Source organism: Medicago sativa, chromosome 3 (genome assembly GCF_051527215.1).
Source record: "Medicago sativa cultivar Bolivia chromosome 3, Bolivia_mono, whole genome shotgun sequence".
Taxonomy (NCBI): domain Eukaryota; kingdom Viridiplantae; phylum Streptophyta; class Magnoliopsida; order Fabales; family Fabaceae; genus Medicago; species Medicago sativa.
The window spans coordinates 17,337,930-17,410,018 of NC_140751.1; positions in this window are offsets into that span (position 1 = coordinate 17,337,930).

A 72,089-nucleotide genomic window follows, 5' to 3' on the forward strand; every position below is an offset into this window, starting at 1 on the left:
AGGAATATCACTTTACCACCATTTTGGCCGTTTTTCAAATTTCTAAAATCAACCCTGAATGTCGTAGATATGCTCGTTAGATTACCTAGGAACTATTATATGCTTCAATTCGATAAGGCCACTTTATGCACTTTTTAGTGAAAGAAAAAGGGTCAAAAACGAGTAAAATCCGTAAATTAACAAGGAAATTCACCTAACCCCCATTTTGGCCGTTTTTGAAAATTCTAAAATCAACCATGGAAGTCATAGATAAGCTCGTTAGAATTCCTAGGAACTATTACACGCTTCGATTCGATAAGGCTAGGCCACGTTATGCCCTTTTTAGTGAAAGAAAAAGGATCAAAATCGAGTAAAATCCGTAAATTAACAAGGAAATTAACTTAACCCCCATTTTGGCCGTTTTTGAAAATTCTAAAATCAACCATGGAAGTCGGAGATATGCTCGTTAGATATCCTGGGAACTATTACATGCTTCAATTCGATAAGGCTAGGCCACTTTATGCCCTTTTTAGTGAAAGAAAAAGGGTCAAAAAGGAGTAAAATCCGTAAATTAACAAAGAAATTCATCTAACCCCCATTTTGGCCGTTTTTGAAAATTCTAAAATCAACCATGGAAGTCATAGATAAGCTCGTTAGAATTCCTAGGAACTATTACACGCTTCGATTCGATAAGGCTAGGCCACGTTATGCCCTTTTTAGTGAAAGAAAAAGGATCAAAATCGAATAAAATCCGTAAATTAACAAGGAATATAACTTTACCACCATTTTGGCTGTTTTTGAAATTTCTAAAATCAACCCTGAAAGTCGTAGATATGCGCGTTATATTACCTAGGAACTATTACATGGTTCAATTCGATAAGGCTAGGCCAAGTTATGCCCTTTTTAGTGAAAGAAAAATGGTCAAAAACGAGTAAAATTCGTAAATTTACAAGGAAATTAACTTAACCCCCATTTTGGCCATTTATAAAAATTCTAAAATCAACCGTGGATGTCGTAGATATGCTCGTTAGAATTCCTAGGAACTATTACACGATTCGATTCGATAAGGCTAGGCTGCGTTATGCCCTTTTTAGTGAAAGAAAAAGGATCAAAATCGAGTAAAATCCGTAAATTAACAAGGAAATTAACTTAACCCCCATTTTGGCCGTTTTTGAAAATTCTAAAATCAACCATGGAAGTCGTAGATAAGCTCGTTAGAATTCCTAGGAACTATTACACGTTTCGATTTGATAAGGCTAGGCCACGTTATGCCCTTTTTAGTGAAAGAAAAACGATCAAAAACGAATAAAATCCGTAAATTAACAAGGAATATAACTTTACCACCATTTTGGCAGTTTTTGAAATTTCTAAAATCAACCCTGAAAGTCGTAGATATGCTCGTTAGATTACCTAGGAACTATTATATGCTTCAATTCGATAAGGCTAGGCCATTTATGCCCTTTTTAGTGAAAGAAAAAGGGTAAAAAACGAGTAAAATCCGTAAATTAACAAGGAAATTCACCTAACCCCCATTTTGGCCATTTTTAAAAATTCTAAAATCAACCGTGGATGTCGTAGATATGCTCGTTAGAATTCCTAGGAACTATTACATGCTTCGATTCGATAAGGTTAGGCCATGTTATGCCCTTTTTAGTGAAAGAAAAAGGATCAAAAACGAGTAAAATCCGTAAGTTAACAAGGAATATCACTTTACCACCATTTTGGCCGTTTTTCAAATTTCTAAAATCAACCCTGAATGTCGTAGATATGCTCGTTAGATTACCTAGGAACTATTATATGCTTCAATTCGATAAGGCCACTTTATGCACTTTTTAGTGAAAGAAAAAGGGTCAAAAACGAGTAAAATCCGTAAATTAACAAGGAAATTCACCTAACCCCCATTTTGGCCGTTTTTGAAAATTCTAAAATCAACCATGGAAGTCATAGATAAGCTCGTTAGAATTCCTAGGAACTATTACACGCTTCGATTCGATAAGGCTAGGCCACGTTATGCCCTTTTTAGTGAAAGAAAAAGGATCAAAATCGAGTAAAATCCGTAAATTAACAAGGAAATTAACTTAACCCCCATTTTGGCCGTTTTTGAAAATTCTAAAATCAACCATGGAAGTCGGAGATATGCTCGTTAGATATCCTGGGAACTATTACATGCTTCAATTCGATAAGGCTAGGCCACTTTATGCCCTTTTTAGTGAAAGAAAAAGGGTCAAAAAGGAGTAAAATCCGTAAATTAACAAAGAAATTCATCTAACCCCCATTTTGGCCGTTTTTGAAAATTCTAAAATCAACCATGGAAGTCATAGATAAGCTCGTTAGAATTCCTAGGAACTATTACACGCTTCGATTCGATAAGGCTAGGCCACGTTATGCCCTTTTTAGTGAAAGAAAAAGGATCAAAATCGAATAAAATCCGTAAATTAACAAGGAATATAACTTTACCACCATTTTGGCTGTTTTTGAAATTTCTAAAATCAACCCTGAAAGTCGTAGATATGCGCGTTATATTACCTAGGAACTATTACATGGTTCAATTCGATAAGGCTAGGCCAAGTTATGCCCTTTTTAGTGAAAGAAAAATGGTCAAAAACGAGTAAAATTCGTAAATTTACAAGGAAATTAACTTAACCCCCATTTTGGCCATTTATAAAAATTCTAAAATCAACCGTGGATGTCGTAGATATGCTCGTTAGAATTCCTAGGAACTATTACACGATTCGATTCGATAAGGCTAGGCCACATTATGCCCGTTTTAGTGAAAGAAAAAGGATCAAAAACGAGTAAAATCCGTAAATTAACCAGGAATATCACTTTACCACCATTTTGGCCGTTTTTCAATTTTCTAAAATCAACCCTGAATGTCGTAGATATGCTCGTTAGATTACCTAGGAACTATTATATGCTTCAATTCGATAAGGCTAGGCCACTTTATGCACTTTTTAGTGAAAGAAAAAGTGTCAAAAACGAGTAAAATCCGTAAATTCACAAGGAAATTCACCTAACCCCCAATTTGGCCGTTTTTGAAAATTCTAAAATCAACCATAGAAGTCATAGATAAGCTCGTTAGAATTCCTAGGAACTATTACACGCTTCGATTCGATAAGGCTAGGCCACGTTATGCCCTTTTTAGTGAAAGAAAAAGGGTAAAAAACGAGTAAAATCCGTAAATTAACAAGGAAATTCACCTAACCCCCATTTTGGCCATTTTTAAAAATTCTAAAATCAACCGTGGATGACGTAGATATGCTCGTTAGAATTCCTAGGAACTATTACATGCTTCGATTCGATAAGGTTAGGCCATGTTATGCCCTTTTTAGTGAAAGAAAAAGGATCAAAAACGAGTAAAATCCGTAAATTAACAAGGAATATCAATTTACCACCATTTTGGCCGTTTTTCAAATTTCTAAAATCAACCCTGAATGTCGTAGATATGCTCGTTAGATTACCTAGGAACTATTATATGCTTCAATTCGATAAGGCTAGGCCACTTTATGCACTTTTTAGTGAAAGAAAAAGGGTCAAAAACGAGTAAAATCCGTAAATTAACAAGGAAATTCACCTAACCCCCATTTTGGCCGTTTTTGAAAATTCTAAAATCAACCATGGAAGTCATAGATAAGCTCGTTAGAATTCCTAGGAACTATTACACGCTTCGATTCGATAAGGCTAGGCCACGTTATGCCCTTTTTAGTGAAAGAAAAAGGATCAAAATCGAATAAAATCCGTAAATTAACAAGGAATATAACTTTACCACCATTTTGGCTGTTTTTGAAATTTCTAAAATCAACCCTGAAAGTCGTAGATATGCGCGTTATATTACCTAGGAACTATTACATGGTTCAATTCGATAAGGCTAGGCCAAGTTATGCCCTTTTTAGTGAAAGAAAAATGGTCAAAAACGAGTAAAATTCGTAAATTTACAAGGAAATTAACTTAACCCCCATTTTGGCCATTTATAAAAATTCTAAAATCAACCGTGGATGTCGTAGATATGCTCGTTAGAATTCCTAGGAACTATTACACGATTCGATTCGATAAGGCTAGGCCACATTATGCCCTTTTTAGTGAAAGAAAAAGGATCAAAAACGAGTAAAATCCGTAAATTAACCAGGAATATCACTTTACCACCATTTTGGCCGTTTTTCAAGTTTCTAAAATCAACCCTGAATGTCGTAGATATGCTCGTTAGATTACCTAGGAACTATTATATGCTTCAATTCGATAAGGCTAGGCCACTTTATGCACTTTTTAGTGAAAGAAAAAGTGTCAAAAACGAGTAAAATCCGTAAATTCACAAGGAAATTCACCTAACCCCCAATTTGGCCGTTTTTGAAAATTCTAAAATCAACCATAGAAGTCATAGATAAGCTCGTTAGAATTCCTAGGAACTATTACACGCTTCGATTCGATAAGGCTAGGCCACGTTATGCCCTTTTTAGTGAAAGAAAAAGGATCAAAATCGAGTAAAATCCGTAAATTAACAAGGAAATTAACTTAACCCCCATTTTGGCCGTTTTTGAAAATTCTAAAATCAACCATGGAAGTCGTAGATAAGCTCGTTAGAATTCCTAGTAACTATTACACGTTTCGATTTGATAAGGCTAGGCCACGTTATGCCCTTTTTAGTGAAAGAAAAACGATCAAAAACGAATAAAATCCGTAAATTAACAAGGAATATAACTTTACCACCATTTTGGCAGTTTTTGAAATTTCTAAAATCAACCCTGAAAGTCGTAGATATGCTCGTTAGATTACCTAGGAACTATTATATGCTTCAATTCGATAAGGCTAGGCCATTTATGCCCTTTTTAGTGAAAGAAAAAGGGTAAAAAACGAGTAAAATCCGTAAATTAACAAGGAAATTCACCTAACCCCCATTTTGGCCATTTTTAAAAATTCTAAAATCAACCGTGGATGTCGTAGATATGCTCGTTAGAATTCCTAGGAACTATTACATGCTTCGATTCGATAAGGTTAGGCCATGTTATGCCCTTTTTAGTGAAAGAAAAAGGATCAAAAACGAGTAAAATCCGTAAATTAACAAGGAATATCACTTTACCACCATTTTGGCCGTTTTTCAAATTTCTAAAATCAACCCTGAATGTCGTAGATATGCTCGTTAGATTACCTAGGAACTATTATATGCTTCAATTCGATAAGGCTAGGCCACTTTATGCACTTTTTAGTGAAAGAAAAAGGGTCAAAAACGAGTAAAATCCGTAAATTAACAAGGAAATTCACCTAACCCCCATTTTGGCCGTTTTTGAAAATTCTAAAATCAACCATGGAAGTCATAGATAAGCTCGTTAGAATTCCTAGGAACTATTACACGCTTCGATTCGATAAGGCTAGGCCACGTTATGCCCTTTTTAGTGAAAGAAAAAGGATCAAAATCGAGTAAAATCCGTAAATTAACAAGGAAATTAACTTAACCCCCATTTTGGCCATTTTTGAAAATTCTAAAATCAACCATGGAAGTCGGAGATATGCTCGTTAGATATCCTGGGAACTATTACATGCTTCAATTCGATAAGGCTAGGCCACTTTATGCCCTTTTTAGTGAAAGAAAAAGGATCAAAATCGAATAAAATCCGTAAATTAACAAGGAATATAACTTTACCACCATTTTGGCTGTTTTTGAAATTTCTAAAATCAACCCTGAAAGTCGTAGATATGCGCGTTATATTACCTAGGAACTATTACATGGTTCAATTCGATAAGGCTAGGCCAAGTTATGCCCTTTTTAGTGAAAGAAAAATGGTCAAAAACGAGTAAAATTCGTAAATTTACAAGGAAATTAACTTAACCCCCATTTTGGCCATTTATAAAAATTCTAAAATCAACCGTGGATGTCGTAGATATGCTCGTTAGAATTCCTAGGAACTATTACACGATTCGATTCGATAAGGCTAGGCCACATTATGCCCTTTTTAGTGAAAGAAAAAGGATCAAAAACGAGTAAAATCCGTAAATTAACCAGGAATATCACTTTACCACCATTTTGGCCGTTTTTCAAGTTTCTAAAATCAACCCTGAATGTCGTAGATATGCTCGTTAGATTACCTAGGAACTATTATATGCTTCAATTCGATAAGGCTAGGCCACTTTATGCACTTTTTAGTGAAAGAAAAAGTGTCAAAACGAGTAAAATCCGTAAATTCACAAGGAAATTCACCTAACCCCCAATTTGGCCGTTTTTGAAAATTCTAAAATCAACCATAGAAGTCATAGATAAGCTCGTTAGAATTCCTAGGAACTATTACACGCTTCGATTCGATAAGGCTAGGCCACGTTATGCCCTTTTTAGTGAAAGAAAAAGGATCAAAATCGAGTAAAATCCGTAAATTAACAAGGAAATTAACTTAACCCCCATTTTGGCCGTTTTTGAAAATTCTAAAATCAACCATGGAAGTCGTAGATAAGCTCGTTAGAATTCCTAGGAACTATTACACGTTTCGATTTGATAAGGCTAGGCCACGTTATGCCCTTTTTAGTGAAAGAAAAACGATCAAAAACGAATAAAATCCGTAAATTAACAAGGAATATAACTTTACCACCATTTTGGCAGTTTTTGAAATTTCTAAAATCAACCCTGAAAGTCGTAGATATGCTTGTTAGATTACCTAGGAACTATTATATGCTTCAATTCGATAAGGCTAGGCCATTTATGCCCTTTTTAGTGAAAGAAAAAGGGTAAAAAACGAGTAAAATCCGTAAATTAACAAGGAAATTCACCTAACCCCCATTTTGGCCATTTTTAAAAATTCTAAAATCAACCGTGGATGTCGTAGATATGCTCGTTAGAATTCCTAGGAACTATTACATGCTTCGATTCGATAAGGTTAGGCCATGTTATGCCTTTTTTAGTGAAAGAAAAAGGATCAAAAACGAGTAAAATCCGTAAATTAACAAGGAATATCACTTTACCACCATTTTGGCCGTTTTTCAAATTTCTAAAATCAACCCTGAATGTCGTAGATATGCTCGTTAGATTACCTAGGAACTATTATATGCTTCAATTCGATAAGGCTAGGCCACTTTATGCACTTTTTAGTGAAAGAAAAAGGGTCAAAAACGAGTAAAATCCGTAAATTAACAAGGAAATTCACCTAACCCCCATTTTGGCCGTTTTTGAAAATTCTAAAATCAACCATGGAAGTCATAGATAAGCTCGTTAGAATTCCTAGGAACTATTACACGCTTCGATTCGATAAGGCTAGGCCACGTTATGCCCTTTTTAGTGAAAGAAAAAGGATCAAAATCGAGTAAAATCCGTAAATTAACAAGGAAGTTAACTTAACCCCCATTTTGGCCGTTTTTGAAAATTCTAAAATCAACCATGGAAGTCGGAGATATGCTCGTTAGATATCCTGGGAACTATTACATGCTTCAATTCGATAAGGCTAGGCCACTTTATGCCCTTTTTAGTGAAAGAAAAAGGGTCAAAAAGGAGTAAAATCCGTAAATTAACAAAGAAATTCATCTAACCCCCATTTTGGCCGTTTTTGAAAATTCTAAAATCAACCATGGAAGTCATAGATAAGCTCGTTAGAATTCCTAGGAACTATTACACGCTTCGATTCGATAAGTCTAGGCCACGTTATCCCTTTTTAGTGAAAGAAAAAGGATCAAAAACGAATAAAATCCGTAAATTAACAAGGAATATCAATTTACCACCATTTTGGCCGTTTTTGAAATTTCTAAAATCAACCCTGAAAGTCGTAGATATGCTCGTTAGATTACCTAGGAACTATTACATGGTTCAATTCGATAAGGCTAGGCCAAGTTATGCCCTTTTTAGTGAAAGAAAAATGGTCAAAAACGAGTAAAATTCGTAAATTTACAAGGAAATTAACTTAACCCCCATTTTGGCCATTTATAAAAATTCTAAAATCAACCGTGGATGTCGTAGATATGCTCGTTAGAATTCCTAGGAACTATTACACGATTCGATTCGATAAGGCTAGGCCACGTTATGCCCTTTTTAGTGAAAGAAAAACGATCAAAAACGAATAAAATCCGTAAATTAACAAGGAATATAACTTTACCACCATTTTGGCTGTTTTTGAAATTTCTAAAATCAACCCTGAAAGTCGTAGATATGCGCGTTATATTACCTAGGAACTATTACATGGTTCAATTCGATAAGGCTAGGCCAAGTTATGCCCTTTTTAGTGAAAGAAAAATGGTCAAAAACGAGAAAAATTCGTAAATTTACAAGGAAATTAACTTAACCCCCATTTTGGCCATTTATAAAAATTCTAAAATCAACCGTGGATGTCGTAGATATGCTCGTTAGAATTCCTAGGAACTATTACACGATTCGATTCGATAAGGCTAGGCCACGTTATGCCCTTTTTAGTGAAAGAAAAAGGATCAAAAACGAGTAAAATCCGTAAATTAACAAGGAATATCACTTTACCACCATTTTGGCAGTTTTTGAAATTTCTAAAATCATCCCTGAAAGTCGTAGATATGCTCGTTAGATTACCTAGGAACTATTACATGCTTCAATTCGATAAGGCTAGGCCATTTATGCCCTTTTTAGTGAAAGAAAAAGGGTAAAAAACGAGTAAAATCCGTAAATTAACAAGGAAATTCACCTAACCCCCATTTTGGCCATTTTTAAAAATTCTAAAATCAACCGTGGATGTCGTAGATATGCTCGTTAGAATTCCTAGGAACTATTACACGCTTCGATTCGATAAGGTTAGGCCATGTTATGCCCTTTTTAGTGAAAGAAAAAGGATCAAAAACGAGTAAAATCCGTAAATTAACAAGGAATATCACTTTACCACCATTTTGGCCGTTTTTCAAATTTCTAAAATCAACCCTGAATGTCGTAGATATGCTCGTTAGATTACCTAGGAACTATTATATGCTTCAATTCGATAAGGCTAGGCCACTTTATGCACTTTTTAGTGAAAGAAAAAGTGTCAAAAACGAGTAAAATCCGTAAATTCACAAGGAAATTCACCTAACCCCCAATTTGGCCGTTTTTGAAAATTCTAAAATCAACCATAGAAGTCATAGATAAGCTCGTTAGAATTCCTAGAAACTATTACACGCTTCGATTCGATAAGGCTAGGCCACGTTATGCCCTTTTTAGTGAAAGAAAAAGGATCAAAATCGAGTAAAATCCGTAAATTAACAAGGATATTAACTTAACCCTCATTTTGGCCGTTTTTGAAAATTCTAAAATCAACCATGGAAGTCGTAGATAAGCTCGTTAGAATTCCTAGGAACTAATATACGTTTCGATTCGATAAGGCTAGGCCACGTTATGCCCTTTTTAGTGAAAGAAAAACGATCAAAAACGAATAAAATCCGTAAATTAACAAGGAATATAACTTTACCACCATTTTGGCTGTTTTTGAAATTTCTAAAATCAACCCTGAAAGTCGTAGATATGCTCGTTATATTACCTAGGAACTATTACATGGTTCAATTCGATAAGGCTAGGCCAAGTTATGCCCTTTTTAGTGAAAGAAAAATGGTCAAAAACGAGTAAAATTCGTAAATTTACAAGGAAATTAACTTAACCCCCATTTTGGCCGTTTTTGAAAATTCTAAAATCAACCATGGAAGTCGTAGATAAGCTCGTTAGAATTCCTAGGAACTATTACACGTTTCGATTTGATAAGGCTAGGCCACGTTATGCCCTTTTTAGTGAAAGAAAAACGATCAAAAACGAATAAAATCCGTAAATTAACAAGGAATATAACTTTACCACCATTTTGGCAGTTTTTGAAATTTCTAAAATCAACCCTGAAAGTCGTAGATATGCTCGTTAGATTACCTAGGAACTATTACATGCTTCAATTCGATAAGGCTAGGCCATTTATGCCCTTTTTAGTGAAAGAAAAAGGGTAAAAAACGAGTAAAATCCGTAAATTAACAAGGAAATTCACCTAACCCCCATTTTGGCCATTTTTAAAAATTCTAAAATCAACCTTGGATGTCGTAGATATGCTCGTTAGAATTCCTAGGAACTATTACATGCTTCGATTCGATAAGGTTAGGCCATGTTATGCCCTTTTTAGTGAAAGAAAAAGGATCAAAAACGAGTAAAATCCGTAAATTAACAAGGAATATCACTTTACCACCATTTTGGCCGTTTTTCAAATTTCTAAAATCAACCCTGAATGTCGTAGATATGCTCGTTAGATTACCTAGGAACTATTATATGCTTCAATTCGATAAGGCTAGGCCACTTTATGCACTTTTTAGTGAAAGAAAAAGGGTCAAAAACGAGTAAAATCCGTAAATTAACAAGGAAATTCACCTAACCCCCATTTTGGCCGTTTTTGAAAATTCTAAAATCAACCGTGGAAGTCATAGATAAGCTCGTTAGAATTCCTAGGAACTATTACACGCTTCGATTCGATAAGGCTAGGCCACGTTATGCCCTTTTTAGTGAAAGAAAAAGGATCAAAATCGAGTAAAATCCGTAAATTAACAAGGAAATTAACTTAACCCCCATTTTGGCCGTTTTTGAAAATTCTAAAATCAACCATGGAAGTCGTAGATATGCTCGTTAGATTTCCTGGGAACTATTACATGCTTCAATTCGATAAGGCTAGGCCACTTTATGCCCTTTTTAGTGAAAGAAAAAGGGTCAAAAAGGAGTAAAATCCGTAAATTAACAAAGAAATTCATCTAACCCCCATTTTGGCCGTTTTTGAAAATTCTAAAATCAACCATGGAAGTCATAGATAAGCTCGTTAGAATTCCTAGGAACTATTACACGCTTCGATTCGATAAGTCTAGGCCACGTTATCCCTTTTTAGTGAAAGAAAAAGGATCAAAAACGAATAAAATCCGTAAATTAACAAGGAATATCAATTTACCACCATTTTGGCCGTTTTTGAAATTTCTAAAATCAACCCTGAAAGTCGTAGATATGCTCGTTAGATTACCTAGGAACTATTACATGGTTCAATTCGATAAGGCTAGGCCAAGTTATGCCCTTTTTAGTGAAAGAAAAATGGTCAAAAACGAGTAAAATTCGTAAATTTACAAGGAAATTAACTAAACCCCCATTTTGGCCATTTATAAAAATTCTAAAATCAACCGTGGATGTCGTAGATATGCTCGTTAGAATTCCTAGGAACTATTACACGATTCGATTCGATAAGGCTAGGCCACGTTATGCCCTTTTTAGTGAAAGAAAAACGATCAAAAACGAATAAAATCCGTAAATTAACAAGGAATATAACTTTACCACCATTTTGGCTGTTTTTGAAATTTCTAAAATCAACCCTGAAAGTCGTAGATATGCGCGTTATATTACCTAGGAACTATTACATGGTTCAATTCGATAAGGCTAGGCCAAGTTATGCCCTTTTTAGTGAAAGAAAAATGGTCAAAAACGAGTAAAATTCGTAAATTTACAAGGAAATTAACTTAACCCCCATTTTGGCCGTTTTTGAAAATTCTAAAATCAACCATGGAAGTCGTAGATAAGCTCGTTAGAATTCCTAGGAACTATTACACGTTTCGATTTGATAAGGCTAGGCCACGTTATGCCCTTTTTAGTGAAAGAAAAACGATCAAAAACGAATAAAATCCGTAAATTAACAAGGAATATAACTTTACCACCATTTTGGCAGTTTTTGAAATTTCTAAAATCAACCCTGAAAGTCGTAGATATGCTCGTTAGATTACCTAGGAACTATTACATGCTTCAATTCGATAAGGCTAGGCCATTTATGCCCTTTTTAGTGAAAGAAAAAGGGTAAAAAACGAGTAAAATCCGTAAATTAACAAGGAAATTCACCTAACCCCCATTTTGGCCATTTTTAAAAATTCTAAAATCAACCTTGGATGTCGTAGATATGCTCGTTAGAATTCCTAGGAACTATTACATGCTTCGATTCGATAAGGTTAGGCCATGTTATGCCCTTTTTAGTGAAAGAAAAAGGATCAAAAACGAGTAAAATCCGTAAATTAACAAGGAATATCACTTTACCACCATTTTGGCCGTTTTTCAAATTTCTAAAATCAACCCTGAATGTCGTAGATATGCTCGTTAGATTACCTAGGAACTATTATATGCTTCAATTCGATAAGGCTAGGCCACTTTATGCACTTTTTAGTGAAAGAAAAAGGGTCAAAAACGAGTAAAATCCGTAAATTAACAAGGAAATTCACCTAACCCCCATTTTGGCCGTTTTTGAAAATTCTAAAATCAACCATGGAAGTCATAGATAAGCTCGTTAGAATTCCTAGGAACTATTACACGCTTCGATTCGATAAGGCTAGGCCACGTTATGCCCTTTTTAGTGAAAGAAAAAGGATCAAAATCGAGTAAAATCCGTAAATTAACAAGGAAATTAACTTAACCCCCATTTTGGCCGTTTTTGAAAATTCTAAAATCAACCATGGAAGTCGTAGATATGCTCGTTAGATTTCCTGGGAACTATTACATGCTTCAATTCGATAAGGCTAGGCCACTTTATGCCCTTTTTAGTGAAAGAAAAAGGGTCAAAAAGGAGTAAAATCCGTAAATTAACAAAGAAATTCATCTAACCCCCATTTTGGCCGTTTTTGAAAATTCTAAAATCAACCATGGAAGTCATAGATAAGCTCGTTAGAATTCCTAGGAACTATTACACGCTTCGATTCGATAAGTCTAGGCCACGTTATCCCTTTTTAGTGAAAGAAAAAGGATCAAAAACGAATAAAATCCGTAAATTAACAAGGAATATCAATTTACCACCATTTTGGCCGTTTTTGAAATTTCTAAAATCAACCCTGAAAGTCGTAGATATGCTCGTTAGATTACCTAGGAACTATTACATGGTTCAATTCGATAAGGCTAGGCCAAGTTATGCCCTTTTTAGTGAAAGAAAAATGGTCAAAAACGAGTAAAATTCGTAAATTTACAAGGAAATTAACTTAACCCCCATTTTGGCCATTTATAAAAATTCTAAAATCAACCGTGGATGTCGTAGATATGCTCGTTAGAATTCCTAGGAACTATTACACGATTCGATTCGATAAGGCTAGGCCACGTTATGCCCTTTTTAGTGAAAGAAAAACGATCAAAAACGAATAAAATCCGTAAATTAACAAGGAATATAACTTTACCACCATTTTGGCTGTTTTTGAAATTTCTAAAATCAACCCTGAAAGTCGTAGATATGCGCGTTATATTACCTAGGAACTATTACATGGTTCAATTCGATAAGGCTAGGCCAAGTTATGCCCTTTTTAGTGAAAGAAAAATGGTCAAAAACGAGTAAAATTCGTAAATTTACAAGGAAATTAACTTAACCCCCATTTTGGCCATTTATAAAAATTCTAAAATCAACCGTGGATGTCGTAGATATGCTCGTTAGAATTCCTAGGAACTATTACACGATTCGATTCGATAAGGCTAGGCCACGTTATGCCCTTTTTAGTGAAAGAAAAAGGATCAAAAACGAGTGAAATCCGTAAATTAACAAGGAATATCACTTTACCACCATTTTGGCAGTTTTTGAAATTTCTAAAATCATCCCTGAAAGTCGTAGATATGCTCGTTAGATTACCTAGGAACTATTACATGCTTCAATTCGATAAGGATAGGCCATTTATGCCCTTTTTAGTGAAAGAAAAAGGGTAAAAAACGAGTAAAATCCGTAAATTAACAAGGAAATTCACCTAACCCCCATTTTGGCCATTTTTAAAAATTCTAAAATCAACCGTGGATGTCGTAGATATGCTCGTTAGAATTCCTAGGAACTATTACACGCTTCGATTCGATAAGGTTAGGCCATGTTATGCCCTTTTTAGTGAAAGAAAAAGGATCAAAAACGAGTAAAATCCGTAAATTAACAAGGAATATCACTTTACCACCATTTTGGCCGTTTTTCAAATTTCTAAAATCAACCCTGAATGTCGTAGATATGCTCGTTAGATTACCTAGGAACTATTATATGCTTTAATTCGATAAGGCTAGGCCACTTTATGCACTTTTTAGTGAAAGAAAAAGTGTCAAAAACGAGTAAAATCCGTAAATTCACAAGGAAATTCACCTAACCCCCAATTTGGCCGTTTTTGAAAATTCTAAAATCAACCATAGAAGTCATAGATAAGCTCGTTAGAATTCCTAGGAACTATTACACGCTTCGATTCGATAAGGCTAGGCCACGTTATGCCCTTTTTAGTGAAAGAAAAAGGATCAAAATCGAGTAAAATCCGTAAATTAACAAGGATATTAACTTAACCCTCATTTTGGCCGTTTTTGAAAATTCTAAAATCAACCATGGAAGTCGTAGATAAGCTCGTTAGAATTCCTAGGAACTATTATACGTTTCGATTCGATAAGGCTAGGCCACGTTATGCCCTTTTTAGTGAAAGAAAAACGATCAAAAACGAATAAAATCCGTAAATTAACAAGGAATATAACTTTACCACCATTTTGGCTGTTTTTGAAATTTCTAAAATCAACCCTGAAAGTCGTAGATATGCTCGTTATATTACCTAGGAACTATTACATGGTTCAATTCGATAAGGCTAGGCCAAGTTATGCCCTTTTTAGTGAAAGAAAAATGGTCAAAAACGAGTAAAATTCGTAAATTTACAAGGAAATTAACTTAACCCCCATTTTGGCCATTTATAAAAATTCTAAAATCAACCGTGGATGTCGTAGATATGCTCGTTAGAATTCCTAGGAACTATTACACGATTCGATTCGATAAGGCTAGGCCACGTTATGCCCTTTTTAGTGAAAGAAAAAGGATCAAAAACGAGTAAAATCCGTAAATTAACAAGGAATATCACTTTACCACCATTTTGGCAGTTTTTAAAATTTCTAAAATCAACCCTGAAAGTCGTAGATATGCTCGTTAGATTACCTAGGAACTATTACACGCTTCGATTCGATAAGGTTAGCCCATGTTATGCCCTTTTTAGTGAAAGAAAAAGGATCAAAAACGAGTAAAATCCGTAAATTAACAAGGAATATCACTTTACCACCATTTTGGCCGTTTTTCAAATTTCTAAAATCAACCATGGAAGTCATAGATAAGCTCGTTAGAATTCCTAGGAACTATTACACGCTTCGATTCGATAAGGCTAGGCCACGTTATGCCCTTTTTAGTGAAAGAAAAAGGATCAAAATCGAGTAAAATCCGTAAATTAACAAGGAAATTAACTTAACCCCCATTTTGGCCGTTTTTGAAAATTCTAAAATCAACCATGGAAGTCGTAGATATGCTCGTTAGATTTCCTGGGAACTATTACATGCTTCAATTCGATAAGGCTAGGCCACTTTTTGCCCTTTTTAGTGAAAGAAAAAGGGTCAAAAAGGAGTAAAATCCGTAAATTAACAAAGAAATTCATCTAACTCCCATTTTGGCCGTTTTTGAAAATTCTAAAATCAACCATGGAAGTCATAGATAAGCTCGTTAGAATTCCTAGGAACTATTACACGCTTCGATTCGATAAGTCTAGGCCACGTTATCCCTTTTTAGTGAAAGAAAAAGGATCAAAAACGAATAAAATCCGTAAATTAACAAGGAATATCAATTTACCACCATTTTGGCCGTTTTTGAAATTTCTAAAATCAACCCTGAAAGTCGTAGATATGCTCGTTAGATTACCTAGGAACTATTACATGGTTCAATTCGATAAGGCTAGGCCAAGTTATGCCCTTTTTAGTGAAAGAAAAATGGTCAAAAACGAGTAAAATTCGTAAATTTACAAGGAAATTAACTTAACCCCCATTTTGGCCATTTATAAAAATTCTAAAATCAACCGTGGATGTCGTAGATATGCTCGTTAGAATTCCTAGGAACTATTACACGATTCGATTCGATAAGGCTAGGCCACGTTATGCCCTTTTTAGTGAAAGAAAAACGATCAAAAACGAATAAAATCCGTAAATTAACAAGGAATATAACTTTACCACCATTTTGGCTGTTTTTGAAATTTCTAAAATCAACCCTGAAAGTCGTAGATATGCGCGTTATATTACCTAGGAACTATTACATGGTTCAATTCGATAAGGCTAGGCCAAGTTATGCCCTTTTTAGTGAAAGAAAAAGGGTAAAAAACGAGTAAAATCCGTAAATTAACAAGGAAATTCACCTAACCCCCATTTTGGCCATTTTTAAAAATTCTAAAATCAACAGTGGATGTCGTAGATATGCTCGTTAGAATTCCTAGGAACTATTAAACGCTTCGATTCGATAAGGTTAGGCCATGTTATGCCCTTTTTAGTGAAAGAAAAAGGGTAAAAAACGAGTAAAATCCGTAAATTAACAAGGAAATTCACCTAACCCCCATTTTGGCCATTTTTAAAAATTCTAAAATCAACCGTGGATGTCGTAGATATGCTCGTTAGAATTCCTAGGAACTATTACACGCTTCGATTCGATAAGGTTAGGCCATGTTATGCCCTTTTTAGTGAAAGAAAAATGGTCAAAAACGAGTAAAATTCGTAAATTTACAAGGAAATTAACTTAACCCCCATTTTGGCCATTTATAAAAATTCTAAAATCAACCGTGGATGTCGTAGATATGGTCGTTAGAATTCCTAGGAACTATTACACGATTCGATTCGATAAGGCTAGGCCACGTTATGCCCTTTTTAGTGAAAGAAAAAGGATCAAAAACGAGTAAAATCCGTAAATTAACAAGGAATATCACTTTACCACCATTTTGGCAGTTTTTAAAATTTCTAAAATCAACCCTGAAAGTCGTAGATATGCTCGTTAGATTACCTAGGAACTATTACATGCTTCAATTCGATAAGGCTAGGCCATTTATGCCCTTTTTAGTGAAAGAAAAAGGGTAAAAAACGAGTAAAATCCGTAAATTAACAAGGAAATTCACCTAACCCCCATTTTGGCCATTTTTAAAAATTCTAAAATCAACCGTGGATGTCGTAGATATGCTCGTTAGAATTCCTAGGAACTATTACACGCTTCGATTCGATAAGGTTAGCCCATGTTATGCCCTTTTTAGTGAAAGAAAAAGGATCAAAAACGAGTAAAATCCGTAAATTAACAAGGAATATCACTTTACCACCATTTTGGCCGTTTTTCAAATTTCTAAAATCAACCATGGAAGTCATAGATAAGCTCGTTAGAATTCCTAGGAACTATTACACGCTTCGATTCGATAAGGCTAGGCCACGTTATGCCCTTTTTAGTGAAAGAAAAAGGATCAAAATCGAGTAAAATCCGTAAATTAACAAGGAAATTAAGTTAACCCCCATTTTGGCCGTTTTTGAAAATTCTAAAATCAACCATGGAAGTCGTAGATATGCTCGTTAGATTTCCTGGGAACTATTACATGCTTCAATTCGATAAGGCTAGGCCACTTTTTGCCCTTTTTAGTGAAAGAAAAAGGGTCAAAAAGGAGTAAAATCCGTAAATTAACAAAGAAATTCATCTAACCCCCATTTTGGCCGTTTTTGAAAATTCTAAAATCAACCATGGAAGTCATAGATAAGCTCGTTAGAATTCCTAGGAACTATTACACGCTTCGATTCGATAAGTCTAGGCCACGTTATCCCTTTTTAGTGAAAGAAAAATGATCAAAAACGAATAAAATCCGTAAATTAACAAGGAATATCAATTTACCACCATTTTGGCCGTTTTTGAAATTTCTAAAATCAACCCTGAAAGTCGTAGATATGCTCGTTAGATTACCTAGGAACTATTACATGGTTCAATTCGATAAGGCTAGGCCAAGTTATGCCCTTTTTAGTGAAAGAAAAATGGTCAAAAACGAGTAAAATTCGTAAATTTACAAGGAAATTAACTTAACCCCCATTTTGGCCATTTATAAAAATTCTAAAATCAACCGTGGATGTCGTAGATATGCTCGTTAGAATTCCTAGGAACTATTACACGATTCGATTCGATAAGGCTAGGCCACGTTATGCCCTTTTTAGTGAAAGAAAAACGATCAAAAACGAATAAAATCCGTAAATTAACAAGGAATATAACTTTACCACCATTTTGGCTGTTTTTGAAATTTCTAAAATCAACCCTGAAAGTCGTAGATATGAGCGTTATATTACCTAGGAACTATTACATGGTTCAATTCGATAAGGCTAGGCCATGTTATGCCCTTTTTAGTGAAAGAAAAAGGATCAAAAACGAGTAAAATCCGTAAATTAACAAGGAATATCACTTTACCACCATTTTGGCCGTTTTTCAAATTTCTAAAATCAACCCTGAATGTCGTAGATATGCTCGTTAGATTACCTGGGAACTATTATATGCTTCAATTCGATAAGGCTAGGCCACTTTATGCACTTTTTAGTGAAAGAAAAAGTGTCAAAAACGAGTAAAATCCGTAAATTCACAAGGAAATTCACCTAACCCCCAATTTGGCCGTTTTTGAAAATTCTAAAATCAACCATAGAAGTCATAGATAAGCTCGTTAGAATTCCTAGGAACTATTACACGCTTCGATTCGATAAGGCTAGGCCACGTTATGCCCTTTTTAGTGAAAGAAAAAGGATCAAAATCGAGTAAAATCCGTAAATTAACAAGGATATTAACTTAACCCTCATTTTGGCCGTTTTTGAAAATTCTAAAATCAACCATGGAAGTCGTAGATAAGCTCGTTAGAATTCCTAGGAACTATTATACGTTTCGATTCGATAAGGCTAGGCCACGTTATGCCCTTTTTAGTGAAAGAAAAACGATCAAAAACGAATAAAATCCGTAAATTAACAAGGAATATAACTTTACCACCATTTTGGCTGTTTTTGAAATTTCTAAAATCAACCCTGAAAGTCGTAGATATGCGCGCTATATTACCTAGGAACTATTACATGGTTCAATTCGATAAGGCTAGGCCAAGTTATGCCCTTTCTAGTGAAAGAAAAATGGTCAAAAACGAGTAAAATTCGTAAATTTACAAGGAAATTAACTTAACCCCCATTTTGGCCATTTATAAAAATTCTAAAATCAACCGTGGATGTCGTAGATATGCTCGTTAGAATTCCTAGGAACTATTACACGATTCGATTCGATAAGGCTAGGCCACGTTATGCCCTTTTTAGTGAAAGAAAAAGGATCAAAAACGAGTAAAATCCGTAAATTAACAAGGAATATCACTTTACCACCATTTTGGCAGTTTTTGAAATTTCTAAAATCATCCCTGAAAGTCGTAGATATGCTCGTTAGATTACCTAGGAACTATTACATGCTTCAATTCGATAAGGCTAGGCCACTTTTTGCCCTTTTTAGTGAAAGAAAAAGGGTCAAAAAGGAGTAAAATCCGTAAATTAACAAAGAAATTCATCTAACCCCCATTTTGGCCGTTTTTGAAAATTCTAAAATCAACCATGGAAGTCATAGATAAGCTCGTTAGAATTCCTAGGAACTATTACACGCTTCGATTCGATAAGTCTAGGCCACGTTATCCCTTTTTAGTGAAAGAAAAAGGATCAAAAACGAATAAAATCCGTAAATTAACAAGGAATATCAATTTACCACCATTTTGGCCGTTTTTGAAATTTCTAAAATCAACCCTGAAAGTCGTAGATATGCTCGTTAGATTACCTAGGAACTATTACATGGTTCAATTCGATAAGGCTAGGCCAAGTTATGCCCTTTTTAGTGAAAGAAAAATGGTCAAAAACGAGTAAAATTCGTAAATTTACAAGGAAATTAACTTAACCCCCATTTTGGCCATTTATAAAAATTCTAAAATCAACCGTGGATGTCGTAGATATGCTCGTTAGAATTCCTAGGAACTATTACACGATTCGATTCGATAAGGCTAGGCCACGTTATGCCCTTTTTAGTGAAAGAAAAACGATCAAAAACGAATAAAATCCGTAAATTAACAAGGAATATAACTTTACCACCATTTTGGCTGTTTTTGAAATTTCTAAAATCAACCCTGAAAGTCGTAGATATGCGCGTTATATTACCTAGGAACTATTACATGGTTCAATTCGATAAGGCTAGGCCAAGTTATGCCCTTTTTAGTGAAAGAAAAAGGGTAAAAAACGAGTAAAATCCGTAAATTAACAAGGAAATTCACCTAACCCCCATTTTGGCCATTTTTAAAAATTCTAAAATCAACAGTGGATGTCGTAGATATGCTCGTTAGAATTCCTAGGAACTATTAAACGCTTCGATTCGATAAGGTTAGGCCATGTTATGCCCTTTTTAGTGAAAGAAAAAGGGTAAAAAACGAGTAAAATCCGTAAATTAACAAGGAAATTCACCTAACCCCCATTTTGGCCATTTTTAAAAATTCTAAAATCAACCGTGGATGTCGTAGATATGCTCGTTAGAATTCCTAGGAACTATTACACGCTTCGATTCGATAAGGTTAGGCCATGTTATGCCCTTTTTAGTGAAAGAAAAAGGATCAAAAACGAGTAAAATCCGTAAATTAACAAGGAATACCACTTTACCACCATTTTGGCCGTTTTTCAAATTTCTAAAATCAACCCTGAATGTCGTAGATATGCTCGTTAGATTACCTGGGAACTATTATATGCTTCAATTCGATAAGGCTAGGCCACTTTATGCACTTTTTAGTGAAAGAAAAAGTGTCAAAAACGAGTAAAATCCGTAAATTCACAAGGAAATTCACCTAACCCCCAATTTGGCCGTTTTTGAAAATTCTAAAATCAACCATAGAAGTCATAGATAAGCTCGTTAGAATTCCTAGGAACTATTACACGCTTCGATTCGATAAGGCTAGGCCACGTTATGCCCTTTTTAGTGAAAGAAAAAGGATCAAAATCGAGTAAAATCCGTAAATTAACAAGGATATTAACTCAACCCTCATTTTGGCCGTTTTTGAAAATTCTAAAATCAACCATGGAAGTCGTAGATAAGCTCGTTAGAATTCCTAGGAACTATTATATGTTTCGATTCGATAAGGCTAGGCCACGTTATGCCCTTTTTAGTGAAAGAAAAACGATCAAAAACGAATAAAATCCGTAAATTAACAAGGAATATAACTTTACCACCATTTTGGCTGTTTTTGAAATTTCTAAAATCAACCCTGAAAGTCGTAGATATGCGCGCTATATTACCTAGGAACTATTACATGGTTCAATTCGATAAGGCTAGGCCAAGTTATGCCCTTTCTAGTGAAAGAAAAATGGTCAAAAACGAGTAAAATTCGTAAATTTACAAGGAAATTAACTTAACCCCCATTTTGGCCATTTATAAAAATTCTAAAATCAACCGTGGATGTCGTAGATATGCTCGTTAGAATTCCTAGGAACTATTACACGATTCGATTCGATAAGGCTAGGCCACGTTATGCCCTTTTTAGTGAAAGAAAAAGGATCAAAAACGAGTAAAATCCGTAAATTAACAAGGAATATCACTTTACCACCATTTTGGCAGTTTTTGAAATTTCTAAAATCATCCCTGAAAGTCGTAGATATGCTCGTTAGATTACCTAGGAACTATTACATGCTTCAATTCGATAAGGCTAGGCCATTTATGCCCTTTTTAGTGAAAGAAAAAGGGTAAAAAACGAGTAAAATCCGTAAATTAACAAGGAAATTCACCTAACCCCCATTTTGGCCATTTTTAAAAATTCTAAAATCAACCGTGGATGTCGTAGATATGCTCGTTAGAATTCCTAGGAACTATTACACGCTTCGATTCGATAAGGTTAGCCCATGTTATGCCCTTTTTAGTGAAAGAAAAAGGATCAAAAACGAGTAAAATCCGTAAATTAACAAGGAATATCACTTTACCACCATTTTGGCAGTTTTTGAAATTTCTAAAATCATCCCTGAAAGTCGTAGATATGCTCGTTAGATTACCTAGGAACTATTACATGCTTCAATTCGATAAGGCTAGGCCACTTTTTGCCCTTTTTAGTGAAAGAAAAAGGGTCAAAAAGGAGTAAAATCCGTAAATTAACAAAGAAATTCATCTAACCCCCATTTTGGCCGTTTTTGAAAATTCTAAAATCAACCATGGAAGTCATAGATAAGCTCGTTAGAATTCCTAGGAACTATTACACGCTTCGATTCGATAAGTCTAGGCCACGTTATCCCTTTTTAGTGAAAGAAAAAGGATCAAAAACGAATAAAATCCGTAAATTAACAAGGAATATCAATTTACCACCATTTTGGCCGTTTTTGAAATTTCTAAAATCAACCCTGAAAGTCGTAGATATGCTCGTTAGATTACCTAGGAACTATTACATGGTTCAATTCGATAAGGCTAGGCCAAGTTATGCCCTTTTTAGTGAAAGAAAAATGGTCAAAAACGAGTAAAATTCGTAAATTTACAAGGAAATTAACTTAACCCCCATTTTGGCCATTTATAAAAATTCTAAAATCAACCGTGGATGTCGTAGATATGCTCGTTAGAATTCCTAGGAACTATTACACGATTCGATTCGATAAGGCTAGGCCACGTTATGCCCTTTTTAGTGAAAGAAAAACGATCAAAAACGAATAAAATCCGTAAATTAACAAGGAATATAACTTTACCACCATTTTGGCTGTTTTTGAAATTTCTAAAATCAACCCTGAAAGTCGTAGATATGCGCGTTATATTACCTAGGAACTATTACATGGTTCAATTCGATAAGGCTAGGCCAAGTTATGCCCTTTTTAGTGAAAGAAAAAGGGTAAAAAACGAGTAAAATCCGTAAATTAACAAGGAAATTCACCTAACCCCCATTTTGGCCATTTTTAAAAATTCTAAAATCAACAGTGGATGTCGTAGATATGCTCGTTAGAATTCCTAGGAACTATTAAACGCTTCGATTCGATAAGGTTAGGCCATGTTATGCCCTTTTTAGTGAAAGAAAAAGGGTAAAAAACGAGTAAAATCCGTAAATTAACAAGGAAATTCACCTAACCCCCATTTTGGCCATTTTTAAAAATTCTAAAATCAACCGTGGATGTCGTAGATATGCTCGTTAGAATTCCTAGGAACTATTACACGCTTCGATTCGATAAGGTTAGGCCATGTTATGCCCTTTTTAGTGAAAGAAAAAGGATCAAAAACGAGTAAAATCCGTAAATTAACAAGGAATACCACTTTACCACCATTTTGGCCGTTTTTCAAATTTCTAAAATCAACCCTGAATGTCGTAGATATGCTCGTTAGATTACCTGGGAACTATTATATGCTTCAATTCGATAAGGCTAGGCCACTTTATGCACTTTTTAGTGAAAGAAAAAGTGTCAAAAACGAGTAAAATCCGTAAATTCACAAGGAAATTCACCTAACCCCCAATTTGGCCGTTTTTGAAAATTCTAAAATCAACCATAGAAGTCATAGATAAGCTCGTTAGAATTCCTAGGAACTATTACACGCTTCGATTCGATAAGGCTAGGCCACGTTATGCCCTTTTTAGTGAAAGAAAAAGGATCAAAATCGAGTAAAATCCGTAAATTAACAAGGATATTAACTCAACCCTCATTTTGGCCGTTTTTGAAAATTCTAAAATCAACCATGGAAGTCGTAGATAAGCTCGTTAGAATTCCTAGGAACTATTATATGTTTCGATTCGATAAGGCTAGGCCACGTTATGCCCTTTTTAGTGAAAGAAAAACGATCAAAAACGAATAAAATCCGTAAATTAACAAGGAATATAACTTTACCACCATTTTGGCTGTTTTTGAAATTTCTAAAATCAACCCTGAAAGTCGTAGATATGCGCGCTATATTACCTAGGAACTATTACATGGTTCAATTCGATAAGGCTAGGCCAAGTTATGCCCTTTCTAGTGAAAGAAAAATGGTCAAAAACGAGTAAAATTCGTAAATTTACAAGGAAATTAACTTAACCCCCATTTTGGCCATTTATAAAAATTCTAAAATCAACCGTGGATGTCGTAGATATGCTCGTTAGAATTCCTAGGAACTATTACACGATTCGATTCGATAAGGCTAGGCCACGTTATGCCCTTTTTAGTGAAAGAAAAAGGATCAAAAACGAGTAAAATCCGTAAATTAACAAGGAATATCACTTTACCACCATTTTGGCAGTTTTTGAAATTTCTAAAATCATCCCTGAAAGTCGTAGATATGCTCGTTAGATTACCTAGGAACTATTACATGCTTCAATTCGATAAGGCTAGGCCATTTATGCCCTTTTTAGTGAAAGAAAAAGGGTAAAAAACGAGTAAAATCCGTAAATTAACAAGGAAATTCACCTAACCCCCATTTTGGCCATTTTTAAAAATTCTAAAATCAACCGTGGATGTCGTAGATATGCTCGTTAGAATTCCTAGGAACTATTACACGCTTCGATTCGATAAGGTTAGCCCATGTTATGCCCTTTTTAGTGAAAGAAAAAGGATCAAAAACGAGTAAAATCCGTAAATTAACAAGGAATATCACTTTACCACCATTTTGGCCGTTTTTCAAATTTCTAAAATCAACCATGGAAGTCATAGATAAGCTCGTTAGAATTCCTAGGAACTATTACACGCTTCGATTCGATAAGGCTAGGCCACGTTATGCCCTTTTTTGTGAAAGAAAAAGGATCAAAATCGAGTAAAATCCGTAAATTAACAAGGAAATTAACTTAACCCCCATTTTGGCCGTTTTTGAAAATTCTAAAATCAACCATGGAAGTCGTAGATATGCTCGTTAGATTTCCTGGGAACTATTACATGCTTCAATTCGATAAGGCTAGGCCACTTTTTGCCCTTTTTAGTGAAAGAAAAAGGGTCAAAAAGGAGTAAAATCCGTAAATTAACAAAGAAATTCATCTAACCCCCATTTTGGCCGTTTTTGAAAATTCTAAAATCAACCATGGAAGTCATAGATAAGCTCGTTAGAATTCCTAGGAACTATTACACGCTTCGATTCGATAAGGTTAGGCCATGTTATGCCCTTTTTAGTGAAAGAAAAAGGATCAAAAACGAGTAAAATCCGTAAATTAACAAGGAATACCACTTTACCACCATTTTGGCCGTTTTTCAAATTTCTAAAATCAACCCTGAATGTCGTAGATATGCTCGTTAGATTACCTGGGAACTATTATATGCTTCAATTCGATAAGGCTAGGCCACTTTATGCACTTTTTAGTGAAAGAAAAAGTGTCAAAAACGAGTAAAATCCGTAAATTCACAAGGAAATTCACCTAACCCCCAATTTGGCCGTTTTTGAAAATTCTAAAATCAACCATAGAAGTCATAGATAAGCTCGTTAGAATTCCTAGGAACTATTACACGCTTCGATTCGATAAGGCTAGGCCACGTTATGCCCTTTTTAGTGAAAGAAAAAGGATCAAAATCGAGTAAAATCCGTAAATTAACAAGGATATTAACTCAACCCTCATTTTGGCCGTTTTTGAAAATTCTAAAATCAACCATGGAAGTCGTAGATAAGCTCGTTAGAATTCCTAGGAACTATTATATGTTTCGATTCGATAAGGCTAGGCCACGTTATGCCCTTTTTAGTGAAAGAAAAACGATCAAAAACGAATAAAATCCGTAAATTAACAAGGAATATAACTTTACCACCATTTTGGCTGTTTTTGAAATTTCTAAAATCAACCCTGAAAGTCGTAGATATGCGCGCTATATTACCTAGGAACTATTACATGGTTCAATTCGATAAGGCTAGGCCAAGTTATGCCCTTTCTAGTGAAAGAAAAATGGTCAAAAACGAGTAAAATTCGTAAATTTACAAGGAAATTAACTTAACCCCCATTTTGGCCATTTATAAAAATTCTAAAATCAACCGTGGATGTCGTAGATATGCTCGTTAGAATTCCTAGGAACTATTACACGATTCGATTCGATAAGGCTAGGCCACGTTATGCCCTTTTTAGTGAAAGAAAAAGGATCAAAAACGAGTAAAATCCGTAAATTAACAAGGAATATCACTTTACCACCATTTTGGCAGTTTTTGAAATTTCTAAAATCATCCCTGAAAGTCGTAGATATGCTCGTTAGATTACCTAGGAACTATTACATGCTTCAATTCGATAAGGCTAGGCCATTTATGCCCTTTTTAGTGAAAGAAAAAGGGTAAAAAACGAGTAAAATCCGTAAATTAACAAGGAAATTCACCTAACCCCCATTTTGGCCATTTTTAAAAATTCTAAAATCAACCGTGGATGTCGTAGATATGCTCGTTAGAATTCCTAGGAACTATTACACGCTTCGATTCGATAAGGTTAGCCCATGTTATGCCCTTTTTAGTGAAAGAAAAAGGATCAAAAACAAGTAAAATCCGTAAATTAACAAGGAATATCACTTTACCACCATTTTGGCCGTTTTTCAAATTTCTAAAATCAACCATGGAAGTCATAGATAAGCTCGTTAGAATTCCTAGGAACTATTACACGCTTCGATTCGATAAGGCTAGGCCACGTTATGCCCTTTTTTGTGAAAGAAAAAGGATCAAAATCGAGTAAAATCCGTAAATTAACAAGGAAATTAACTTAACCCCCATTTTGGCCGTTTTTGAAAATTCTAAAATCAACCATGGAAGTCGTAGATATGCTCGTTAGATTTCCTGGGAACTATTACATGCTTCAATTCGATAAGGCTAGGCCACTTTTTGCCCTTTTTAGTGAAAGAAAAAGGGTCAAAAAGGAGTAAAATCCGTAAATTAACAAAGAAATTCATCTAACCCCCATTTTGGCCGTTTTTGAAAATTCTAAAATCAACCATGGAAGTCATAGATAAGCTCGTTAGAATTCCTAGGAACTATTACACGCTTCGATTCGATAAGTCTAGGCCACGTTATCCCTTTTTAGTGAAAGAAAAAGGATCAAAAACGAATAAAATCCGTAAATTAACAAGGAATATCAATTTACCACCATTTTGGCCGTTTTTGAAATTTCTAAAATCAACCCTGAAAGTCGTAGATATGCTCGTTAGATTACCTAGGAACTATTACATGGTTCAATTCGATAAGGCTAGGCCAAGTTATGCCCTTTTTAGTGAAAGAAAAATGGTCAAAAACGAGTAAAATTCGTAAATTTACAAGGAAATTAACTTAACCCCCATTTTGGCCATTTATAAAAATTCTAAAATCAACCGTGGATGTCGTAGATATGCTCGTTAGAATTCCTAGGAACTATTACACGATTCGATTCGATAAGGCTAGGCCACGTTATGCCCTTTTTAGTGAAAGAAAAACGATCAAAAACGAATAAAATCCGTAAATTAACAAGGAATATAACTTTACCACCATTTTGGCTGTTTTTGAAATTTCTAAAATCAACCCTGAAAGTCGTAGATATGCGCGTTATATTACCTAGGAACTATTACATGGTTCAATTCGATAAGGCTAGGCCAAGTTATGCCCTTTTTAGTGAAAGAAAAAGGGTAAAAAACGAGTAAAATCCGTAAATTAACAAGGAAATTCACCTAACCCCCATTTTGGCCATTTTTAAAAATTCTAAAATCAACAGTGGATGTCGTAGATATGCTCGTTAGAATTCCTAGGAACTATTAAACGCTTCGATTCGATAAGGTTAGGCCATGTTATGCCCTTTTTAGTGAAAGAAAAAGGGTAAAAAACGAGTAAAATCCGTAAATTAACAAGGAAATTCACCTAACCCCCATTTTGGCCATTTTTAAAAATTCTAAAATCAACTGTGGATGTCGTAGATATGCTCGTTAGAATTCCTAGGAACTATTACACGCTTCGATTCGATAAGGTTAGGCCATGTTATGCCCTTTTTAGTGAAAGAAAAAGGATCAAAAACGAGTAAAATCCGTAAATTAACAAGGAATATCACTTTACCACCATTTTGGCCGTTTTTCAAATTTCTAAAATCAACCCTGAATGTCGTAGATATGCTCGTTAGATTACCTGGGAACTATTATATGCTTCAATTCGATAAGGCTAGGCCACTTTATGCACTTTTTAGTGAAAGAAAAAGTGTCAAAAACGAGTAAAATCCGTAAATTCACAAGGAAATTCACCTAACCCCCAATTTGGCCGTTTTTGAAAATTCTAAAATCAACCATAGAAGTCATAGATAAGCTCGTTAGAATTCCTAGGAACTATTACACGCTTCGATTCGATAAGGCTAGGCCACGTTATGCCCTTTTTAGTGAAAGAAAAAGGATCAAAATCGAGTAAAATCCGTAAATTAACAAGGATATTAACTTAACCCTCATTTTGGCCGTTTTTGAAAATTCTAAAATCAACCATGGAAGTCGTAGATAAGCTCGTTAGAATTCCTAGGAACTATTATACGTTTCGATTCGATAAGGCTAGGCCACGTTATGCTCTTTTTAGTGAAAGAAAAACAATCAAAAACGAATAAAATCCGTAAATTAACAAGGAATATAACTTTACCACCATTTTGGCTGTTTTTGAAATTTCTAAAATCAACCCTGAAAGTCGTAGATATGCGCGTTATATTACCTAGGAACTATTACATGGTTCAATTCGATAAGGCTAGGCCAAGTTATGCCCTTTTTAGTGAAAGAAAAATGGTGAAAAACGAGTAAAATTCGTAAATTTACAAGGAAATTAACTTAACCCCCATTTTGGCCATTTATAAAAATTCTAAAATCAACCGTGGATGTCGTAGATATGCTCGTTAGAATTCCTAGGAACTATTACACGATTCGATTCGATAAGGCTAGGCCACGTTATGCCCTTTTTAGTGAAAGAAAAAGGATCAAAAACGAGTAAAATCCGTAAATTAACAAGGAATATCACTTTACCACCATTTTGGCAGTTTTTGAAATTTCTAAAATCATCCCTGAAAGTCGTAGATATGCTCGTTAGATTACCTAGGAACTATTACATGCTTCAATTCGATAAGGCTAGGCCATTTATGCCCTTTTTAGTGAAAGAAAAAGGGTAAAAAACGAGTAAAATCCGTAAATTAACAAGGAAATTCACCTAACCCCCATTTTGGCCATTTTTAAAAATTCTAAAATCAACCGTGGATGTCGTAGATATGCTCGTTAGAATTCCTAGGAACTATTAAACGCTTCGATTCGATAAGGTTAGGCCATGTTATGCCCTTTTTAGTGAAAGAAAAAGGATCAAAAACGAGTAAAATCCGTAAATTAACAAGGAATATCACTTTACCACCATTTTGGCCGTTTTTCAAATTTCTAAAATCAACCCTGAATGTCGTAGATATGCTCGTTAGATTACCTAGGAACTATTATATGCTTCAATTCGATAAGGCTAGGCCACTTTATGCACTTTTTAGTGAAAGAAAAAGTGTCAAAAACGAGTAAAATCCGTAAATTCACAAGGAAATTCACCTAACCCCCAATTTGGCCGTTTTTGAAAATTCTAAAATCAACCATAGAAGTCATAGATAAGCTCGTTAGAATTCCTAGGAACTATTACACGCTTCGATTCGATAAGGCTAGGCCACGTTATGCCCTTTTTAGTGAAAGAAAAAGGATCAAAATCGAGTAAAATCCGTAAATTAACAAGGATATTAACTTAACCCTCATTTTGGCCGTTTTTGAAAATTCTAAAATCAACCATGGAAGTCGTAGATAAGCTCGTTAGAATTCCTAGGAACTATTATACGTTTCGATTCGATAAGGCTAGGCCACGTTATGCCCTTTTTAGTGAAAGAAAAACGATCAAAAACGAATAAAATCCGTAAATTAACAAGGAATATAACTTTACCACCATTTTGGCTGTTTTTGAAATTTCTAAAATCAACCCTGAAAGTCGTAGATATGCTCGTTATATTACCTAGGAACTATTACATGGTTCAATTCGATAAGGCTAGGCCAAGTTATGCCCTTTTTAGTGAAAGAAAAATGGTGAAAAACGAGTAAAATTCGTAAATTTACAAGGAAATTAACTTAACCCCCATTTTGGCCATTTATAAAAATTCTAAAATCAACCGTGGATGTCGTAGATATGCTCGTTAGAATTCCTAGGAACTATTACACGATTCGATTCGATAAGGCTAGGCCACGTTATGCCCTTTTTAGTGAAAGAAAAAGGATCAAAAACGAGTAAAATCCGTAAATTAACAAGGAATATCACTTTACCACCATTTTGGCAGTTTTTAAAATTTCTAAAATCAACCCTGAAAGTCGTAGATATGCTCGTTAGATTACCTAGGAACTATTACATGCTTCAATTCGATAAGGCTAGGCCATTTATGCCCTTTTTAGTGAAAGAAAAAGGGTAAAAAACGAGTAAAATCCGTAAATTAACAAGGAAATTCACCTAACCCCCATTTTGGCCATTTTTAAAAATTCTAAAATCAACCGTGGATGTCGTAGATATGCTCGTTAGAATTCCTAGGAACTATTACACGCTTCGATTCGATAAGGTTAGCCCATGTTATGCCCTTTTTAGTGAAAGAAAAAGGATCAAAAACGAGTAAAATCCGTAAATTAACAAGGAATATCACTTTACCACCATTTTGGCCGTTTTTCAAATTTCTAAAATCAACCATGGAAGTCATAGATAAGCTCGTTAGAATTCCTAGGAACTATTACACGCTTCGATTCGATAAGGCTAAGCCACGTTATGCCCTTTTTAGTGAAAGAAAAAGGATCAAAATCGAGTAAAATCCGTAAATTAACAAGGAAATTAACTTAACCCCCATTTTGGCCGTTTTTGAAAATTCTAAAATCAACCATGGAAGTCGTAGATATGCTCGTTAGATTTCCTGGGAACTATTACATGCTTCAATTCGATAAGGCTAGGCCACTTTATGCCCTTTTTAGTGAAAGAAAAAGGGTCAAAAAGGAGTAAAATCCGTAAATTAACAAAGAAATTCATCTAACCCCCATTTTGGCCGTTTTTGAAAATTCTAAAATCAACCATGGAAGTCATAGATAAGCTCGTTAGAATTCCTAGGAACTATTACACGCTTCGATTCGATAAGTCTAGGCCACGTTATCCCTTTTAAGTGAAAGAAAAAGGATCAAAAACGAATAAAATCCGTAAATTAACAAGGAATATCAATTTACCACCATTTTGGCCGTTTTTGAAATTTCTAAAATCAACCCTGAAAGTCGTAGATATGCTCGTTAGATTACCTAGGAACTATTACATGGTTCAATTCGATAAGGCTAGGCCAAGTTATGCCCTTTTTAGTGAAAGAAAAATGGTCAAAAACGAGTAAAATTCGTAAATTTACAAGGAAATTAACTTAACCCCCATTTTGGCCATTTATAAAAATTCTAAAATCAACCGTGGATGTCGTAGATATGCTCGTTAGAATTCCTAGGAACTATTACACGATTCGATTCGATAAGGCTAGGCCACGTTATGCCCTTTTTAGTGAAAGAAAAACGATCAAAAACGAATAAAATCCGTAAATTAACAAGGAATATAACTTTACCACCATTTTGGCTGTTTTTGAAATTTCTAAAATCAACCCTGAAAGTCGTAGATATGCGCGTTATATTACCTAGGAACTATTACATGGTTCAATTCGATAAGGCTAGGCCAAGTTATGCCCTTTTTAGTGAAAGAAAAAGGGTAAAAAACGAGTAAAATCCGTAAATTAACAAGGAAATTCACCTAACCCCCATTTTGGCCATTTTTAAAAATTCTAAAATCAACAGTGGATGTCGTAGATATGCTCGTTAGAATTCCTAGGAACTATTAAACGCTTCGATTCGATAAGGTTAGGCCATGTTATGCCCTTTTTAGTGAAAGAAAAAGGGTAAAAAACGAGTAAAATCCGTAAATTAACAAGGAAATTCACCTAACCCCCATTTTGGCCATTTTTAAAAATTCTAAAATCAATCGTGGATGTCGTAGATATGCTCGTTAGAATTCCTAGGAACTATTACACGCTTCGATTCGATAAGGTTAGGCCATGTTATGCCCTTTTTAGTGAAAGAAAAAGGATCAAAAACGAGTAAAATCCGTAAATTAACAAGGAATATCACTTTACCACCATTTTGGCCGTTTTTCAAATTTCTAAAATCAACCCTGAATGTCGTAGATATGCTCGTTAGATTACCTAGGAACTATTATATGCTTCAATTCGATAAGGCTAGGCCACTTTATGCACTTTTTAGTGAAAGAAAAAGTGTCAAAAACGAGTAAAATCCGTAAATTCACAAGGAAATTCACCTAACCCCCAATTTGGCCGTTTTTGAAAATTCTAAAATCAACCATAGAAGTCATAGATAAGCTCGTTAGAATTCCTAGGAACTATTACACGCTTCGATTCGATAAGGCTAGGCCACGTTATGCCCTTTTTAGTGAAAGAAAAAGGATCAAAATCGAGTAAAATCCGTAAATTAACAAGGATATTAACTTAACCCTCATTTTGGCCGTTTTTGAAAATTCTAAAATCAACCATGGAAGTCGTAGATAAGCTCGTTAGAATTCCTAGGAACTATTATACGTTTCGATTCGATAAGGCTAGGCCACGTTATGCCCTTTTTAGTGAAAGAAAAACGATCAAAAACGAATAAAATCCGTAAATTAACAAGGAATATAACTTTACCACCACTTTGGCTGTTTTTGAAATTTCTAAAATCAACCCTGAAAGTCGTAGATATGCTCGTTATATTACCTAGGAACTATTACATGGTTCAATTCGATAAGGCTAGGCCAAGTTATGCCCTTTTTAGTGAAAGAAAAATGGTCAAAAACGAGTAAAATTCGTAAATTTACAAGGAAATTAACTTAACCCCCATTTTGGCCATTTATAAAAATTCTAAAATCAACCGTGGATGTCGTAGATATGCTCGTTAGAATTCCTAGAAACTATTACACGTTTCGATTTGATAAGGCTAGGCCACGTTATGCCCTTTTTAGTGAAAGAAAAACGATCAAAAACGAATAAAATCCGTAAATTAACAAGGAATATAACTTTACCACCATTTTGGCAGTTTTTGAAATTTCTAAAATCAACCCTGAAAGTCGTAGATATGCTCGTTAGATTACCTAGGAACTATTACATGCTTCAATTCGATAAGGCTAGGCCATTTATGCCCTTTTTAGTGAAAGAAAAAGGGTAAAAAATGAGTAAAATCCGTAAATTAACAAGGAAATTCACCTAACCCCCATTTTGGCCATTTTTAAAAATTCTAAAATCAACCGTGGATGTCGTAGATATGCTCGTTAGTATTCCTAGGAACTATTACATGCTTCGATTCGATAAGGTTAGGCCATGTTATGCCCTTTTTAGTGAAAGAAAAAGGATCAAAAACGAGTAAAATCCGTAAATTAACAAGGAATATCACTTTACCACCATTTTGGCCGTTTTTCAAATTTCTAAAATCAACCCTGAATGTCGTAGATATGCTCGTTAGATTACCTAGGAACTATTATATGCTTCAATTCGATAAGGCTAGGCCACTTTATGCACTTTTTAGTGAAAGAAAAAGGGTCAAAAACGAGTAAAATCCGTAAATTAACAAGGAAATTCACCCAACCCCCATTTTGGCCGTTTTTGAAAATTCTAAAATCAACCATGGAAGTCATAGATAAGCTCGTTAGAATTCCTAGGAACTATTACACGCTTCGATTCGATAAGGCTAGGCCACGTTATGCCCTTTTTAGTGAAAGAAAAAGGATCAAAATCGAGTAAAATCCGTAAATTAACAAGGAAATTAACTTAACCCCCATTTTGGCCGTTTTTGAAAATTCTAAAATCAACCATGGAAGTCGTAGATATGCTCGTTAGATTTCCTGGGAACTATTACATGCTTCAATTCGATAAGGCTAGACCACTTTATGCCCTTTTTAGTGAAAGAAAAAGGGTCAAAAAGGAGTAAAATCCGTAAATTAACAAAGAAATTCATCTAACCCCCATTTTGGCCGTTTTTGAAAATTCTAAAATCAACCATGGAAGTCATAGATAAGCTCGTTAGAATTCCTAGGAACTATTACACGCTTCGATTTGATAAGTCTAGGCCACGTTATCCCTTTTTAGTGAAAGAAAAAGGATCAAAAACGAATAAAATCCGTAAATTAACAAGGAATATCAATTTACCACCATTTTGGCCGTTTTTGAAATTTCTAAAATCAACCCTGAAAGTCGTAGATATGCTCGTTAGATTACCTAGGAACTATTACATGGTTCAATTCGATAAGGCTAGGCCAAGTTATGCCCTTTTTAGTGAAAGAAAAATGGTCAAAAACGAGTAAAATTCGTAAATTTACAAGGAAATTAACTTAACCCCCATTTTGGCCATTTATAAAAATTCTAAAATCAACCGTGGATGTCGTAGATATGCTCGTTAGAATTCCTAGGAACTATTACACGATTCAATTCGATAAGGCTAGGCCACGTTATGCCCTTTTTAGTGAAAGAAAAACGATCAAAAACGAATAAAATCCGTAAATTAACAAGGAATATAACTTTACCACCATTTTGGCTGTTTTTGAAATTTCTAAAATCAACCCTGAAAGTCGTAGATATGCGCGTTATATTACCTAGGAACTATTACATGGTTCAATTCGATAAGGCTAGGCCAAGTTATGCCCTTTTTAGTGAAAGAAAAATGGTCAAAAACGAGTAAAATTCGTAAATTTACAAGGAAATTAACTTAACCCCCATTTTGGCCATTTATAAAAATTCTAAAATCAACCGTGGATGTCGTAGATATGCTCGTTAGAATTCCTAGGAACTATTACACGATTCGATTCGATAAGGCTAGGCCACGTTATGCCCTTTTTAGTGAAAGAAAAAGGATCAAAAACGAGTAAAATCCGTAAATTAACAAGGAATATCACTTTACCACCATTTTGGCAGTTTTTGAAATTTCTAAAATCATCCCTGAAAGTCGTAGATATGCTCGTTAGATTACCTAGGAACTATTACATGCTTCAATTCGATAAGGCTAGGCCATTTATGCCCTTTTTAGTGAAAGAAAAAGGGTAAAAAACGAGTAAAATCCGTAAATTAACAAGGAAATTCACCTAACCCCCATTTTGGCCATTTTTAAAAATTCTAAAATCAACCGTGGATGTCGTAGATATGCTCGTTAGAATTCCTAGGAACTATTACACGATTCAATTCGATAAGGCTAGGCCACGTTATGCCCTTTTTAGTGAAAGAAAAACGATCAAAAACGAATAAAATCCGTAAATTAACAAGGAATATAACTTTACCACCATTTTGGCTGTTTTTGAAATTTCTAAAATCAACCCTGAAAGTCGTAGATATGCGCGTTATATTACCTAGGAACTATTACATGGTTCAATTCGATAAGGCTAGGCCAAGTTATGCCCTTTTTAGTGAAAGAAAAATGGTCAAAAACGAGTAAAATTCGTAAATTTACAAGGAAATTAACTTAACCCCCATTTTGGCCATTTATAAAAATTCTAAAATCAACCGTGGATGTCGTAGATATGCTCGTTAGAATTCCTAGGAACTATTACACGATTCGATTCGATAAGGCTAGGCCACGTTATGCCCTTTTTAGTGAAAGAAAAAGGATCAAAAACGAGTAAAATCCGTAAATTAACAAGGAATATCACTTTACCACCATTTTGGCAGTTTTTGAAATTTCTAAAATCATCCCTGAAAGTCGTAGATATGCTCGTTAGATTACCTAGGAACTATTACATGCTTCAATTCGATAAGGCTAGGCCATTTATGCCCTTTTTAGTGAAAGAAAAAGGGTAAAAAACGAGTAAAATCCGTAAATTAACAAGGAAATTCACCTAACCCCCATTTTGGCCATTTTTAAAAATTCTAAAATCAACCGTGGATGTCGTAGATATGCTCGTTAGAATTCCTAGGAACTATTACACGCTTCGATTCGATAAGGTTAGGCCATGTTATGCCCTTTTTAGTGAAAGAAAAAGGATCAAAAACGAGTAAAATCCGTAAATTAACAAGGAATATCACTTTACCACCATTTTGGCCGTTTTTCAAATTTCTAAAATCAACCCTGAATGTCGTAGATATGCTCGTTAGATTACCTAGGAACTATTATATGCTTCAATTCGATAAGGCTAGGCCACTTTATGCACTTTTTAGTGAAAGAAAAAGTGTCAAAAACGAGTAAAATCCGTAAATTCACAAGGAAATTCACCTAACCCCCAATTTGGCCGTTTTTGAAAATTCTAAAATCAACCATAGAAGTCATTGATAAGCTCGTTAGAATTCCTAGGAACTATTACACGCTTCGATTCGATAAGGCTAGGCCACGTTATGCCCTTTTTAGTGAAAGAAAAAGGATCAAAATCGAGTAAAATCCGTAAATTAACAAGGATATTAACTTAACCCTCATTTTGGCCGTTTTTGAAAATTCTAAAATCAACCATGGAAGTCGTAGATAAGCTCGTTAGAATTCCTAGGAACTATTATACGTTTCGATTCGATAAGGCTAGGCCACGTTATGCCCTTTTTAGTGAAAGAAAAACGATCAAAAACGAATAAAATCCGTAAATTAACAAGGAATATAACTTTACCACCATTTTGGCTGTTTTTGAAATTTCTAAAATCAACCCTGAAAGTCGTAGATATGCTCGTTATATTACCTAGGAACTATTACATGGTTTAATTCGATAAGGCTAGGCCAAGTTATGCCCTTTTTAGTGAAAGAAAAATGGTCAAAAACGAGTAAAATTCGTAAATTTACAAGGAAATTAACTTAACCCCCATTTTGGCCATTTATAAAAATTCTAAAATCAACCGTGGATGTCGTAGATATGCTCGTTAGAATTCCTAGGAACTATTACACGATTCGATTCGATAAGGCTAGGCCACGTTATGCCCTTTTTAGTGAATGAAAAAGGATCAAAAACGAGTAAAATCCGTAAATTAACAAGGAATATCACTTTACCACCATTTTGGCAGTTTTTAAAATTTCTAAAATCAACCCTGAAAGTCGTAGATATGCTCGTTAGATTACCTAGGAACTATTACATGCTTCAATTCGATAAGGCTAGGCCATTTATGCCCTTTTTAGTGAAAGAAAAAGGGTAAAAAACGAGTAAAATCCGTAAATTAACAAGGAAATTCACCTAACCCCCATTTTGGCCATTTTTAAAAATTCTAAAATCAACCGTGGATGTCGTAGATATGCTCGTTAGAATTCCTAGGAACTATTACACGCTTCGATTCGATAAGGTTAGCCCATGTTATGCCCTTTTTAGTGAAAGAAAAAGGATCAAAAACGAGTAAAATCCGTAAATTAACAAGGAATATCACTTTACCACCATTTTGGCCGTTTTTCAAATTTCTAAAATCAACCCTGAATGTCGTAGATATGCTCGTTAGATTACCTAGGAACTATTATATGCTTCAATTCGATAAGGCTAGGCCACTTTATGCACTTTTTAGTGAAAGAAAAAGGGTCAAAAACGAGTAAAATCCGTAAATTAACAAGGAAATTCACCTAACCCCCATTTTGGCCGTTTTTGAAAATTCTAAAATCAACCATGGAAGTCATAGATAAGCTCGTTAGAATTCCTAGGAACTATTACACGCTTCGATTCGATAAGGCTAGGCCACGTTATGCCCTTTTTAGTGAAAGAAAAAGGATCAAAATCGAGTAAAATCCGTAAATTAACAAGGAAATTAACTTAACCCCCATTTTGGCCGTTTTTGAAAATTCTAAAATCAACCATGGAAGTCGTAGATATGCTCGTTAGATTTCCTGGGAACTATTACATGCTTCAATTCGATAAGGCTAGGCCACTTTATGCCCTTTTTAGTGAAAGAAAATGGGTCAAAAAGGAGTAAAATCCGTAAATTAACAAAGAAATTCATCTAACCCCCATTTTGGCCGTTTTTGAAAATTCTAAAATCAACCATGGAAGTCATAGATAAGCTCGTTAGAATTCCTAGGAACTATTACACGCTTCGATTCGATAAGTCTAGGCCACGTTATCCCTTTTTAGTGAAAGAAAAACGATCAAAAACGAATAAAATCCGTAAATTAACAAGGAATATAACTTTACCACCATTTTGGCTGTTTTTGAAATTTCTAAAATCAACCCTGAAAGTCGTAGATATGCTCGTTATATTACCTAGGAACTATTACATGGTTCAATTCGATAAGGCTAGGCCAAGTTATGCCCTTTTTAGTGAAAGAAAAATGGTCAAAAACGAGTAAAATTCGTAAATTTACAAGGAAATTAACTTAACCCCCATTTTGGCCATTTATAAAAATTCTAAAATCAACCGTGGATGTCGTAGATATGCTCGTTAGAATTCCTAGGAACTATTACACGATTCGATTCGATAAGGCTAGGCCACGTTATGCCCTTTTTAGTGAATGAAAAAGGATCAAAAACGAGTAAAATCCGTAAATTAACAAGGAATATCACTTTACCACCATTTTGGCAGTTTTTAAAATTTCTAAAATCAACCCTGAAAGTCGTAGATATGCTCGTTAGATTACCTAGGAACTATTACATGCTTCAATTCGATAAGGCTAGGCCATTTATGCCCTTTTTAGTGAAAGAAAAAGGGTAAAAAACGAGTAAAATCCGTAAATTAACAAGGAAATTCACCTAACCCCCATTTTGGCCATTTTTAAAAATTCTAAAATCAACCGTGGATGTCGTAGATATGCTCGTTAGAATTCCTAGGAACTATTACACGCTTCGATTCGATAAGGTTAGCCCATGTTATGCCCTTTTTAGTGAAAGAAAAAGGATCAAAAACGAGTAAAATCCGTAAATTAACAAGGAATATCACTTTACCACCATTTTGGCCGTTTTTCAAATTTCTAAAATCAACCCTGAATGTCGTAGATATGCTCGTTAGATTACCTAGGAACTATTATATGCTTCAATTCGATAAGGCTAGGCCACTTTATGCACTTTTTAGTGAAAGAAAAAGGGTCAAAAACGAGTAAAATCCGTAAATTAACAAGGAAATTCACCTAACCCCCATTTTGGCCGTTTTTGAAAATTCTAAAATCAACCATGGAAGTCATAGATAAGCTCGTTAGAATTCCTAGGAACTATTACACGCTTCGATTCGATAAGGCTAGGCCACGTTATGCCCTTTTTAGTGAAAGAAAAAGGATCAAAATCGAGTAAAATCCGTAAATTAACAAGGAAATTAACTTAACCCCCATTTTGGCCGTTTTTGAAAATTCTAAAATCAACCATGGAAGTCGTAGATATGCTCGTTAGATTTCCTGGGAACTATTACATGCTTCAATTCGATAAGGCTAGGCCACTTTATGCCCTTTTTAGTGAAAGAAAATGGGTCAAAAAGGAGTAAAATCCGTAAATTAACAAAGAAATTCATCTAACCCCCATTTTGGCCGTTTTTGAAAATTCTAAAATCAACCATGGAAGTCATAGATAAGCTCGTTAGAATTCCTAGGAACTATTACACGCTTCGATTCGATAAGTCTAGGCCACGTTATCCCTTTTTAGTGAAAGAAAAACGATCAAAAACGAATAAAATCCGTAAATTAACAAGGAATATAACTTTACCACCATTTTGGCTGTTTTTGAAATTTCTAAAATCAACCCTGAAAGTCGTAGATATGCTCGTTATATTACCTAGGAACTATTACATGGTTCAATTCGATAAGGCTAGGCCAAGTTATGCCCTTTTTAGTGAAAGAAAAATGGTCAAAAACGAGTAAAATTCGTAAATTTACAAGGAAATTAACTTAACCCCCATTTTGGCCATTTATAAAAATTCTAAAATCAACCGTGGATGTCGTAGATATGCTCGTTAGAATTCCTAGGAACTATTACACGATTCGATTCGATAAGGCTAGGCCACGTTATGCCCTTTTTAGTGAATGAAAAAGGATCAAAAACGAGTAAAATCCGTAAATTAACAAGGAATATCACTTTACCACCATTTTGGCAGTTTTTAAAATTTCTAAAATCAACCCTGAAAGTCGTAGATATGCTCGTTAGATTACCTAGGAACTATTACATGCTTCAATTCGATAAGGCTAGGCCATTTATGCCCTTTTTAGTGAAAGAAAAAGGGTAAAAAACGAGTAAAATCCGTAAATTAACAAGGAAATTCACCTAACCCCCATTTTGGCCATTTTTAAAAATTCTAAAATCAACCGTGGATGTCGTAGATATGCTCGTTAGAATTCCTAGGAACTATTACACGCTTCGATTCGATAAGGTTAGCCCATGTTATGCCCTTTTTAGTGAAAGAAAAAGGATCAAAAACGAGTAAAATCCGTAAATTAACAAGGAATATCACTTTACCACCATTTTGGCCGTTTTTCAAATTTCTAAAATCAACCCTGAATGTCGTAGATATGCTCGTTAGATTACCTAGGAACTATTATATGCTTCAATTCGATAAGGCTAGGCCACTTTATGCACTTTTTAGTGAAAGAAAAAGGGTCAAAAACGAGTAAAATCCGTAAATTAACAAGGAAATTCACCTAACCCCCATTTTGGCCGTTTTTGAAAATTCTAAAATCAACCATGGAAGTCATAGATAAGCTCGTTAGAATTCCTAGGAACTATTACACGCTTCGATTCGATAAGGCTAGGCCACGTTATGCCCTTTTTAGTGAAAGAAAAAGGATCAAAATCGAGTAAAATCCGTAAATTAACAAGGAAATTAACTTAACCCCCATTTTGGCCGTTTTTGAAAATTCTAAAATCAACCATGGAAGTCGTAGATATGCTCGTTAGATATCCTGGGAACTATTACATGCTTCAATTCGATAAGGCTAGGCCACTTTATGCCCTTTTTAGTGAAAGAAAATGGGTCAAAAAGGAGTAAAATCCGTAAATTAACAAAGAAATTCATCTAACCCCCATTTTGGCCGTTTTTGAAAATTCTAAAATCAACCATGGAAGTCATAGATAAGCTCGTTAGAATTCCTAGGAACTATTACACGCTTCGATTCGATAAGTCTAGGCCACGTTATCCCTTTTTAGTGAAAGAAAAACGATCAAAAACGAATAAAATCCGTAAATTAACAAGGAATATAACTTTACCACCATTTTGGCTGTTTTTGAAATTTCTAAAATCAACCCTGAAAGTCGTAGATATGCTCGTTATATTACCTAGGAACTATTACATGGTTCAATTCGATAAGGTTAGGCCAAGTTATGCCCTTTTTAGTGAAAGAAAAATGGTCAAAAACGAGTAAAATTCGTAAATTTACAAGGAAATTAACTTAACCCCCATTTTGGCCATTTATAAAAATTCTAAAATCAACCGTGGATGTCGTAGATATGCTCGTTAGAATTCCTAGGAACTATTACACGATTCGATTCGATAAGGCTAGGCCACGTTATGCCCTTTTTAGTGAATGAAAAAGGATCAAAAACGAGTAAAATCCGTAAATTAACAAGGAATATCACTTTACCACCATTTTGGCAGTTTTTAAAATTTCTAAAATCAACCCTGAAAGTCGTAGATATGCTCGTTAGATTACCTAGGAACTATTACATGCTTCAATTCGATAAGGCTAGGCCATTTATGCCCTTTTTAGTGAAAGAAAAAGGGTAAAAAACGAGTAAAATCCGTAAATTAACAAGGAAATTCACCTAACCCCCATTTTGGCCATTTTTAAAAATTCTAAAATCAACCGTGGATGTCGTAGATATGCTCGTTAGAATTCCTAGGAACTATTACACGCTTCGATTCGATAAGGTTAGCCCATGTTATGCCCTTTTTAGTGAAAGAAAAAGGATCAAAAACGAGTAAAATCCGTAAATTAACAAGGAATATCACTTTACCACCATTTTGGCCGTTTTTCAAATTTCTAAAATCAACCCTGAATGTCGTAGATATGCTCGTTAGATTACCTAGGAACTATTATATGCTTCAATTCGATAAGGCTAGGCCACTTTATGCACTTTTTAGTGAAAGAAAAAGGGTCAAAAACGAGTAAAATCCGTAAATTAACAAGGAAATTCACCTAACCCCCATTTTGGCCGTTTTTGAAAATTCTAAAATCAACCATGGAAGTCATAGATAAGCTCGTTAGAATTCCTAGGAACTATTACACGCTTCGATTCGATAAGGCTAGGCCACGTTATGCCCTTTTTAGTGAAAGAAAAAGGATCAAAATCGAGTAAAATCCGTAAATTAACAAGGAAATTAACTTAACCCCCATTTTGGCCGTTTTTGAAAATTCTAAAATCAACCATGGAAGTCGTAGATATGCTCGTTAGATTTCCTGGGAACTATTACATGCTTCAATTCGATAAGGCTAGGCCACTTTATGCCCTTTTTAGTGAAAGAAAATGGGTCAAAAAGGAGTAAAATCCGTAAATTAACAAAGAAATTCATCTAACCCCCATTTTGGCCGTTTTTGAAAATTCTAAAATCAACCATGGAAGTCATAGATAAGCTCGTTAGAATTCCTAGGAACTATTACACGCTTCGATTCGATAAGTCTAGGCCACGTTATCCCTTTTTAGTGAAAGAAAAACGATCAAAAACGAATAAAATCCGTAAATTAACAAGGAATATAACTTTACCACCATTTTGGCTGTTTTTGAAATTTCTAAAATCAACCCTGAAAGTCGTAGATATGCTCGTTATATTACCTAGGAACTATTACATGGTTCAATTCGATAAGGCTAGGCCAAGTTATGCCCTTTTTAGTGAAAGAAAAATGGTCAAAAACGAGTAAAATTCGTAAATTTACAAGGAAATTAACTTAACCCCCATTTTGGCCATTTATAAAAATTCTAAAATCAACCGTGGATGTCGTAGATATGCTCGTTAGAATTCCTAGGAACTATTACACGATTCGATTCGATAAGGCTAGGCCACGTTATGCCCTTTTTAGTGAAAGAAAAAGGATCAAAAACGAGTAAAATCCGTAAATTAACAAGGAATATCACTTTACCACCATTTTGGCAGTTTTTAAAATTTCTAAAATCAACCCTGAAAGTCGTAGATATGCTCGTTAGATTACCTAGGAACTATTACATGCTTCAATTCGATAAGGCTAGGCCATTTATGCCCTTTTTAGTGAAAGAAAAAGGGTAAAAAACGAGTAAAATCCGTAAATTAACAAGGAAATTCACCTAACCCCCATTTTGGCCATTTTTAAAAATTCTAAAATCAACCGTGGATGTCGTAGATATGCTCGTTAGAATTCCTAGGAACTATTACACGCTTCGATTCGATATGGTTAGCCCATGTTATGCCCTTTTTAGTGAAAGAAAAAGGATCAAAAACGAGTAAAATCCGTAAATTAACAAGGAATATCACTTTACCACCATTTTGGCCGTTTTTCAAATTTCTAAAATCAACCCTGAATGTCGTAGATATGCTCGTTAGATTACCTAGGAACTATTATATGCTTCAATTCGATAAGGCTAGGCCACTTTATGCACTTTTTAGTGAAAGAAAAAGGGTCAAAAACGAGTAAAATCCGTAAATTAACAAGGAAATTCACCTAACCCCCATTTTGGCCGTTTTTGAAAATTCTAAAATCAACCATGGAAGTCATAGATAAGCTCGTTAGAATTCCTAGGAACTATTACACGCTTCGATTCGATAAGGCTAGGCCACGTTATGCCCTTTTTAGTGAAAGAAAAAGGATCAAAATCGAGTAAAATCCGTAAATTAACAAGGAAATTAACTTAACCCCCATTTTGGCCGTTTTTGAAAATTCTAAAATCAACCATGGAAGTCGTAGATATGCTCGTTAGATTTCCTGGGAACTATTACATGCTTCAATTCGATAAGGCTAGGCCACTTTATGCCCTTTTTAGTGAAAGAAAATGGGTCAAAAAGGAGTAAAATCCGTAAATTAACAAAGAAATTCATCTAACCCCCATTTTGGCCGTTTTTGAAAATTCTAAAATCAACCATGGAAGTCATAGATAAGCTCGTTAGAATTCCTAGGAACTATTACACGCTTCGATTCGATAAGTCTAGGCCACGTTATCCCTTTTTAGTGAAAGAAAAACGATCAAAAACGAATAAAATCCGTAAATTAACAAGGAATATAACTTTACCACCATTTTGGCTGTTTTTGAAATTTCTAAAATCAACCCTGAAAGTCGTAGATATGCTCGTTATATTACCTAGGAACTATTACATGGTTCAATTCGATAAGGCTAGGCCAAGTTATGCCCTTTTTAGTGAAAGAAAAATGGTCAAAAACGAGTAAAATTCGTAAATTTACAAGGAAATTAACTTAACCCCCATTTTGGCCATTTATAAAAATTCTAAAATCAACCGTGGATGTCGTAGATATGCTCGTTAGAATTCCTAGGAACTATTACACGATTCGATTCGATAAGGCTAGGCCACGTTATGCCCTTTTTAGTGAATGAAAAAGGATCAAAAACGAGTAAAATCCGTAAATTAACAAGGAATATCACTTTACCACCATTTTGGCAGTTTTTAAAATTTCTAAAATCAACCCTGAAAGTCGTAGATATGCTCGTTAGATTACCTAGGAACTATTACATGCTTCAATTCGATAAGGCTAGGCCATTTATGCCCTTTTTAGTGAAAGAAAAAGGGTAAAAAACGAGTAAAATCCGTAAATTAACAAGGAAATTCACCTAACCCCCATTTTGGCCATTTTTAAAAATTCTAAAATCAACCGTGGATGTCGTAGATATGCTCGTTAGAATTCCTAGGAACTATTACACGCTTCGATTCGATAAGGTTAGCCCATGTTATGCCCTTTTTAGTGAAAGAAAAAGGATCAAAAACGAGTAAAATCCGTAAATTAACAAGGAATATCACTTTACCACCATTTTGGCCGTTTTTCAAATTTCTAAAATCAACCCTGAATGTCGTAGATATGCTCGTTAGATTACCTAGGAACTATTATATGCTTCAATTCGATAAGGCTAGGCCACTTTATGCACTTTTTAGTGAAAGAAAAAGGGTCAAAAACGAGTAAAATCCGTAAATTAACAAGGAAATTCACCTAACCCCCATTTTGGCCGTTTTTGAAAATTCTAAAATCAACCATGGAAGTCATAGATAAGCTCGTTAGAATTCCTAGGAACTATTACACGCTTCGATTCGATAAGGCTAGGCCACGTTATGCCCTTTTTAGTGAAAGAAAAAGGATCAAAATCGAGTAAAATCCGTAAATTAACAAGGAAATTAACTTAACCCCCATTTTGGCCGTTTTTGAAAATTCTAAAATCAACCATGGAAGTCGTAGATATGCTCGTTAGATTTCCTGGGAACTATTACATGCTTCAATTCGATAAGGCTAGGCCACTTTATGCCCTTTTTAGTGAAAGAAAATGGGTCAAAAAGGAGTAAAATCCGTAAATTAACAAAGAAATTCATCTAACCCCCATTTTGGCCGTTTTTGAAAATTCTAAAATCAACCATGGAAGTCATAGATAAGCTCGTTAGAATTCCTAGGAACTATTACACGCTTCGATTCGATAAGTCTAGGCCACGTTATCCCTTTTTAGTGAAAGAAAAACGATCAAAAACGAATAAAATCCGTAAATTAACAAGGAATATAACTTTACCACCATTTTGGCTGTTTTTGAAATTTCTAAAATCAACCCTGAAAGTCGTAGATATGCTCGTTATATTACCTAGGAACTATTACATGGTTCAATTCGATAAGGCTAGGCCAAGTTATGCCCTTTTTAGTGAAAGAAAAATGGTCAAAAACGAGTAAAATTCGTAAATTTACAAGGAAATTAACTTAACCCCCATTTTGGCCATTTATAAAAATTCTAAAATCAACCGTGGATGTCGTAGATATGCTCGTTAGAATTCCTAGGAACTATTACACGATTCGATTCGATAAGGCTAGGCCACGTTATGCCCTTTTTAGTGAATGAAAAAGGATCAAAAACGAGTAAAATCCGTAAATTAACAAGGAATATCACTTTACCACCATTTTGGCAGTTTTTAAAATTTCTAAAATCAACCCTGAAAGTCGTAGATATGCTCGTTAGATTACCTAGGAACTATTACATGCTTCAATTCGATAAGGCTAGGCCATTTATGCCCTTTTTAGTGAAAGAAAAAGGGTAAAAAACGAGTAAAATCCGTAAATTAACAAGGAAATTCACCTAACCCCCATTTTGGCCATTTTTAAAAATTCTAAAATCAACCGTGGATGTCGTAGATATGCTCGTTAGAATTCCTAGGAACTATTACACGCTTCGATTCGATAAGGTTAGCCCATGTTATGCCCTTTTTAGTGAAAGAAAAAGGATCAAAAACGAGTAAAATCCGTAAATTAACAAGGAATATCACTTTACCACCATTTTGGCCGTTTTTCAAATTTCTAAAATCAACCCTGAATGTCGTAGATATGCTCGTTAGATTACCTAGGAACTATTATATGCTTCAATTCGATAAGGCTAGGCCACTTTATGCACTTTTTAGTGAAAGAAAAAGGGTCAAAAACGAGTAAAATCCGTAAATTAACAAGGAAATTCACCTAACCCCCATTTTGGCCGTTTTTGAAAATTCTAAAATCAACCATGGAAGTCATAGATAAGCTCGTTAGAATTCCTAGGAACTATTACACGCTTCGATTCGATAAGGCTAGGCCACGTTATGCCCTTTTTAGTGAAAGAAAAAGGATCAAAATCGAGTAAAATCCGTAAATTAACAAGGAAATTAACTTAACCCCCATTTTGGCCGTTTTTGAAAATTCTAAAATCAACCATGGAAGTCGTAGATATGCTCGTTAGATATCCTGGGAACTATTACATGCTTCAATTCGATAAGGCTTGGCCACTTTATGCCCTTTTTAGTGAAAGAAAATGGGTCAAAAAGGAGTAAAATCCGTAAATTAACAAAGAAATTCATCTAACCCCCATTTTGGCCGTTTTTGAAAATTCTAAAATCAACCATGGAAGTCATAGATAAGCTCGTTAGAATTCCTAGGAACTATTACACGCTTCGATTCGATAAGTCTAGGCCACGTTATCCCTTTTTAGTGAAAGAAAAACGATCAAAAACGAATAAAATCCGTAAATTAACAAGGAATATAACTTTACCACCATTTTGGCTGTTTTTGAAATTTCTAAAATCAACCCTGAAAGTCGTAGATATGCTCGTTATATTACCTAGGAACTATTACATGGTTCAATTCGATAAGGCTAGGCCAAGTTATGCCCTTTTTAGTGAAAGAAAAATGGTCAAAAACGAGTAAAATTCGTAAATTTACAAGGAAATTAACTTAACCCCCATTTTGGCCATTTATAAAAATTCTAAAATCAACCGTGGATGTCGTAGATATGCTCGTTAGAATTCCTAGGAACTATTACACGATTCGATTCGATAAGGCTAGGCCACGTTATGCCCTTTTTAGTGAATGAAAAAGGATCAAAAACGAGTAAAATCCGTAAATTAACAAGGAATATCACTTTACCACCATTTTGGCAGTTTTTAAAATTTCTAAAATCAACCCTGAAAGTCGTAGATATGCTCGTTAGATTACCTAGGAACTATTACATGCTTCAATTCGATAAGGCTAGGCCATTTATGCCCTTTTTAGTGAAAGAAAAAGGGTAAAAAACGAGTAAAATCCGTAAATTAACAAGGAAATTCACCTAACCCCCATTTTGGCCATTTTTAAAAATTCTAAAATCAACCGTGGATGTCGTAGATATGCTCGTTAGAATTCCTAGGAACTATTACACGCTTCGATTCGATAAGGTTAGCCCATGTTATGCCCTTTTTAGTGAAAGAAAAAGGATCAAAAACGAGTAAAATCCGTAAATTAACAAGGAATATCACTTTACCACCATTTTGGCCGTTTTTCAAATTTCTAAAATCAACCCTGAATGTCGTAGATATGCTCGTTAGATTACCTAGGAACTATTATATGCTTCAATTCGATAAGGCTAGGCCACTTTATGCACTTTTTAGTGAAAGAAAAAGGGTCAAAAACGAGTAAAATCCGTAAATTAACAAGGAAATTCACCTAACCCCCATTTTGGCCGTTTTTGAAAATTCTAAAATCAACCATGGAAGTCATAGATAAGCTCGTTAGAATTCCTAGGAACTATTACACGCTTCGATTCGATAAGGCTAGGCCACGTTATGCCCTTTTTAGTGAAAGAAAAAGGATCAAAATCGAGTAAAATCCGTAAATTAACAAGGAAATTAACTTAACCCCCATTTTGGCCGTTTTTGAAAATTCTAAAATCAACCATGGAAGTCGTAGATATGCTCGTTAGATTTCCTGGGAACTATTACATGCTTCAATTCGATAAGGCTAGGCCACTTTATGCCCTTTTTAGTGAAAGAAAATGGGTCAAAAAGGAGTAAAATCCGTAAATTAACAAAGAAATTCATCTAACCCCCATTTTGGCCGTTTTTGAAAATTCTAAAATCAACCATGGAAGTCATAGATAAGCTCGTTAGAATTCCTAGGAACTATTACACGCTTCGATTCGATAAGTCTAGGCCACGTTATCCCTTTTTAGTGAAAGAAAAACGATCAAAAACGAATAAAATCCGTAAATTAACAAGGAATATAACTTTACCACCATTTTGGCTGTTTTTGAAATTTCTAAAATCAACCCTGAAAGTCGTAGATATGCTCGTTATATTACCTAGGAACTATTACATGGTTCAATTCGATAAGGCTAGGCCAAGTTATGCCCTTTTTAGTGAAAGAAAAATGGTCAAAAACGAGTAAAATTCGTAAATTTACAAGGAAATTAACTTAACCCCCATTTTGGCCATTTATAAAAATTCTAAAATCAACCGTGGATGTCGTAGATATGCTCGTTAGAATTCCTAGGAACTATTACACGATTCGATTCGATAAGGCTAGGCCACGTTATGCCCTTTTTAGTGAAAGAAAAAGGATCAAAAACGAGTAAAATCCGTAAATTAACAAGGAATATCACTTTACCACCATTTTGGCAGTTTTTAAAATTTCTAAAATCAACCCTGAAAGTCGTAGATATGCTCGTTAGATTACCTAGGAACTATTACATGCTTCAATTCGATAAGGCTAGGCCATTTATGCCCTTTTTAGTGAAAGAAAAAGGGTAAAAAACGAGTAAAATCCGTAAATTAACAAGGAAATTCACCTAACCCCCATTTTGGCCATTTTTAAAAATTCTAAAATCAACCGTGGATGTCGTAGATATGCTCGTTAGAATTCCTAGGAACTATTACACGCTTCGATTCGATATGGTTAGCCCATGTTATGCCCTTTTTAGTGAAAGAAAAAGGATCAAAAACGAGTAAAATCCGTAAATTAACAAGGAATATCACTTTACCACCATTTTGGCCGTTTTTCAAATTTCTAAAATCAACCCTGAATGTCGTAGATATGCTCGTTAGATTACCTAGGAACTATTATATGCTTCAATTCGATAAGGCTAGGCCACTTTATGCACTTTTTAGTGAAAGAAAAAGGGTCAAAAACGAGTAAAATCCGTAAATTAACAAGGAAATTCACCTAACCCCCATTTTGGCCGTTTTTGAAAATTCTAAAATCAACCATGGAAGTCATAGATAAGCTCGTTAGAATTCCTAGGAACTATTACACGCTTCGATTCGATAAGGCTAGGCCACGTTATGCCCTTTTTAGTGAAAGAAAAAGGATCAAAATCGAGTAAAATCCGTAAATTAACAAGGAAATTAACTTAACCCCCATTTTGGCCGTTTTTGAAAATTCTAAAATCAACCATGGAAGTCGTAGATATGCTCGTTAGATTTCCTGGGAACTATTACATGCTTCAATTCGATAAGGCTAGGCCACTTTATGCCGTTTTTAGTGAAAGAAAAAGGGTCAAAAAGGAGTAAAATTCGTAAATTTACAAGGAAATTAACTTAACCCCCATTTTGGCCATTTATAAAAATTCTAAAATCAACCGTGGATGTCGTAGATATGCTCGTTAGAATTCCTAGGAACTATTACACGCTTCGATTCGATAAGGTTAGCCCATGTTATGCCCTTTTTAGTGAAAGAAAAAGGATCAAAAACGAGTAAAATCCGTAAATTAACAAGGAATATCACTTTACCACCATTTTGGCCGTTTTTCAAATTTCTAAAATCAACCCTGAATGTCGTAGATATGCTCGTTAGATTACCTAGGAACTATTATATGCTTCAATTCGATAAGGCTAGGCCACTTTATGCACTTTTTAGTGAAAGAAAAAGGGTCAAAAACGAGTAAAATCCGTAAATTAACAAGGAAATTCACCTAACCCCCATTTTGGCCGTTTTTGAAAATTCTAAAATCAACCATGGAAGTCATAGATAAGCTCGTTAGAATTCCTAGGAACTATTACACGCTTCGATTCGATAAGGCTAGGCCACGTTATGCCCTTTTTAGTGAAAGAAAAAGGATCAAAATCGAGTAAAATCCGTAAATTAACAAGGAAATTAACTTAACCCCCATTTTGGCCGTTTTTGAAAATTCTAAAATCAACCATGGAAGTCGTAGATATGCTCGTTAGATTTCCTGGGAACTATTACATGCTTCAATTCGATAAGGCTAGGCCACTTTATGCCGTTTTTAGTGAAAGAAAAAGGGTCAAAAAGGAGTAAAATCCGTAAATTAACAAAGAAATTCATCTAACCCCCATTTTGGCCGTTTTTGAAAATTCTAAAATCAACCATGGAAGTCATAGATAAGCTCGTTAGAATTCCTAGGAACTATTACACGCTTCGATTCGATAAGTCTAGGCCACGTTATCCCTTTTTAGTGAAAGAAAAAGGATCAAAAACGAATAAAATCCGTAAATTAACAAGGAATATCAATTTACCACCATTTTGGCCGTTTTTGAAATTTCTAAAATCAACCCTGAAAGTCGTAGATATGCTCGTTAGATTACCTAGGAACTATTACATGGTTCAATTCGATAAGGCTAGGCCAAGTTATGCCCTTTTTAGTGAAAGAAAAATGGTCAAAAACGAGTAAAATTCGTAAATTTACAAGGAAATTAACTTAACCCCCATTTTGGCCATTTATAAAAATTCTAAAATCAACCGTGGATGTCGTAGATATGCTCGTTAGAATTCCTAGGAACTATTACACGATTCGATTCGATAAGGCTAGGCCACGTTATGCCCTTTTTAGTGAAAGAAAAAGGATCAAAAACGAGTAAAATCCGTAAATTAACAAGGAATATCACTTTACCACCATTTTGGCAGTTTTTGAAATTTCTAAAATCATCCCTGAAAGTCGTAGATATGCTCGTTAGATTACCTAGGAACTATTACATGCTTCAATTCGATAAGGCTAGGCCATTTATGCCCTTTTTAGTGAAAGAAAAAGGGTAAAAAACGAGTAAAATCCGTAAATTAACAAGGAAATTCACCTAACCCCCATTTTGGCCATTTTTAAAAATTCTAAAATCAACCGTGGATGTCGTAGATATGCTCGTTAGAATTCCTAGGAACTATTACACGCTTCGATTCGATAAGGTTAGGCCATGTTATGCCCTTTTTAGTGAAAGAAAAAGGATCAAAAACGAGTAAAATCCGTAAATTAACAAGGAATATCACTTTACCACCATTTTGGCCGTTTTTCAAATTTCTAAAATCAACCCTGAATGTCGTAGATATGCTCGTTAGATTACCTAGGAACTATTATATGCTTCAATTCGATAAGGCTAGGCCACTTTATGCACTTTTTAGTGAAAGAAAAAGTGTCAAAAACGAGTAAAATCCGTAAATTCACAAGGAAATTCACCTAACCCCCAATTTGGCCGTTTTTGAAAATTCTAAAATCAACCATAGAAGTCATTGATAAGCTCGTTAGAATTCCTAGGAACTATTACACGCTTCGATTCGATAAGGCTAGGCCACGTTATGCCCTTTTTAGTGAAAGAAAAAGGATCAAAATCGAGTAAAATCCGTAAATTAACAAGGATATTAACTTAACCCTCATTTTGGCCGTTTTTGAAAATTCTAAAATCAACCATGGAAGTCGTAGATAAGCTCGTTAGAATTCCTAGGAACTATTATACGTTTCGATTCGATAAGGCTAGGCCACGTTATGCCCTTTTTAGTGAAAGAAAAACGATCAAAAACGAATAAAATCCGTAAATTAACAAGGAATATAACTTTACCACCATTTTGGCTGTTTTTGAAATTTCTAAAATCAACCCTGAAAGTCGTAGATATGCTCGTTATATTACCTAGGAACTATTACATGGTTCAATTCGATAAGGCTAGGCCAAGTTATGCCCTTTTTAGTGAAAGAAAAATGGTCAAAAACGAGTAAAATTCGTAAATTTACAAGGAAATTAACTTAACCCCCATTTTGGCCATTTATAAAAATTCTAAAATCAACCGTGGATGTCGTAGATATGCTCGTTAGAATTCCTAGGAACTATTACACGATTCGATTCGATAAGGCTAGGCCACGTTATGCCCTTTTTAGTGAATGAAAAAGGATCAAAAACGAGTAAAATCCGTAAATTAACAAGGAATATCACTTTACCACCATTTTGGCAGTTTTTAAAATTTCTAAAATCAACCCTGAAAGTCGTAGATATGCTCGTTAGATTACCTAGGAACTATTACATGCTTCAATTCGATAAGGCTAGGCCATTTATGCCCTTTTTAGTGAAAGAAAAAGGGTAAAAAACGAGTAAAATCCGTAAATTAACAAGGAAATTCACCTAACCCCCATTTTGGCCATTTTTAAAAATTCTAAAATCAACCGTGGATGTCGTAGATATGCTCGTTAGAATTCCTAGGAACTATTACACGCTTCGATTCGATAAGGTTAGCCCATGTTATGCCCTTTTTAGTGAAAGAAAAAGGATCAAAAACGAGTAAAATCCGTAAATTAACAAGGAATATCACTTTACCACCATTTTGGCCGTTTTTCAAATTTCTAAAATCAACCCTGAATGTCGTAGATATGCTCGTTAGATTACCTAGGAACTATTATATGCTTCAATTCGATAAGGCTAGGCCACTTTATGCACTTTTTAGTGAAAGAAAAAGGGTCAAAAACGAGTAAAATCCGTAAATTAACAAGGAAATTCACCTAACCCCCATTTTGGCCGTTTTTGAAAATTCTAAAATCAACCATGGAAGTCATAGATAAGCTCGTTAGAATTCCTAGGAACTATTACACGCTTCGATTCGATAAGGCTAGGCCACGTTATGCCCTTTTTAGTGAAAGAAAAAGGATCAAAATCGAGTAAAATCCGTAAATTAACAAGGAAATTAACTTAACCCCCATTTTGGCCGTTTTTGAAAATTCTAAAATCAACCATGGAAGTCGTAGATATGCTCGTTAGATTTCCTGGGAACTATTACATGCTTCAATTCGATAAGGCTAGGCCACTTTATGCCCTTTTTAGTGAAAGAAAATGGGTCAAAAAGGAGTAAAATCCGTAAATTAACAAAGAAATTCATCTAACCCCCATTTTGGCCGTTTTTGAAAATTCTAAAATCAACCATGGAAGTCATAGATAAGCTCGTTAGAATTCCTAGGAACTATTACACGCTTCGATTCGATAAGTCTAGGCCACGTTATCCCTTTTTAGTGAAAGAAAAACGATCAAAAACGAATAAAATCCGTAAATTAACAAGGAATATAACTTTACCACCATTTTGGCTGTTTTTGAAATTTCTAAAATCAACCCTGAAAGTCGTAGATATGCTCGTTATATTACCTAGGAACTATTACATGGTTCAATTCGATAAGGCTAGGCCAAGTTATGCCCTTTTTAGCGAAAGAAAAATGGTCAAAAACGAGTAAAATTCGTAAATTTACAAGGAAATTAACTTAACCCCCATTTTGGCCATTTATAAAAATTCTAAAATCAACCGTGGATGTCGTAGATATGCTCGTTAGAATTCCTAGGAACTATTACACGATTCGATTCGATAAGGCTAGGCCACGTTATGCCCTTTTTAGTGAAAGAAAAAGGATCAAAAACGAGTAAAATCCGTAAATTAACAAGGAATATCACTTTACCACCATTTTGGCAGTTTTTAAAATTTCTAAAATCAACCCTGAAAGTCGTAGATATGCTCGTTAGATTACCTAGGAACTATTACATGCTTCAATTAGATAAGGCTAGGCCATTTATGCCCTTTTTAGTGAAAGAAAAAGGGTAAAAAACGAGTAAAATCCGTAAATTAACAAGGAAATTCACCTAACCCCCATTTTGGCCATTTTTAAAAATTCTAAAATCAACCGTGGATGTCGTAGATATGCTCGTTAGAATTCCTAGGAACTATTACACGCTTCGATTCGATATGGTTAGCCCATGTTATGCCCTTTTTAGTGAAAGAAAAAGGATCAAAAACGAGTAAAATCCGTAAATTAACAAGGAATATCACTTTACCACCATTTTGGCCGTTTTTCAAATTTCTAAAATCAACCCTGAATGTCGTAGATATGCTCGTTAGATTACCTAGGAACTATTATATGCTTCAATTCGATAAGGCTAGGCCACTTTATGCACTTTTTAGTGAAAGAAAAAGGGTCAAAAACGAGTAAAATCCGTAAATTAACAAGGAAATTCACCTAACCCCCATTTTGGCCGTTTTTGAAAATTCTAAAATCAACCATGGAAGTCATAGATAAGCTCGTTAGAATTCCTAGGAACTATTACACGCTTCGATTCGATAAGGCTAGGCCACGTTATGCCCTTTTTAGTGAAAGAAAAAGGATCAAAATCGAGTAAAATCCGTAAATTAACAAGGAAATTAACTTAACCCCCATTTTGGCCGTTTTTGAAAATTCTAAAATCAACCATGGAAGTCGTAGATATGCTCGTTAGATTTCCTGGGAACTATTACATGCTTCAATTCGATAAGGCTAGGCCACTTTATGCCCTTTTTAGTGAAAGAAAAAGGGTAAAAAACGAGTAAAATCCGTAAATTAACAAGGAAATTCACCTAACCCCCATTTTGGCCATTTTTAAAAATTCTAAAATCAACCGTGGATGTCGTAGATATGCTCGTTAGAATTCCTAGGAACTATTACACGCTTCGATTCGATATGGTTAGCCCATGTTATGCCCTTTTTAGTGAAAGAAAAAGGATCAAAAACGAGTAAAATCCGTAAATTAACAAGGAATATCACTTTACCACCATTTTGGCCGTTTTTCAAATTTCTAAAATCAACCCTGAATGTCGTAGATATGCTCGTTAGATTACCTAGGAACTATTATATGCTTCAATTCGATAAGGCTAGGCCACTTTATGCACTTTTTAGTGAAAGAAAAAGGGTCAAAAACGAGTAAAATCCGTAAATTAACAAGGAAATTCACCTAACCCCCATTTTGGCCGTTTTTGAAAATTCTAAAATCAACCATGGAAGTCATAGATAAGCTCGTTAGAATTCCTAGGAACTATTACACGCTTCGATTCGATAAGGCTAGGCCACGTTATGCCCTTTTTAGTGAAAGAAAAAGGATCAAAATCGAGTAAAATCCGTAAATTAACAAGGAAATTAACTTAACCCCCATTTTGGCCGTTTTTGAAAATTCTAAAATCAACCATGGAAGTCGTAGATATGCTCGTTAGATTTCCTGGGAACTATTACATGCTTCAATTCGATAAGGCTAGGCCACTTTATGCCGTTTTTAGTGAAAGAAAAAGGGTCAAAAAGGAGTAAAATCCGTAAATTAACAAAGAAATTCATCTAACCCCCATTTTGGCCGTTTTTGAAAATTCTAAAATCAACCATGGAAGTCATAGATAAGCTCGTTAGAATTCCTAGGAACTATTACACGCTTCGATTCGATAAGTCTAGGCCACGTTATCCCTTTTTAGTGAAAGAAAAAGGATCAAAAACGAATAAAATCCGTAAATTAACAAGGAATATCAATTTACCACCATTTTGGCCGTTTTTGAAATTTCTAAAATCAACCCTGAAAGTCGTAGATATGCTCGTTAGATTACCTAGGAACTATTACATGGTTCAATTCGATAAGGCTAGGCCAAGTTATGCCCTTTTTAGTGAAAGAAAAATGGTCAAAAACGAGTAAAATTCGTAAATTTACAAGGAAATTAACTTAACCCCCATTTTGGCCATTTATAAAAATTCTAAAATCAACCGTGGATGCCGTAGATATGCTCGTTAGAATTCCTAGGAACTATTACACGATTCGATTCGATAAGGCTAGGCCACGTTATGCCCTTTTTAGTGAAAGAAAAACGATCAAAAACGAATAAAATCCGTAAATTAACAAGGAATATAACTTTACCACCATTTTGGCTGTTTTTGAAATTTCTAAAATCAACCCTGAAAGTCGTAGATATGCGCGTTATATTACCTAGGAACTATTACATGGTTCAATTCGATAAGGCTAGGCCAAGTTATGCCCTTTTTAGTGAAAGAAAAAGGGTAAAAAACGAGTAAAATCCGTAAATTAACAAGGAAATTCACCTAACCCCCATTTTGGCCATTTTTAAAAATTCTAAAATCAACAGTGGATGTCGTAGATATGCTCGTTAGAATTCCTAGGAACTATTAAACGCTTCGATTCGATAAGGTTAGGCCATGTTATGCCCTTTTTAGTGAAAGAAAAAGGGTAAAAAACGAGTAAAATCCGTAAATTAACAAGGAAATTCACCTAACCCCCATTTTGGCCATTTTTAAAAATTCTAAAATCAACCGTGGATGTCGTAGATATGCTCGTTAGAATTCCTAGGAACTATTACACGCTTCGATTCGATAAGGTTAGGCCATGTTATGCCCTTTTTAGTGAAAGAAAAAGGATCAAAAACGAGTAAAATCCGTAAATTAACAAGGAATATCACTTTACCACCATTTTGGCCGTTTTTCAAATTTCTAAAATCAACCCTGAATGTCGTAGATATGCTCGTTAGATTACCTAGGAACTATTATATGCTTCAATTCGATAAGGCTAGGCCACTTTATGCACTTTTTAGTGAAAGAAAAAGTGTCAAAAACGAGTAAAATCCGTAAATTCACAAGGAAATTCACCTAACCCCCAATTTGGCAGTTTTTGAAAATTCTAAAATCAACCATTGAAGTCATAGATAAGCTCGTTAGAATTCCTAGGAACTATTACACGCTTCGATTCGATAAGGCTAGGCCACGTTATGCCCTTTTTAGTGAAAGAAAAAGGATCAAAATCGAGTAAAATCCGTAAATTAACAAGGATATTAACTTAACCCTCATTTTGGCCGTTTTTGAAAATTCTAAAATCAACCATGGAAGTCGTAGATAAGCTCGTTAGAATTCCTAGGAACTATTATACGTTTCGATTCGATAAGGCTAGGCCACGTTATGCCCTTTTTAGTGAAAGAAAAACGATCAAAAACGAATAAAATCCGTAAATTAACAAGGAATATAACTTTACCACCATTTTGGCTGTTTTTGAAATTTCTAAAATCAACCCTGAAAGTCGTAGATATGCTCGTTATATTACCTAGGAACTATTACATGGTTCAATTCGATAAGGCTAGGCCAAGTTATGCCCTTTTTAGTGAAAGAAAAATGGTCAAAAACGAGTAAAATTCGTAAATTTACAAGGAAATTAACTTAACCCCCATTTTGGCCATTTATAAAAATTCTAAAATCAACCGTGGATGTCGTAGATATGCTCGTTAGAATTCCTAGGAACTATTACACGCTTCGATTCGATATGGTTAGGCCATGTTATGCCCTTTTTAGTGAAAGAAAAAGGATCAAAAACGAGTAAAATCCGTAAATTAACAAGGAATATCACTTTACCACCATTTTGGCAGTTTTTAAAATTTCTAAAATCAACCCTGAAAGTCGTAGATATGCTCGTTAGATGACCTAGGAACTATTACATGCTTCAATTCGATAAGGCTAGGCCATTTATGCCCTTTTTAGTGAAAGAAAAAGGGTAAAAAACGAGTAAAATCCGTAAATTAACAAGGAAATTCACTTAACCCCCATTTTGGCCATTTTTAAAAATTCTAAAATCAACCGTGGATGTCGTAGATATGCTCGTTAGAATTCCTAGGAACTATTACACGCTTCGATTCGATAAGGTTAGGCCATGTTATGCCCTTTTTAGTGAAAGAAAAAGGATCAAAAACGAGTAAAATCCGTAAATTAACAAGGAATATCACTTTACCACCATTTTGGCCGTTTTTCAAATTTCTAAAATCAACCCTGAATGTCGTAGATATGCTCGTTAGATTACCTAGGAACTATTATATGCTTCAATTCGATAAGGCTAGGCCACTTTATGCACTTTTTAGTGAAAGAAAAAGGGTCAAAAATGAGTAAAATCCGTAAATTAACAAGGAAATTCACCTAACCCCCATTTTGGCCGTTTTTGAAAATTCTAAAATCAACCATGGAAGTCATAGATAAGCTCGTTAGAATTCCTAGGAACTATTACACGCTTCGATTCGATAAGGCTAGGCCACGTTATGCCCTTTTTAGTGAAAGAAAAAGGATCAAAATCGAGTAAAATCCGTAAATTAACAAGGAAATTAACTTAACCCCCATTTTGGCCGTTTTTGAAAATTCTAAAATCAACCATGGAAGTCGTAGATATGCTCGTTAGATTTCCTGGGAACTATTACATGCTTCAATTCGATAAGGCTAGGCCACTTTATGCCCTTTTTAGTGAAAGAAAAAAGGTCAAAAAGGAGTAAAATCCGTAAATTAACAAAGAAATTCATCTAACCCCCATTTTGGCCGTTTTTGAAAATTCTAAAATCAACCATCGAAGTCATAGATAAGCTCGTTAGAATTCCTAGGAACTATTACACGCTTCGATTCGATAAGTCTAGGCCACGTTATCCCTTTTTAGTGAAAGAAAAAGGATCAAAAACGAATAAAATCCGTAAATTAACAAGGAATATCAATTTACCACCATTTTGGCCGTTTTTGAAATTTCTAAAATCAACCCTGAAAGTCGTAGATATGCTCGTTAGATTACCTAGGAACTATTACATGGTTCAATTCGATAAGGCTAGGCCAAGTTATGCCCTTTTTAGTGAAAGAAAAATGGTCAAAAACGAGTAAAATTCGTAAATTTACAAGGAAATTAACTTAACCCCCATTTTGGCCATTTATAAAAATTCTAAAATCAACCGTGGATGTCGTAGATATGCTCGTTAGAATTCCTAGGAACTATTACACGATTCGATTCGATAAGGCTAGGCCACGTTATGCCCTTTTTAGTGAAAGAAAAACGATCAAAAACGAATAAAATCCGTAAATTAACAAGGAATATAACTTTACCACCATTTTGGCTGTTTTTGAAATTTCTAAAATCAACCCTGAAAGTCGTAGATATGCGCGTTATATTACCTAGGAACTATTACATGGTTCAATTCGATAAGGCTAGGCCAAGTTATGCCCTTTTTAGTGAAAGAAAAAGGGTAAAAAACGAGTAAAATCCGTAAATTAACAAGGAAATTCACCTAACCCCCATTTTGGCCATTTTTATAAATTCTAAAATCAACAGTGGATGTCGTAGATATGCTCGTTAGAATTCCTAGGAACTATTAAACGCTTCGATTCGATAAGGTTAGGCCATGTTATGCCCTTTTTAGTGAAAGAAAAAGGGTAAAAAACGAGTAAAATCCGTAAATTAACAAGGAAATTCACCTAACCCCCATTTTGGCCATTTTTAAAAATTCTAAAATCAACCGTGGATGTCGTAGATATGCTCGTTAGAATTCCTAGGAACTATTACACGCTTCGATTCGATAAGGTTAGGCCACGTTATCCCTTTTTAGTGAAAGAAAAAGGATCAAAAACGAATAAAATCCGTAAATTAACAAGGAATATCAATTTACCACCATTTTGGCCGTTTTTGAAATTTCTAAAATCAACCCTGAAAGTCGTAGATATGCTCGTTAGATTACCTAGGAACTATTACATGGTTCAATTCGATAAGGCTAGGCCAAGTTATGCCCTTTTTGATGAAAGAAAAATGGTCAAAAACGAGTAAAATTCGTAAATTTACAAGGAAATTAACTTAACCCCCATTTTGGCCATTTATAAAAATTCTAAAATCAACCGTGGATGTCGTAGATATGCTCGTTAGAATTCCTAGGAACTATTACACGCTTCGATTCGATATGGTTAGGCCATGTTATGCCCTTTTTAGTGAAAGAAAAAGGATCAAAAACGAGTAAAATCCGTAAATTAACAAGGAATATCACTTTACCACCATTTTGGCAGTTTTTAAAATTTCTAAAATCAACCCTGAAAGTCGTAGATATGCTCGTTAGATGACCTAGGAACTATTACATGCTTCAATTCGATAAGGCTAGGCCATTTATGCCCTTTTTAGTGAAAGAAAAAGGGTAAAAAACGAGTAAAATCCGTAAATTAACAAGGAAATTCACTTAACCCCCATTTTGGCCATTTTTAAAAATTCTAAAATCAACCGTGGATGTCGTAGATATGCTCGTTAGAATTCCTAGGAACTATTACACGCTTCGATTCGATAAGGTTAGGCCATGTTATGCCCTTTTTAGTGAAAGAAAAAGGATCAAAAACGAGTAAAATCCGTAAATTAACAAGGAATATCACTTTACCACCATTTTGGCCGTTTTTCAAATTTCTAAAATCAACCCTGAATGTCGTAGATATGCTCGTTAGATTACCTAGGAACTATTATATGCTTCAATTCGATAAGGCTAGGCCACTTTATGCACTTTTTAGTGAAAGAAAAAGGGTCAAAAATGAGTAAAATCCGTAAATTAACAAGGAAATTCACCTAACCCCCATTTTGGCCGTTTTTGAAAATTCTAAAATCAACCATGGAAGTCATAGATAAGCTCGTTAGAATTCCTAGGAACTATTACACGCTTCGATTCGATAAGGCTAGGCCACGTTATGCCCTTTTTAGTGAAAGAAAAAGGATCAAAATCGAGTAAAATCCGTAAATTAACAAGGAAATTAACTTAACCCCCATTTTGGCCGTTTTTGAAAATTCTAAAATCAACCATGGAAGTCGTAGATATGCTCGTTAGATTTCCTGGGAACTATTACATGCTTCAATTCGATAAGGCTAGGCCACTTTATGCCCTTTTTAGTGAAAGAAAAAAGGTCAAAAAGGAGTAAAATCCGTAAATTAACAAAGAAATTCATCTAACCCCCATTTTGGCCGTTTTTGAAAATTCTAAAATCAACCATGGAAGTCATAGATAAGCTCGTTAGAATTCCTAGGAACTATTACACGCTTCGATTCGATAAGTCTAGGCCACGTTATCCCTTTTTAGTGAAAGAAAAAGGATCAAAAACGAATAAAATCCGTAAATTAACAAGGAATATCAATTTACCACCATTTTGGCCGTTTTTGAAATTTCTAAAATCAACCCTGAAAGTCGTAGATATGCTCGTTAGATTACCTAGGAACTATTACATGGTTCAATTCGATAAGGCTAGGCCAAGTTATGCCCTTTTTAGTGAAAGAAAAATGGTCAAAAACGAGTAAAATTCGTAAATTTACAAGGAAATTAACTTAACCCCCATTTTGGCCATTTATAAAAATTCTAAAATCAACCGTGGATGTCGTAGATATGCTCGTTAGAATTCCTAGGAACTATTACACGATTCGATTCGATAAGGCTAGGCCACGTTATGCCCTTTTTAGTGAAAGAAAAACGATCAAAAACGAATAAAATCCGTAAATTAACAAGGAATATAACTTTACCACCATTTTGGCTGTTTTTGAAATTTCTAAAATCAACCCTGAAAGTCGTAGATATGCGCGTTATATTACCTAGGAACTATTACATGGTTCAATTCGATAAGGCTAGGCCAAGTTATGCCCTTTTTAGTGAAAGAAAAAGGGTAAAAAACGAGTAAAATCCGTAAATTAACAAGGAAATTCACCTAACCCCCATTTTGGCCATTTTTATAAATTCTAAAATCAACAGTGGATGTCGTAGATATGCTCGTTAGAATTCCTAGGAACTATTAAACGCTTCGATTCGATAAGGTTAGGCCATGTTATGCCCTTTTTAGTGAAAGAAAAAGGGTAAAAAACGAGTAAAATCCGTAAATTAACAAGGAAATTCACCTAACCCCCATTTTGGCCATTTTTAAAAATTCTAAAATCAACCGTGGATGTCGTAGATATGCTCGTTAGAATTCCTAGGAACTATTACACGCTTCGATTCGATAAGGTTAGGCCACGTTATCCCTTTTTAGTGAAAGAAAAAGGATCAAAAACGAATAAAATCCGTAAATTAACAAGGAATATCAATTTACCACCATTTTGGCCGTTTTTGAAATTTCTAAAATCAACCCTGAAAGTCGTAGATATGCTCGTTAGATTACCTAGGAACTATTACATGGTTCAATTCGATAAGGCTAGGCCAAGTTATGCCCTTTTTGATGAAAGAAAAATGGTCAAAAACGAGTAAAATTCGTAAATTTACAAGGAAATTAACTTAACCCCCATTTTGGCCATTTATAAAAATTCTTAAATCAACCGTGGATGTCGTAGATATGCTCGTTAGAATTCCTAGGAACTATTACACGATTCGATTCGATAAGGCTAGGCCACGTTATGCCCTTTTTAGTGAAAGAAAAAGGATCAAAAACGAGTAAAATCCGTAAATTAACAAGGAATATCACTTTACCACCATTTTGGCAGTTTTTGAAATTTCTAAAATCAACCCTGAAAGTCGTAGATATGCTCGTTAGATTGCCTAGGAACTATTACATGCTTCAATTCGATAAGGCTAGGCCATTTATGCCCTTTTTAGTGAAAGAAAAAGGGTAAAAAACGAGTAAAATCCGTAAATTAACAAGGTAATTCACCTAACCCCCATTTTGGCCATTTTTAAAAATTCTAAAATCAACCGTGGATATCGTAGATATGCTCGTTAGAATTCCTAGGAACTATTACACGCTTCGATTCGATAAGGTTAGGCCATGTTATGCCCTTTTTAGTGAAAGAAAAAGGATCAAAAACGAGTAAAATCCGTAAATTAACAAGGAATATCACTTTACCACCATTTTGGCCGTTTTTCAAATTTCTAAAATCAACCCTGAATGTCGTAGATATGCTCGTTAGATTACCTAGGAACTATTATATGCTTCAATTCGATAAGGCTAGGCCACTTTATGCACTTTTTAGTGAAAGAAAAAGTGTCAAAAACGAGTAAAATCCGTAAATTCACAAGGAAATTCACCTAACCCCCAATTTGGCAGTTTTTGAAAATTCTAAAATCAACCATAGAAGTCATAGATAAGCTCGTTAGAATTCCTAGGAACTATTACACGCTTCGATTCGATAAGGCTAGGCCACGTTATGCCCTTTTTAGTGAAAGAAAAAGGATCAAAATCGAGTAAAATCCGTAAATTAACAAGGAAATTAACTTAACCCCCATTTTGGCCGTTTTTGAAAATTCTAAAATCAACCATGGAAGTCGTAGATATGCTCGTTAGATTTCCTGGGAACTATTACATGCTTCAATTCGATAAGGCTAGACCACTTTATGCCCTTTTTAGTGAAAGAAAAAGGGTCAAAAAGGAGTAAAATCCGTAAATTAACAAAGAAATTCATCTAACCCCCATTTTGGCCGTTTCTGAAAATTCTAAAATCAACCATGGAAGTCATAGATAAGCTCGTTAGAATTCCTAGGAACTATTACACGCTTCGATTCGATAAGTCTAGGCCACGTTATCCCTTTTTAGTGAAAGAAAAAGGATCAAAAACGAATAAAACCCGTAAATTAACAAGGAATATCAATTTACCACCATTTTGGCCGTTTTTGAAATTTCTAAAATCAACCCTGAAAGTCGTAGATATGCTCGTTAGATTACCTAGGAACTATTACATGGTTCAATTCGATAAGGCTAGGCCAAGTTATGCCCTTTTTAGTGAAAGAAAAATGGTCAAAAAACGAGTAAAATTCGTAAATTTACAAGGAAATTAACTTAACCCCCATTTTGGCCATTTATAAAAATTCTAAAATCAACCGTGGATGTCGTAGATATGCTCGTTAGAATTCCTAGGAACTATTACACGCTTCGATTCGATAAGGCTAGGCTGCGTTATGCCCTTTTTAGTGAAAGAAAAAGGATCAGAAACGAGTAAAATCCATAAATTAACAAGGAATATCACTTTACCACCATTTTGGCAGTTTTTGAAATTTCTAAAATCAACCCTGAAAGTCGTAGATATGCTCGTTAGATTACCTTGGAACTATTACATGCTTCAATTCGATAAGGCTAGGCCACTTTATGCCCTTTTTAGTGAAAGAAAAAGGGTCAAAAAGGAGTAAAATCCGTAAATTAACAAAGAAATTCATCTAACCCCCATTTTGGCCGTTTTTGAAAATTCTAAAATCAACCATGGAAGTCATAGATAAGCTCGTTAGAATTCCTAGGAACTATTACACGCTTCGATTCGATAAGTCTAGGCCACGTTATCCCTTTTTAGTGAAAGAAAAAGGATCAAAAACGAAAAAAACCCGTAAATTAACAAGGAATATCAATTTACCACCATTTTGGCCGTTTTTGAAATGTCTAAAATCAACCCTGAAAGTCGTAGATATGCTCGTTAGATTACCTAGGAACTATTACATGGTTCAATTCGATAAGGCTAGGCCAAGTTATGCCCTATTTAGTGAAAGAAAAATGGTCAAAAACGAGTAAAATTCGTAAATTTACAAGGAAATTAACTTAACCCCCATTTTGGCCATTTATAAAAATTCTAAAATCAACCGTGGATGTCGTAGATATGCTCGTTAGAATTCCTAGGAACTATTACACGATTCGATTCGATAAGGCTAGGCCACGTTATGCCCTTTTTAGTGAAAGAAAAAGGATCAAAAACGAGTAAAATCCGTAAATTAACAAGGAATATCACTTTACCACCATTTTGGCAGTTTTTAAAATTTCTAAAATCAACCCTGAAAGTCGTAGATATGCTCGTTAGATTACCTAGGAACTATTACATGCTTCAATTCGATAAGGCTAGGCCATTTATGCCCTTTTTAGTGAAAGAAAAAGGGTAAAAAACGAGTAAAATCCGTAAATTAACAAGGAAATTCACCTAACCCCCATTTTGGCCATTTTTAAAAATTCTAAAATCAACCGTGGATTTCGTAGATATGCTCGTTAGAATTCCTAGGAACTATTACACGCTTCGATTCGATAAGGTTAGCCCATGTTATGCCCTTTTTAGTGAAAGAAAAAGGATCAAAAACGAGTAAAATCCGTAAATTAACAAGGAATATCACTTTAACACCATTTTGGCCGTTTTTCAAATTTCTAAAATCAACCCTGAATGTCGTAGATATGCTCGTTAGATTACCTAGGAACTATTATATGCTTCAATTCGATAAGGCTAGGCCACTTTATCCACTTTTTAGTGAAAGAAAAAGGGTCAAAAACGAGTAAAATCCGTAAATTAACAAGGAAATTCACCTAACCCCCATTTTGGCCGTTTTTGAAAATTCTAAAATCAACCATGGAAGTCATAGATAAGCTCGTTAGAATTCCTAGGAACTATTACACGCTTCGATTCGATAAGTCTAGGCCACGTTATCCCTTTTTAGTGAAAGAAAAAGGATCAAAAACGAAAAAAACCCGTAAATTAACAAGGAATATCAATTTACCACCATTTTGGCCGTTTTTGAAATTTCTAAAATCAACCCTGAAAGTCGTAGATATGCTCGTTAGATTACCTAGGAACTATTACATGGTTCAATTCGATAAGGCTAGGCCAAGTTATGCCCTTTTTAGTGAAAGAAAAATGGTCAAAAACGAGTAAAATTCGTAAATTTACAAGGAAATTAACTTAACCCCCATTTTGGCCATTTATAAAAATTCTAAAATCAACCGTGGATGTCGTAGATATGCTCGTTAGAATTCCTAGAAACTATTACACGATTCGATTCGATAAGGCTAGGCCACGTTATGCCCTTTTTAGTGAAAGAAAAACGATCAAAAACGAATAAAATCCGTAAATTAACAAGGAATATAACTTTACCACCATTTTGGCTGTTTTTGAAATTTCTAAAATCAACCCTGAAAGTCGTAGATATGCGCGTTATATTACCTAGGAACTATTACATGGTTCAATTCGATAAGGCTAGGCCAAGTTATGCCCTTTTTAGTGAAAGAAAAAGGGTAAAAAACGAGTAAAATCCGTAAATTAACAAGGAAATTCACCTTACCCCCATTTTGGCCATTTTTAAAAATTCTAAAATCAACAGTGGATGTCGTAGATATGCTCGTTAGAATTCCTAGGAACTATTAAACGCTTCGATTCGATAAGGTTAGGCCATGTTATGCCCTTTTTAGTGAAAGAAAAAGGGTAAAAAACGAGTAAAATCCGTAAATTAACAAGGAAATTCACCTAACCCCCATTTTGGCCATTTTTAAAAATTCTAAAATCAACCGTGGATGTCGTAGATATGCTCGTTAGAATTCCTAGGAACTATTACACGCTTGGATTCGATAAGGTTAGGCCATGTTATGCCCTTTTTAGTGAAAGAAAAAGGATCAAAAACGAGTAAAATCCGTAAATTAACAAGGAATATCACTTTACCACCATTTTGGCCGTTTTTCAAATTTCTAAAATCAACCCTGAATGTCGTAGATATGCTCGTTAGATTACCTAGGAACTATTATATGCTTCAATTCGATAAGGCTAGGCCACTTTATGCACTTTTTAGTGAAAGAAAAAGTGTCAAAAACGAGTAAAATCCGTAAATTCACAAGGAAATTCACCTAACCCCCAATTTGGCCGTTTTTGAAAATTCTAAAATCAACCATAGAAGTCATAGATAAGCTCGTTAGAATTCCTAGGAACTATTACACGCTTCGATTCGATAAGGCTAGGCCACGTTATGCCCTTTTTAGTGAAAGAAAAAGGATCAAAATCGAGTAAAATCCGTAAATTAACAAGGATATTAACTTAACCCTCATTTTGGACGTTTTTGAAAATTCTAAAATCAACCATGGAAGTCGTAGATAAGCTCGTTAGAATTCCTAGGAACTATTATACGTTTCGATTCGATAAGCGTAGGCCACGTTATGCCCTTTTTAGTGAAAGAAAAACGATCAAAAACGAATAAAATCCGTAAATTAACAAGGAATATAACTTTACCACCACTTTGGCTGTTTTTGAAATTTCTAAAATCAACCCTGAAAGTCGTAGATATGCTCGTTATATTACCTAGGAACTATTACATGGTTCAATTCGATAAGGCTAGGCCAAGTTATGTCCTTTTTAGTGAAAGAAAAATGGTCAAAAACGAGTAAAATTCGTAAATTTACAAGGAAATTAACTTAACCCCCATTTTGGCCATTTATAAAAATTCTAAAATCAACCGTGGATGTCGTAGATATGCTCGTTAGAATTCCTAGGAACTATTACACGATTCGATTCGATAAGGCTAGGCCACGTTATGCCCTTTTTAGTGAAAGAAAAAGGATCAAAAACGAGTAAAATCCGTAAATTAACAAGGAATATCACTTTACCACCATTTTGGCAGTTTTTAAAATTTCTAAAATCAACCCTGAAAGTCGTAGATATGCTCGTTAGATTACCTAGGAACTATTACATGCTTCAATTCGATAAGGCTAGGCCATTTATGCCCTTTTTAGTGAAAGAAAAAGGGTAAAAAATGAGTAAAATCCGTAAATTAGCAAGGAAATTCACCTAACCCCCATTTTGGCCATTTTTAAAAATTCTAAAATCAACCGTGGATGTCGTAGATATGCTCGTTAGAATTCCTAGGAACTATTACACGCTTCGATTCGATAAGGTTAGGCCATGTTATGCCCTTTTTAGTGAAAGAAAAAGGATCAAAAACGAGTAAAATCCGTAAATTAACAAGGAATATCACTTTACCACCATTTTGGCCGTTTTTCAAATTTCTAAAATCAACCCTGAATGTCGTAGATATGCTCGTTAGATTACCTAGGAACTATTATATGCTTCAATTCGATAAGGCTAGGCCACTTTATGCACTTTTTAGTGAAAGAAAAAGGGTCAAAAACGAGTAAAATCCGTAAATTAACAAGGAAATTCACCTAACCCCCATTTTGGCCGTTTTTGAAAATTCTAAAATCAACCATGGAAGTCATAGATAAGCTCGTTAGAATTCCTAGGAACTATTACACGCTTCGATTCGATAAGGCTAGGCCACGTTATGCCCTTTTTAGTGAAAGAAAAAGAATCAAAATCGAGTAAAATCCGTAAATTAACAAGGAAATTAACTTAACCCCCATTTTGGCCGTTTTTGAAAATTCTAAAATCAACCATGGAAGTCGTAGATATGCTCGTTAGATTTCCTGGGAACTATTACATGCTTCAATTCGATAAGGCTAGGCCACTTTATGCCCTTTTTAGTGAAAGAAAAAGGGTCAAAAAGGAGTAAAATCCGTAAATTAACAAAGAAATTCATCTAACCCCCATTTTGGCCGTTTTTGAAAATTCTAAAATCAACCATGGAAGTCATAGATAAGCTCGTTAGAATTCCTAGGAACTATTACACGCTTTGATTCGATAAGTCTAGGCCACGTTATCCCTTTTTAGTGAAAGAAAAAGGATCAAAAACGAATAAAATCCGTAAATTAACAAGGAATATCAATTTACCACCATTTTGGCCGTTTTTGAAATTTCTAAAACCAACCCTGAAAGTCGTAGATATGCTCGTTAGATTACCTAGGAACTATTACATGGTTCAATTCGATAAGGCTAGGCCAAGTTATGCCCTTTTTGATGAAAGAAAAATGGTCAAAAACGAGTAAAATTCGTAAATTTACAAGGAAATTAACTTAACCCCCATTTTGGCCATTTATAAAAATTCTAAAATCAACCGTGGATGTCGTAGATATGCTCGTTAGAATTCCTAGGAACTATTACACGATTCGATTCGATAAGGCTAGGCCACGTTATGCCCTTTTTAGTGAAAGAAAAAGGATCAAAAACGAGTAAAATCCGTAAATTAACAAGGAATATCACTTTACCACCATTTTGGCAGTTTTTGAAATTTCTAAAATCAACCCTGAAAGTCGTAGATATGCTCGTTAGATTACCTAGGAACTATTACATGCTTCAATTCGATAAGGCTAGGCCATTTATGCCCTTTTTAGTGAAAGAAAAAGGGTAAAAAACGAGTAAAATCCGTAAATTAACAAGGAAATTCACCTAACCCCCATTTTGGCCATTTTTTAAAATTCTAAAATCAACCGTGGATGTCGTAGATATGCTCGTTAGAATTCCTAGGAACTATTACACGCTTCGATTCGATAAGGTTAGGCCATGTTATGCCCTTTTTAGTGAAAGAAAAAGGATCAAAAACGAGTAAAATCCGTAAATTAACAAGGAATATCACTTTACCACCATTTTGGCCGTTTTTCAAATTTCTAAAATCAACCCTGAATGTCGTAGATATGCTCGTTAGATTACCTAGGAACCATTATATGCTTCAATTCGATAAGGCTAGGCCACTTTATGCACTTTTTAGTGAAAGAAAAAGTGTCAAAAACGAGTAAAATCCGTAAATTCACAAGGAAATTCACCTAACCCCCAATTTGGCCGTTTTTGAAAATTCTAAAATCAACCATAGAAGTCATAGATAAGCTCGTTAGAATTCCTAGGAACTATTACACGCTTCGATTCGATAAGGCTAGGCCACATTATGCCCTTTTTAGTGAAAGAAAAAGGATCAAAATCGAGTAAAATCCGTAAATTAACAAGGATATTAACTTAACCCTCATTTTGGCCGTTTTTGAAAATTCTAAAATCAACCATGGAAGTCGTAGATAAGCTCGTTAGAATTCCTAGGAACTATTATACGTTTCGATTCGATAAGGCTAGGCCACGTTATGCCCTTTTTAGTGAAAGAAAAACGATCAAAAACGAATAAAATCCGTAAATTAACAAGGAATATAACTTTACCACCATTTTGGCTGTTTTTGAAATTTCTAAAATCAACCCTGAAAGTCGTAGATATGCTCGTTATATTACCTAGGAACTATTATATGCTTCAATTCGATAAGGCTAGGCCACTTTATGCACTTTTTAGTGAAAGAAAAAGGGTCAAAAACGAGTAAAATCCGTAAATTAACAAGGAAATTCACCTAACCCCCATTTTGGCCGTTTTTGAAAATTCTAAAATCAACCATGGAAGTCATAGATAAGCTCGTTAGAATTCCTAGGAACTATTACACGCTTCGATTCGATAAGGCTAGGCCACGTTATGCCCTTTTTAGTGAAAGAAAAAGAATCAAAATCGAGTAAAATCCGTAAATTAACAAGGAAATTAACTTAACCCCCATTTTGGCCGTTTTTGAAAATTCTAAAATCAACCATGGAAGTCGTAGATATGCTCGTTAGATTTCCTGGGAACTATTACATGCTTCAATTCGATAAGGCTAGGCCACTTTATGCCCTTTTTAGTGAAAGAAAAAGGGTCAAAAAGGAGTAAAATCCGTAAATTAACAAAGAAATTCATCTAACCCCCATTTTGGCCGTTTTTGAAAATTCTAAAATCAACCATGGAAGTCATAGATAAGCTCGTTAGAATTCCTAGGAACTATTACACGCTTTGATTCGATAAGTCTAGGCCACGTTATCCCTTTTTAGTGAAAGAAAAAGGATCAAAAACGAATAAAATCCGTAAATTAACAAGGAATATCAATTTACCACCATTTTGGCCGTTTTTGAAATTTCTAAAACCAACCCTGAAAGTCGTAGATATGCTCGTTAGATTACCTAGGAACTATTACATGGTTCAATTCGATAAGGCTAGGCCAAGTTATGCCCTTTTTGATGAAAGAAAAATGGTCAAAAACGAGTAAAATTCGTAAATTTACAAGGAAATTAACTTAACCCCCATTTTGGCCATTTATAAAAATTCTAAAATCAACCGTGGATGTCGTAGATATGCTCGTTAGAATTCCTAGGAACTATTACACGATTCGATTCGATAAGGCTAGGCCACGTTATGCCCTTTTTAGTGAAAGAAGAAGGATCAAAAACGAGTAAAATCCGTAAATTAACAAGGAATATCACTTTACCACCATTTTGGCAGTTTTTGAAATTTCTAAAATCAACCCTGAAAGTCGTAGATATGCTCGTTAGATTACCTAGGAACTATTACATGCTTCAATTCGATAAGGCTAGGCCATTTATGCCCTTTTTAGTGAAAGAAAAAGGGTAAAAAACGAGTAAAATCCGTAAATTAACATGGAAATTCACCTAACCCCCATTTTGGCCATTTTTAAAAATTCTAAAACAACCGTGGATGTCGTAGATATGCTCGTTAGAATTCCTAGGAACTATTACACGCTTCGATTCGATAAGGTTAGGCCATGTTATGCCCTTTTTAGTGAAAGAAAAAGGATCAAAAACGAGTAAAATCCGTAAATTAACAAGGAATATCACTTTACCACCATTTTGGCCGTTTTTCAAATTTCTAAAATCAACCCTGAATGTCGTAGATATGCTCGTTAGATTACCTAGGAACCATTATATGCTTCAATTCGATAAGGCTAGGCCACTTTATGCACTTTTTAGTGAAAGAAAAAGTGTCAAAAACGAGTAAAATCCGTAAATTCACAAGGAAATTCACCTAACCCCCAATTTGGCCGTTTTTGAAAATTCTAAAATCAACCATAGAAGTCATAGATAAGCTCGTTAGAATTCCTAGGAACTATTACACGCTTCGATTCGATAAGGCTAGGCCACGTTATGCCCTTTTTAGTGAAAGAAAAAGGATCAAAATCGAGTAAAATCCGTAAATTAACAAGGATATTAACTTAACCCTCATTTTGGCCGTTTTTGAAAATTCTAAAATCAACCATGGAAGTCGTAGATAAGCTCGTTAGAATTCCTAGGAACTATTATACGTTTCGATTCGATAAGGCTAGGCCACGTTATGCCCTTTTTAGTGAAAGAAAAACGATCAAAAACGAATAAAATCCGTAAATTAACAAGGAATATAACTTTACCACCATTTTGGCTGTTTTTGAAATTTCTAAAATCAACCCTGAAAGTCGTAGATATGCTCGTTATATTACCTAGGAACTATTACATGGTTCAATTCGATAAGGCTAGGCCAAGTTATGCCCTTTTTAGTGAAAGAAAAATGGTCAAAAACGAGTAAAATTCGTAAATTTACAAGGAAATTAACTTAACCCCCATTTTGGCCATTTATAAAAATTCTAAAATCAACCGTGGATGTCGTAGATATGCTCGTTAGAATTCCTAGGAACTATTACACGCTTCGATTCGATAAGGTTAGGCCATGTTATGCCCTTTTTAGTGAAAGAAAAAGGATCAAAAACGAGTAAAATCCGTAAATTAACAAGGAATATCACTTTACCACCATTTTGGCAGTTTTTAAAATTTCTAAAATCAACCCTGAAAGTCGTAGATATGCTCGTTAGATGACCTAGGAACTATTACATGCTTCAATTCGATAAGGCTAGGCCATTTATGCTCTTTTTAGTGAAAGAAAAAGGGTAAAAAACGAGTAA